The following is a 72,089-nucleotide window of genomic DNA, read 5'->3' as shown; positions in this document are numbered from 1 at the left end:
GAGTTACTTGAGGAGAGCCTAGCACCGGTGGACAATATTGATAAATACATTATTGGGGACTGGAACACAGACATGCTTCGTAAAGAAGCTCCTGTCTTCAAAAAGTTCAATATCAATACGGTCTCACTCAGCTCATCACCAAGCCAACTAGGGTTACAGATAATTCTCAAACCATCATAGATCTCATTGCAACCACAGACAAATCTAAAGTCACCTCGAGTGGGACTATCACATTATGTGGTCTAAGCGATCATGATATCATTTACTGCACCCGTAAAATACATAATTATGTCCAAAGCTGACGGCCACAAAACAGTCGAAGCTAGAAACCTCAAAACCTACTCTAGCGAAGCCATGGACCGGGGGTCAGCAACCCGTGGCTCTAGAGCCGCATGAGGCTCTTTAGCACCACCCTAGTGGCTCCCTGGAGCTTGGCTGGGCTTTAAAACCGTTTTCAACGCTACCCTAGACGAAATGGTACCTTTGCGCAGGGTCAGGGTTAAAGCCCGCTCACAGCCATGGTGGAATTCGGATATCTGCGAATCAATAAAACTCAGAAACCAAAAATACTCAGAGAAACGCAAATGTAATTACAAACTCAAAAAAGGCCCCAACAAACGCCTTGAAGCCAAACTCCAAATAGTCAGTTTAGAGGCCAATAAACTAAGAAATCGGACAACCTCCTTAATCCTTTCGGCCAAAAAAAAAAGACTTGGATGAGAACGTCGAGAAAAACATCCACAAACCACAGGACCCACTATTTAAAACCCAACTAGGCTGCGGCGCCAAACTCAAATCCTTAACCAGCAACATATCCATCCAAACTCCCATCACCCTCCTCACTGACAGTCTTGATGTAGCCAAAAATCTTAACATCTACTTCACCTCCATGGCCAAAAATTATATAATCTGATTGATAAACTATAAGCTATTGGTCTTGACACCACAGCAGTGAGATGGATGCACTCTTACTTGGTGGGGAGGGAACAGATGGTGGAAGTCAACGGAACCCTCCCCCCTTCCAGTAAACTGTGGAGTACCTCAATGTTGTATACTAGGACCACTGTTGTTCTTAATATACGTAAATGACATATCATCTGCTTGTGACTGCAATCTGTTTCTGTTCGCGGATGACTCGGCTCTCCTAGTCTCAGGCAAAGACATATTGCAGGTTGAAAAGGCCCTTAACTGTGAACTAAACATGATCTGCACCTGGCTCAATGACAACAGACTCTCAATTCACCTAGGTAAAACTGAATGTATCCTCTTCGGATATAGTCAGAAACTTAGCCAAGTTGAAAACTTCACAATTAAAGTAGGTGACACTGTTACCTGGGTTGCATCCTGGAGGCTAACCTATCCAGTGAAAAAAATGACTACCAAGGTAATCAATAAAGTCAACAAACAAATTTGTTTCTTGCAAAGGATTGCTCCGCTGATCGAAAGACACTAGGAGGTGCTCTTATTGGGCCCCTCATTGATTACGGAGTCCTTGTCTGGTATTGCGATGCCCCAGCTGCCTTAAAGTTAAAGCTCCCAGAACAAGCTAATTAGTGTCATGCTTGGTCTTCCTCCTCGGGCCCACCTTACCGATCAAGTAAGCGTGGGTTGGCTCAAAGTAGCTGACAGAGTACAGCATCTTGCAATGGGCCTGGTGTACAAGATCCACTACACCTCCAAGATACCCATGTACCTGAAAAACTACTTCTTAAAGGTCAAGGATGTTCACGATCACAACACCAGAGGCAGCTCCACTAATCATCATCAACGTAGATTTAACACTAAACAAGGCTCTAACTCGTTCTCCTGCTATACCATCAACATGTGGAACACCCTTCCACAAGCCTTAAAGGAGAGCAAATCCCAGGCCTCCTTCAAAATCGGTATGAAAAGTCACCTTCAGGCGTGACTTGTAAATAGACTAAGCCCCCATGCTCACCCCCACCCCTTTTCTTCTGCCTTTGTATTTGATGTTATGCCTTCTCTGATTTGAAATTGATATTATCCTAGATAAAGTACTATGTTCTATCCGTCTGTCTTTCAATGTTATATGAGATACTTAAAGTGTGGTTCCTGTGGAAATAAGCCTCAGCTTTCTAGGATCTCCTTTTAGTTGACCTTGTACCAGTGATTTGCACTGTCATGAAACTGTACGTTTTTCTATTGCAAACCTTTAATAAATTCTTCAATCAATCAATCAATCCTGCAGGCCACCATACACGGGCGAGAATGACATCAACATGATGTCATCAACATGTCAGAGATTCACAGGGAAACCACAACTTGTTTTCTTTTTCTTTTTTCCATGGGGGGGAAGAATAAATAATTGATTTTCCATTTATCAATCAAATCTATTGTGTATGAGTGGAGAGAAAATGTCCCACGACTTGTGTGCCACATACGTGTTGAGGGTCTCAGCTTCAGATGTAAGTGGGGCTTTCCAAGCAAAAGAAAGAAGAAAAAATCACACCCAATGTGAAGTGAGCGGTGGTCGTGCTTGCATAACGTCTTCAATTGGTAATGTAACAGGCTACACACACACACACATTGCTATGGCAAAACGCTGAGGAAAAAGACTAGGATATAGGTCTAGGATGTAATTGGTGATGTAATATGGCTACACAAACACACATATTGCTATGGCAAAACGCTGAGGAAAACACATTGCTATGGCAAAACGCTGAGGAAAAGTGGCCACAGACACACGCACAGACACACGCACAGCCACTCTATGGAGCGGTTTACCACCGCTCCAAAAAAAAAAGATCACTGTCAGTGGAGGAATAAGTACTCAAATTCCGGAATATCAAAATTTACTTCAGCCGGGTCACATAAAAACGTAATTTTAACATTTTCTATACACTTTTATGAAAAGAATCCTCCTCCAAATAGGGTATAATCACAATACCTGACAATATCACAACACCTGACAATTATGTTGTAGGAGGGGAAAACATCACGGCAGCTTTTAAGCACAGTAATTGAGTAAATGTACTTTGTTACATTTCCACCACTGAACACTTGTTTTTAGTCCACCTTGATCACGCTGTAGATGCTGGTGACAAACCAGAAGCAGGCGAAGAAGCCGACGGCGCCGGTGATCAGGAAGAAGTTGAGAGCCACGATGGCGGCGTAGCCAAAGTAGAGGATGGCGCTGGCCAGCCCTGCCAGCCGCAGCCTGCAGAAGAAGTAGACCACCATGTAGACCAGGAAGTAGACGGCCGAGAACCCGCTGGTCAGGAAGGAGCGCCACTGCCAGCGGTAGTCCTCGGCGCACAGGTGGTAGTAGCAGAGGATGATGGTGACCTGGGAGCAGGTGATGGCCAGGATGACGAAGGCCAGGAAGAGGAAGCCGAACATGTAGAACATCTGGTGGGACCAGAGCGAGTTGAGGATGAAGAAGAGCTGGATGAAGATGCAGGTGAAGGGCAGGAGGCCTCCGATCACGATGCCGGGCAGGGGCCTGGTGCACGGCGGCTGCCACGGGACCTGCCGGGGGATCAGGTTGGTCCGCACGGGGTGCTCGACGCGGGGCCTCCTCAGGCCCACGAAGGCCCCGAGGAAGGCGAGCGGCACCGAGACGCCGAGCCACAGGGCCAGGACGGCCACCAGGGTGCCGAAGGGCATGGCCGCCGAGGAGCCCTCGGCCCACAGGATCAGGTCCATCAGGAGGAAGTCGGCGAACACCAGCCCGGGGCAGAGGAGGGATGTCAGCAGGACGTTGGTCTTCCAACGTTCCCCTCCGAAGGATCTGTAGAGACGTGCCGCCACGTAGCCGGCCAGCGCCCCCAGCAGCACCCACAGCACCATGGCGCACGTCATCACGGCGCCGCGGTTGGCCGGCGACAGGAAGCCCAGGCAGGCGAAGACCAGCGTGGCGAAGGTCATGACGAAGATCTGCGCTCCCGAGCCCAGGAAGACCGACAGCAGCATGCGCCGCCGGGGGGAGCGGAACACGTCGCCGTGCACCAGCTTCCAGCCAGAGTGCTCCTGGAGGTCCTCCTCGGCGTCCGTCTGGTTGTTGTACCTGGCGATGTCTCGGTGCAGAGACCTGCGCACGGCCATGGCCACCATGCCGGACAGGAACAGCACAAAGGCCAGCGAGTTCACAATGCTGAACCAGTGGATGTTGTTCTTAGGGCCGGATTCTTCTAAGACGCAATCCCAGCGAGACGGCCAGCTGCTGCTCTTATCCTCCACAAAGCTAACGGAGTAGGTGTACGGGATCTTCACGTCTCCCGTGTGCTTGCCGCCGAGGGTCATGGGTCCTCCGGAGCAGTCCGGGGCATCCGGATTGTCATGTTTATAACTCTTGGGTTCCACCCTGGCGGTGACCAGCCGCGCCGGCGATCCTGGCCGGCCGCCCTCGACCCGGTGGTAGTGTATGGTGATGTCGACGTGGTTGAACATGTAAAAGGTGTTCGCGTCTCCAAAGTCGTAGTTACCTGGGCGGGCGCCTTTGGGTTGTCCCTCCTCCGTGAAGTAGACGCCAATAGGGAAGCCGGGGGTGCAGATCTTCTGTCCGTCGTCTCGCAGGTAGCACCAGGTCACGGGCATGTTGTCCACGATCCAGTGGTGATGGTAGTTGCGCAGGATGCCCGTCTTGAGGAAGTCCAGCAGAGCGGCGTCCGCGGCGTTGCCGCCACGGTAGGCCTTGGTGCACACCGGTTTGCACACCTCGTCCTTCAGGAACTCGAACCTGTACGGTGAAGGTTCGATTCTCTCCCCAAACAGCACCTGTCCGAGGTACTCCGGCGGCCTTTTCCGCGCCGTTTCCGAACAGAAATCAAACGCGCCATATTCGTATGGCAAGATGGACTCCGTCGAGTCCAGTCTGTTCACAAACAGGTCAATGGTCGACTGGCAGTGTGGGCCTTCTAGTTCGGGCACACAATAGTTGACAGGCGTCATACCAGGGAGATAGAAACCTGTAGTGCTGTTTAGTAGCTGTAAGGCTATGCATAGCGCAGTGAGAAAGACCGCACCTCGGCCGGACATTTTCCTCGCCGACAGATTAAATGGGCAGATGTTTCGTTATCCGTCTGCGATTAAACAGTAGGGATGCTGGAGTCAGGTCTAAATAGTCTTTATATGGCTGCCTGCATATAACAAACAGTATTCACTCACTGTGACATTCCTTTTAAGACCCGAATTAATCAACACCGCGATGTCACCATTACATCACAAAGGTTTCCATGTCACAACCAACTGACCTCCATTAAATGTCAGGTAAATCTTAAAGAATACAATAAGATGCAATTCTGGGAAATTGTAAGTGTGGTTTTCCGCGACGCAAGTCACAAGGAACCCGCTGGGAAATGAATGAATTCCGTCCTACAATTTATTATCATATTGCACCAGCAGAGCGTGCAAGTGATGCGATTGACAGGGTATGTATATCGGTGTCATTCTTTGTTTAAGCCCGTAGCCCAATCAGGGACCAGCATTTATTGCATCAGTCATATATCCTCTCCGTGTCGTTTGAGAATGAGTGGGGGAGGGTGGGTCCAATTCATTCTCTATGGAAGTCACATGGTTTCATGTCTCTTCCAAGCCTCTTGGTCAAGAGACAAGAAGATTCAAGCCAAGAGGCTTGGAAGAGACATAATGTGACTTCCATAGAGAATGAATTGGACGACACCCTCCTGCCATCATTCTCAAACGACACGGATACCATATATCACTCTTTAGTGTGAATGCGGCCTAACAACGGTTGCTAGGTTTTGCGTGTCACCACACCATATATGGTCATTATCAACAAATCATAGAGCGTGTCACAAATTGTGACGTGGCGGTGACGTTGCAGAATTTGGCTCTATATAAAGGCAGATCACAGCCACACATGTATCACTAATCGGTGTGTTTGTTGATCAGTGTGTCATCATTGTGCATTCATATGAACACATCAGTCAACATGTCCCAACTTGGAGACAATAGACCTTCATGCAGCGACCCAGGACATGATTCCAACTGTACAGCAGATGAACATGACACCATGGGTTCCACTGGAGACAGCAGCAAGAGGAGGATGAGAGTGGGGCTGAAGCGTGAGGCAGTGCAGAAGAAGAAGAAGAAGGAGGCGGCCATGACACTGAAAAAAACCAAGAAGAAGTCACGTGGTCGCGTGAAGATAGACATTGAATTCATTGGGAACGCGTTACAGCGGCGAAAAACCTTCTACAAGCGCAAGAACGGCGTGATAAACAAGGTCAAAGAGCTGGCCGCGCTGACAGGAGGCCAGGTTCTCCTGCTGGTGGCCAGTCGAACGGGACGCGTCTATGAGTTTGCCTCCGACAAGCTCCAGCCCATGTTCACCAGTGAGGTGGTCAAAGAATTGATTCAGTCGTGCCTCAACTCACCACTGGGCACCCGTCCACGAGATGATGGTGCACCCATGGATTTGAGCACCCGTCCACAATATGACGATGATGTTTCGCCCACGGATGTGAGCGCCTGTCCACAAGATGATGTCGCGACCACGGATGTGAGCGCCTGTCCACAAGATGATGTCGCGACCACGGATGTGAGCGCCTGTCCACAAGATGTCGCGACCACGGATGTGAGCACCTGTCCACGAGATGGCGATGATGTTTCGCCCACGGATGTGAGCGCCTGTCCACAAGATGATGTCGCGACCACGGATGTGTGCGCTGCTGCAGCTGCCTTCGAAGAGAAGATGGACCTCACCTTCCGAGCTTCTGAGTCGCAGGGCATGAGCAACACTAATGATGAATTGAAACCATCTTTGGACAACGTGGTCAGTCTACCAGGCACCACCACCAGCACCAGCAGCAGTGCTCAGTCCATGGCACCCACGACCTCCATGCAACATTCCCAGCCACCCGCACCCACACTTGCCCATGTGCCGGAGGAGGAGACTGCCGTCCAGCGCCGCCGCCGCCTGGGCAGGGAAAGCCAGCGGCGCTACCGCCAGAGACACACGGAGGAAGCCGCCGCCCGCGAGCGCCGCGTGCACAACGAGTGCCAGCGCCGCCGCCGCCAGGGTCTCTCGGAGGAAGCCGCCGCCCACCAGCGCCGCCTGAACACAGAGCAGCAGTGCCACCGCCGCCAGAGGCTCTCGAAGGAGGCCGCCGCCCGCGAGCTCCGCCTGAACAGAGAGCGGTACCAGCGCCGCCGCCAGGCTCTCGCGGAGGAAGCCGCCCGCCTGAACAGAGAGCAGCAGCAGCACATGAATGGCCATATATGGAGCGTGACATCAGGCGTGACTGACTGACTCACTCTCTGACATGAGGCGGAGTTTTTGATACTAACTTCTCCGTACGGTGACTTGAATGGGGATATTATAATTCTAATGAGAAGACAGAATGAATTTGCAAGTGTTACTTGTGTCATGGCAACCACACTTGAAAATTAATTCTGTCCTTGTCCCTATGATGCCCATATATGGAGATCCCTGATGTCATCAATATTAAGCCCATGTCTGGGAATGCCCATATATGGACATATATGTCAGCCTCATGATAATAACCAGTGCTGTTGCCGTGATGCAAGTCACACTTAATTCCATCCTTGTATGCCCATATATGGAGATGTTATGCCCATATATGGAGATCACAACCTCGTCCTTAGGTTGCTTCTTGCCCTTAGGACGTCTTACTAGTATTAGTCACACTTGCAAATTAATTCCATCCATGTCCCTTTTATGCCCATATATGGAGATTGTATGCCCATATATGGAGATCACAACTTCGTCCTCTTACTAGTATTAGTTGATAGGGTTATTAATATTGGATTATTATTAAAAAATCAAACCTCGGTTCGAAGTGAAGCGGTGAACTGTTATTCTATGAGTTCTAGAGTTATGAACTCTGTGATCTGTACATTCTTTATATTCTGAATGAATGAATGAATGAATGAATGAATGAATGAATGAATGAATGATTTTATCTGGAGGGCCGAATTGTCATGTGAAGCTTGACCAATCCTCAAAGTATCCATTCATCAGACCGGGAGGGACACTACACACATATTCTGGACGTACGGGACAGATAAAACCTATTCATTCTGGACTGAAATGACCATATATGGACATGAGGTGACAGACATTTTGTTTTTGAAAAAATCTGTTCATTCTGGACTGAAATGACCATATATGGGCGTGTGACACACCATGCCACTCATTGGAAGCGGCTTTCACCGCTTCAAAAATTATGATTAATAATAGAGTTATTCATAGGGTTAGCCCTATTTAGAGTTTTTTTTAAGCAAGTTGAATAATCTGCTAACATTTTGAATTAAACTAGATCCTCAAGTAGAATAAAGTATATTGTTTATTTTCAAACGTCCCTTTTCAATTAAAGTAAACCATATGGACACTGCATTGCAAAAAATAACGATGTGGTTGTCACTAGAATCCCAAGCGGTACACAGCTGGACTTGTCTCACAGCCCACCAGGCACTCTGTCAGGGACGGACTGGGACTAAAATTCAGCCCTGGCATCTTGGCCAGACCAGCCCCTACAACCAGCGCACGCGAAGATACTCTACCGGTATTAAGTGTTTAATACCACAACTTTTACAGACAACAAAGGATAACTACACAACTACACAATCCACAAATTGTATAAGTTAGCATACAGTTCTCACCACCAACAAGCGGAGTATGAACATTAGTGCCAAAATGTGTTCTTTTACACCAGCCCCCCCAGTCCCCTAGCCTACCAGCCCACCGGGCAAATGCCCTGTATGCCAGATGGCCAGCCCGCCCCTGCACTCTGTGCATCACTGGTTTCCTTCCAAATTGGCCTGAAAGAACAGCTGTCAGGAGACCAAAGGGAGGTACAGTAGGCCTACTGTAAATTCCCATGGAACGGAGGCGTCGTTCACTGCTGTTGTTTTTCTTTTCTCCTTTGTACATATCGTTGTTGTCGGGTGGAAACCTCATATCTCCAAGTTTCAAATGTGTACATTTATTTGCAAAGCAAAGCCCTGCTTCATCATACAAGGCCGTCGCACAAAAGTAGTGAAAACAGCAGATCTACAAGCACACAACGCCTCGCGGTGCGAGGCGTTGTGTGCTTGTAGATCGGCTGTTTTCACTAGTTTGAATAATTTTTAAAATGATAAATACAAAACAAACGAACGGTTTGGACATACACGGTTTCCACCCGACAACGACAATATAGTGGTTTGTATTTGTTGATGACATGTATTTTTGTGTACATTTTGCATGCTTTGTTGATGAATTGCATACATAGGACCACGATGGAAACAAGTCCCCAGGAAAACTATGGTTTAGTGATGAATCATCACTTTTCACAGTTTTGTGGGGTCCATTTTTAGCCCAAGGAATGTTTTTCGTGCAAAACAAATGCTTGTAATGGATTCAGAATAATTCTAAATTAAAGAAAGGAGATTTTTTGGGAGGGCTCTTTTTTTTCCTGTATGGTAAGTGAATGGACCCAAACTCGAACCCCCTGAATTTACCTTGACCCACAAAATATATAATTCACAACTTTTAATATGTTATTTGGATGACGCAAAGGATCATAAAAAAAAGTTATACTTAAAAGTATAAAGTCTTAATTTGTCATTCTAACCAGTAAGACTCCCTAATCGGGAGATAAGCGACCAACGGTCGCTTATCTCCACAAATAGGCCAAAAGTTTGTTTTACCAAATATCAAGACATACGGGCAGTTGACAGTTTGCCATGGTTACTCATTGAAGTTGAATCTCCATATATGGAGATAACCTACGCATCACACTAAGTCTGACCTCACCAGCCCATATTTGGGCATGAGCAACTTATGTCTCCATATATGGAGATATGATGACATCACACAGTCCTCAGCCGATGATGTGGTGTGATGTCATACAATACACAAACGAGCCCTACAGTATAAAGGGGCAATTCTTGCCAGGAAAGAAGCATTTCTTCGACTCAGACCTTATCGCCAGGGTTGGCTTATAGCAGCTGTCGGTAGGACCATATATGGATTCTGTTAGTGTGGATCTCCTAACAGAGCATCATCTGGGATACAATCCCTATTATGCCCATATATGGAGATCCCTAACAGAATCCCTTTCATGCCCATATATGGAGATCCCTAACAGAATCCCTTTTATGCCCATATATGGAGATCCCTAACAGCATCCCTTTTATGCCCATATATGGAGATCACTAACAGCTAATAGAATCCCTTTTATGCCCATATATGGAGATCCCTAACAGAATCCCTTTTATGCCCATATATGGAGATCCCTAACAGAATCCCTTTTATGCCCATATATGGAGATCCCTAACAGAATCCCTTTTATGCCCATATATGGAGATCCCTAACAGAATCCCTTTTATGCCCATATATGGACATCCCTAACAGAATCCCTTGTATGCCCATATATGGAGATCCCTAACAGAATCCCTTTTATGCCCATATATGGAGATCCCTAACAGAATCCCTTTTATGCCCATATATTATGGAGAAATCCCTGCTCTGAGTATCTGACATCAGTGTGATGTCACCTGTTTATGCCCATATATGGAGATCCCTGCTCTGCGTATCTGGTTGCTATGGTAAACAGTTGGTTGCTAGGGTAAACAGTTGGTTGCTAGGGTAAAACCATGGTTGCTAAGGTGGTTGCTAACGTACACTAACAGACCAGCAACAACAGACTGTTGCCACAGCAACGTACACAAAGGTTTGTGTACACATGTGGTGTGATGTCATACTGATGCGGAGATATGAGCAGGGCAAAGGTGTGACGTGTGACGTGTGACGTCTGACGGACGGACGGACGGCCGGTGGAGGTTTTCATAGTAAACTGCTCCCTGACGGTCGCAATAAAAAAGTTGTCTTATTTTTATGATGGAATTGCAGACGCTGTGGTGTCACACATCCAGGAGCCACCGTTGCGTGTTCTAAGGCTTCCTACAAACAGTAAAGTCATATATCCTCTCCGTGTCGTTTGAGAATGAGTGGGGGAGGGTGGGTCCAATTCATTCTCTATGGAAGTCACACGATTTCATGTCTCTTCCAAGCCTCTTGGTCAAGAGACAAGAAGATTCAAGCCAAGAGGCTTGGAAGAGACATGAAACCATGTGACTTCCATAGAGAACCCTCCTGCCCTCATTCTCAAACGACACAGAGACGATATATCACTCTTTAGTGTGAATGCGGCCTAACAACGGTTGCTAGGTTTTGCGTGTCACCACACCATATATGGTCATTATCAACAAATCATAGAACGTGTCACAAATTGTGACGTGGCGGTGACGTTGCAGAATTTGGCTCTATATAAAGGCAGATCACAGCCACACATGTATCACTAATCGGTGTGTTTGTTGATCAGTGTGTCATCATTGTGCATTCATATGAACACATCAGTCAACATGTCCCAACTTGGAGATAATAGACCTTCATGCAGCGACCCAGGACATGATTCCAACAGTACAGCAGATGAACATGACACCATGGGTTCCACTGGAGACAGCAGCAAGAGGAGGATGAGAGTGGGGCTGAAGCGTGAGGCAGGGCAGAAGAAGAAGAAGGAGGCGGCCATGACACTGAAAAAAACCAAGAAGAAGTCACGTGGTCGCGTGAAGATAGACATTGAATTCATTGGGAACGCGTTACAGTGGCGAAAAACCTTCTACAAGCGCAAGAACGGCGTGATAAACAAGGTCAAAGAGCTGGCCGCGCTGACAGGAGGCCAGGTTCTCCTGCTGGTGGCCAGTCGAACGGGACGCGTCTATGAGTTTGCCTCCGACAAGCTCCAGCCCATGTTCACCAGTGAGGTGGTCAAAGAATTGATGCAGTCGTGCCTCAACTCACCACTGGGCACCCATCCACGAGATGATGGTGCACCCATGGATTTGAGCACCCGTCCACAATATGACGATGATGTTTCGCCCACGGATGTGAGCGCCTGTCCACAAGATGATGTCGCGACCACGGATGTGAGCGCCTGTCCACAAGATGATGTCGCGACCACGGATGTGTGCGCCACTGCTGCCGCGGCCTTCGAAGAGAAGATGGACCTCACCTTCCGAGCTTCTGAGTCGCAGGGCATGAGCAACACTAATGATGAATTGAAACCATCTTTGGACAACGTGGTCAGTCTACCAGGCACCACAACCAGCACCAGCAGCAGTGCTTCTTCTTCTTCTTCTTCTCAGTCCATGGCACCCACGACCTCCATGCAACATTCCCAGCCCCCACACCCACACTCGCCCATGTGCCGGAGGAGGAGACTGCCGTCCAGCGCCGCCGCCGCCTGGGCAGGGAAAGCCAGCGGCGCTACCGCCAGAGACACACGGAGGAAGCCGCCGCCCACGAGCGCCGCGTGCACAACGAGTGCCAGCGCCGCCACCGCCAGGGTCTCTCGGAGGAAGCCGCCGCCCACCAGCGCCGCCTGAACACAGAGCAGCAGCGCCACCGCCGCCAGAGGCTCTCGAAGGAGGCCGCCGCCCGCGAGCTCCGCCTGAACAGAGAGCGGTACCAGCGCCGCCGCCAGGCTCTCGCGGAGGAAGCCGCCCGCCTGAACAGAGAGCAGCAGCAGCACATGAATGGCCATATATGGAGCGTGACATCAGGCGTGACTGACTGACTCACTCTCTGACATGAGGCGGAGTTTTTGATACTAACTTCTCCGTACGGTGACTTGAATGGGGATATTAATTCTAATGAGAAGACAGAATGAATTTGCAAGTGTTACTTGTCTCATGGCAACCACACTTGAAAATTAATTCTGTCCTTGTCCCTTTGATGCCCATATATGGAGATCCCTGATGTCATCAATATTAAGCTCATGTCTGGGAATGCCCATATATGGACATATATGTCAGCCTCATGATAATAACCAGTGCTGTTGCCGTGATGCAAGTCACACTTAATTCCATCCTTTTATGCCCATATATGGAGATGTTATGCCCATATATGGAGATCACAACCTCGTCCTTAGGTCGCTTCTATCACCCTTAGGACGTCTTACTAGTATTAGTCACACTTGCAAATTAATTCCATCCATGTCCCTTTTATGCCCATATATGGAGATCACAACCTCGTCCTCTTACTAGTATTAGTTGATAGGGTTATTAATATTGGATTATTATTAAAAAAATCAAACCTCGGTTCGAAGTGAAGCGGTGAACTGTTATTCTATGTGTTCTTGAGTTATGAACTCTGTGATCTGTACATTCTTTATATTCTGAATGAATGAATGAATGAATGAATGAATGATTTTATCTGGAGGGCCGAATTGTCATGTGAAGCTTGACCAATCCTCAAAGTATCCATTCATCAGACCGGGAGGGACACTACACACATATTCTGGACGTACGGGACAGATAAAACCTGTTCATTCTGAACTGAAATGGCCATATATGGACATGGGACACACATTTTGCTTTTTGAAAAAGCCTATTCATTCTGGACTGATATTCTGGACATACGGGACAGATAAGACCTGTTCATTCTGGACTGAAATGACCATATATGGACATGAGGTGACAGACATTTTGTTTTTGAAAAAACCTGTTCATTCTGGACTGAAATGACCATATATGGACATGAGGTGACAGACATTTTGTTTTTGAAAAAACCTGTTCATTCTGGACTGAAATGGCCATATATGGGCATGGGACACACCATGCCACTCATTGGAAGCGGCTTTCACCGCTTAAAAAATTATGATTAATAGAGTTATTCATAGGGTTAGCCCTATTTAGAGTTGTTTTAAGCAAGTTGAACAATCTGCTAACATTTTGAATTAAACTAGATCCTCAAGTAGAATAAAGTATATTGTTTATTTTCAAACGTCCCTTTTCAATTAAAGTAAACCATATGGACACTGCATTGCAAAAAATAACGATGTGGTTGTCACTAGAATCCCAAGCGGTACACAGCTGGACTTGTCTCACAGCCCACCAGGCACTCTGTCAGGGACGGACTGGGACTAAAATTCAGCCCTGGCATCTTGGCCAGACCAGCCCCTACAACCAGCGCGCGCGAAGATACTCTACCGGTATTAAGTGTTTAATACCACAACTTTTACAGACAACAAAGGATAACTACACAACTACACAATCCACACATTGTATAAGTTAGCATACAGTTCTCACCACCAACAAGCGGAGTATGAACATTAGTGCCAAAATGTGTTTTTTTACACCAGCCCCCCCAGCCCCCTAGCCTACCAGCCCACCGGGCAAATGCCCTGTATGCCAGATGGCCAGCCCGCCCCTGCACTCTGTGCATCACTGGTTTCTGTCAAAATTGGCCTGAAAGAACAGCTGTCAGGAGACCAAAGGGAGGTACAGTAGGCCTACTGTAAATCCCCATCGAACGGAGGCGTCGTTCACTGCTGTTGTTTTGCTTTTCTCCTTTGTACATATCGTTGTTGTCGGGTGGAAACCTCATATCTCCAAGTTTCAAATTTGTAAATGTATTTGCAAAGCAAAGCCCTGCTTCATCCTACACGGCCGTCGCACAAAAGTAGTGAAAACAGCAGATCTACAAGCACACAACGCCTCGCGGTGCGAGGCGTTGTGTGCTTGTAGATCGGCTGTTTTCACTAGTTTGAATAATTTTTAAAATGATAAATACAAAACAAACGAACGGTTTGGACATACACGGTTTCCACCCGACAACGACAATATAGTGGTTTGTATTTGTTGATGACATGTATTTTTGTGTACATTTTGCATGCTTTGTTGATGAATTGCATACATAGGACCACGATGGAAACAAGTCCCCAGGAAAACTATGGTTTTAGTGATGAATCATCACTTTTCACAGTTTTGTGGGGTCCATTTTTAGCCCAAGGAATGTTTTTCGTGCAAAACAAATGCTTGTAATGGATTCAGAATAATGAAAAATCCCTAGTTAGACCCCTCACATGCTACTTAAAGAAAGGAGATTCTTTTGGGAGGGGTCTTTTTTTGAGCGGTGGTCACACCGTCTCCATAGCGTGGCCGTGTGTGTATCCGTGTGTGTGTGTCTGTCTGTCTGTCTGTATGTAGCCTGTGGTGTATGTAGCCTGGCTGCTATACCTTTTCTGACCACACATGTTAAGGGAGGGGCGCTGTTGTTCAGGCCAGCTAGGCACACTCACACTCACATTCACACACACAAATACACACACACACGCACGCACGCACGCACACACACACACACACACACACACACACACGCAGCCTCCACCGCTCAGTTCACACAAGTGTGATTTTTATTTCCTGTATGGTAAGTGAATGGACCCAAACTCGAACCCCCTGAATTTACCTTGACCCACAAAATATATAATTCACAACTTTTAATATGTTATTTGGATGACCCAAAGGATCATAAAAAAAAAAAAAACTGAATGAGTACTATTGCAGTTTCTTTTTTGGTTGGGCCTTTTTTTGGCTTATAGTGTGGTACGATGCGTCCAAAAAACATCTTCCGTAGGATTTTTGTGCTAAAATTGATTTTTTTGCAGATCCTGGTTCTATAGAGTCCAAACTATGAGAAAATGATGGGTGCCAACTTTTCTGGACCCCCACCCCCTTTCTGGGGGTCATCTAGTTTGGGACCTCCCAGAACAGTACGCCAGCCAGTTAATGTCCAATTTTCTTAATATTAGGGTTGTTTTGTAGGTTTTAAAACATTCTGAGTTCATTTATTACACTTTTGAAGCAGCCAGAATAAGCGTTCTAACTTTTTGTTGGGGTCTTTCCTCACCTGGGACCCCCCAGACGGACCCCTGTGCCTATCTCAGTACTCGCTCTGCTCCTGCTCCAGAACAATGTCATATTAGATCATAATTGAAGCATAAAAGTTTTTTCTGAAAACAAAAATAAGTAGTAACAAATACCAGGGGTCTTCAACAGGGGGTTCGGGCCCCTGGGGGTCCTCAAAGTTACTACATAGTGTGATACAAAGTGTAGGCTACTTCTAAGGATTTCTTTGCTAAAATGTATTTTTTACTGCTTTGGCTTTTATAGGGACCAAACTTTCAGAAAATGATGGGTGTCAGATTTTCCTGACCCCTGACCCCTTTTAGGACCTCACAGAACAGTATGCCAGACAGTTATTGTCCAATTTTCATAATATTAGAGTTGTTTTGAAAATTTTAAAACAAGTTCATATATTGCACTTTTGAAGCAGCCAGAATAACCTTTCTGACTTTTGGTGGGGGTATTTCCTCACCTGGGACCCCCGTAATGACCCCTGTGTCAAATTAGATCATAATTGAAGCATAAAAGCTTTTGTACCTGTTGTAGCTAATACCAGGGATCTTCCAAAGGGGGTCCAGGACCCCCAGTTGTCCTCAGAGTTACTACAGGGTGCCAGCCAAATGGCTATTTCAGTGTTGGCCCTATTCTTGCAACCAGTTCTGCAATTTGCTATCTATTTTTGAATAATATTAGAAAACTGTTAGTTTTATGCATCCTGGGTTTATGTAGTGTACTTGATGGTTTATTAGTATTCTCAGTATTATTTACTAGTAAGATGCCTCAGGGCGCCAATTCTTTGCCTTCTGGCCAGTGATGACAAGTTACCCATATATGGAGACCCCTGGTACCCATATATGGAGATCCATGTACTGTATATGGAGATATGCTGTGAGAGCCCAAACATGCTTACTCAGTTAGTCGTTATGTGAAAGTCCTATGATGTCTATGACAACTGACATCATACCCTTGCATGCCCATACATGGAGATCGCTGTCTGTAGAATCAGCCACACAGATATGGGCTGTCTTGGCCATCTGTCTTGGCCATATATGGATTTTGTTAGTGTGGCCGATGTGCCTCCATATATGGGCATTCCCATATGAAGTCCTGTTAGATATGGGCTTAATATTGAAGACATCAAGGAACTCCATATATGGCCATAAAAGGGATTCTGTTGGTGTGCCATCACAGTGAAGCCAGAGTGTGATGTCAGAGCGGGAACGCAGAACAACACACACACACACACACACACACACACACACACACACACACACACACACACACACACACACACACACACACACACACACACACACACACACACACAGTCATCTTGTCATACATCTTGAATATATGACCTCAGCATCAAAGGCTGGATTGGTGTATGTCCCTGTGACAAACTATTATCATGTCCACTGTCCAGGGGTACTTGTACATCAAGCTGCCTCACTGAAACAGGACATAGACTCCTGCCCTATGAGCCTCAGGGCTGGGCAAGGCTTACTTATTTCCATCAACATTGGAGTCATTGGAGCACTTTGGTCCAACAACCCCGCATCTGTGATAATGCAGGGTAATGGGATGGGATTTCAGTCAAAGAACTTGGAGCTGCACTGCTACCACATATCCTCCATGCCAACTACGTCACAATGCAGTATAAATGATACCTGACAAATTGCCCTGAGCTTCCACCAATTGAAGAAAATGGATGGAATTCAGAGAGTGGTGGGTATTTTCCAGTCAGATGTCTTGGCTGACTGGGAGGTTGGGGTGACCAGATATTTGGCTGGCCCCCTGTAGTAACTCTGAGGACACCTCCCAGACCCCCTGTGGAAGACCCCTGGTATTAGCTACTCATCTTTGTTGTCAGAGCCCTGCTACAAAAGCTTTTATGCTTCAATTGTGATCTAATTTGACACTGTTCTGGAGCAGGAGCAGAGCAAGGACTGTAAGAGTAAGGAAAGACCCCCACCAGAAAGGTTATTCTGGCTGCTTCAAAAGTGCAATATATGAACTTAGAATGTTTTAAAACCTTCAAAACAGCACTAATATTATAAATTGGACATTAACTGGCTGGCATACTGTTCTGCAATGTCCTAAAATAGATGACCCCCCAGAAAAGGGGCAAGGGTCAGGAAAATCTGACACTCATAATTTTCTGACAATTTGGTCCCTATAAAAGCCCAGCTAAAGAAAATCCTTAGAAGTACACTATGTAGTAACTCTGAGGACCCCCTAGGGGTCCCGAAGCCCCTGTGGAAGACCCCTGGTATTTGCCTACTACTCATTTTTGTTTTTAGAGCCCAGCTACAAACATTTTTTTATTCAATTATGATCTAATATGATTTTTTTCTGGAGCAGGAGCAGAGCGATTACTGAGATAGGCACAGGGGTACGTCTGGGGGGTCCCAGGTGAGGAAGGACCCCAACCAAAAGTCAGAAAGATTATTCTGGCTGCTTCAAAAGTGTAATAAATGAACTCAGAATGTTTTAAAACCTACAAAACAATCCTAATATTAAGAAAATTGGACATTAACTGGCTGGCATACTGTTCTGGGAGGTCCCAAACTAGATGACCCCCAGAAAGGCGGCGGGGGTCCGGAAAAGTTGGCACCCATCATTTTCTCATAGTTTGGACTCTATAGAACCAGGATCTGCAAAAAAAACAATTTTAGCACAAAAATCCTACGGAAGTACACATCGTACCACACTATTAGATTGATTGGCCTAAATGTAATCCTGTGTAGAGATGGGATTTATGGTTCTTTGAAGTGAGCCGGATCTCTGAGATCCGTTCCTTTCAAAGAGCCGTTCAAAAGACTGTCTCATTTTAGTTACTGGATTTTTATTATGATTGCAAATCACTTCAACCCTAATGGGGCTTTTAAGCTGTGACATCATTTTGTAGGCAGAGGAGAATCTGCCCCCAGAGCATTTTCTGTCCCTCACTATTTCAAAAAACAACGACTAAAAAATAACGACTAAAGTATAATTCTAACACTTTCCTTTCAACAACAAAGAGAAGAAAATGTGTAAATAGTAAAAATAGTAAAAAGATTCACGGAAACTGGGGGCAGAAATTCTCCTCTGCCTACAAAATGATGTCATACTTAACAGCCCCATAGGCCCATACATTTTGACCCTAGCTCACAATGCGTCGCGCTGTGACGCATTGTGAGCTTGTAGATCTGCTATTTTCAAATGATTTTTCTACATTGTATTCATTGGAAAACGTTCTACTATTGGTACTTAAGTACATTTTGATACCATTACTTTTGTACCTTTATAGTCAAGTGCATTTTAATTCCGAACTTCTACTTGTGGCAGAGTTCTACATTGCAGCATTGATACCTTTACCCAAGTAAAGAATTTTAGTACTTTTTCCACCACATGTTCATTAGAAAAGAACGGCTCCCTCCTTATACTGCGAACCAGATCCCATCGTTCATTTCAAAGAGCCGTTCAAAAGACTTGATTTGTTCACGAACGTGCCATCTCTAATCCTGTGTGCTACTCTCCCTCTTCCACTCTGGGGAGAGCAACAGGCTGACCTCATGCTTCCTTCTTCTATGCATGAGGAGTCCAAGAACAAGTTATTCCAACCAGCTCCTTTCCCCTCCATCAGGCGTCCCGGCTTGCCAGGGGGAGGCAGTTTTTTTTTTTTTTTTACCCTAGGGCAGTGGTCCTCAACCTTTTCAGGCCGGGACCCCCAAAATAATCATATTTGAACCCGGGGACCCCCTGCCATGACGAGCCCTAAGAGTTGAGGAACTACATTTTGTATAACATGGTTCTATTGTGAAAATAGCAGATCTACATGCTCACAACGCCTCGCCTTGCGAGGCGTTGTGAGCATGTAGATCGGCTGTTTTCACAATTTCTGCCTCTGATATTTGACAATTTGGACAATGTTTAATTTGTCATTTTAGGGGTATTAAAAAAGTCCTTACATTGTCACTTTAGAAATGTGCAGACACCCTCTATACACTTGAACTCTATGTTGGTTTGTTTGGTGTTGAGCGAAAAAAAAAAAGTTAATCATCTGGGCACCCCCCCAAAATAATTTGGGGACCCCCCTGGGGGTCCCGACCCACAGGTTGAGAACCACTGCCCTAGGGGCAACCCCACCTACAGTAGGGTATGGGCCCTGATGATGTGGAGGAGAAAGAACACGCCCCCCAGCGCCACTTCTTTCTGACGAAGATGATGAGGAGAACCACATTTATCTGATGAAGACCTCAGCAGGTGTTGACATACCTTGTCTAGACTGGCAGCTGCCACCATGTAAAACCACCTCCTCCATTCCCACACAGCTGAGGCCGTGAAACACGTTGACATACTTCTTTTTAAACCACTTCTAAGCAGGGGCGTCAATTGGGTATGGCAGGGGTATGCAGCTGCCATACCCTGGGTCCAGGGGGGAGAATACAAGTTACTTTAAAATATAAATCCATGAATTCCTCATTGTCTATCTGTGCTGGTTATGTTGTTAAATTACTTTAAAATAACTACAAATGCAAAATTTAACAAGGTATTATAATTATATTCTCCACACTTTTATTCTCCCCATCTTGACAGAATAGTATATTCCCAGGTTCTGCAGTTCAGCTGCACAGGTGCAATTCATTATTGTTAATTGTGGCACGTTTACTATATTATGTCAAGTTTAGCTGCACTTGAACAACCGTTCCAGACTGCCATATCAGCCCAAGAAACCGTAGAAACCTGTGTAAAAAAACTGACAAAGGTATTTTTTTGTCTTTTTAGTCATTGTGAAAATAGCAGATCTACATGCTCACAACGCCTCGCAGCGCGAGGCGTTGTGAGCATGTAGATCTGCTATTTTCACAATAGAACCGTGCTATCCAAAATGTAATGCCTATTTTCCATGAGGACTCCCATCTTTGCCATACCCTAGCTTTTGCTGAACTGACGCCACTGCTTCTAAGCCCTCATATACTTCGTCGTGCGACGAAGAACACCGAGAGTACAAGCTAGGGCTTGTCCCCACCAAATATAGTGTGGTGGCTTAACCCTGGTTTTTGACATAATCTAAACAATGCGGATAAAAACGTCAAACTATTTTTTAGGCTTCTTTAGGACCTAACGATGGATTTTTAGCCTTGGGTACCAAACTTTAGTCCAAGACGCACCGTAGTACGCACGGGGAGACAGGCGCACAGACAAGTTAAAAGGGGTGTCCTTTGGAAGCCATTTCCTCTCTAAACAGTGCCCAGAAGCACATTTCAAAACAAGAGTCTTTCTTTTTTTGTGTCTATACAATCGATCATTCAACACATGTATTCGATTGGTACATATATATTTTAAATGGGCAGAATTACAATTAAAATACATGTTATGTTGACAGCCAGCCTATAATTCCACAACTATACCCTAACCCTAACCCTAACCCAAGATGCACTGCGCTTTCTCGCTCTCTCTCTCAGTCGTCTGCCTGTTTCAGATTATTTAAACTAATTAAAACATGTATTTTCGGGGAAAAACCTTTGTCTTGCAATGTAACTACTATACTTTTTTCTTCCCTTTTTATTAATATCACGTAGATGTGTTTCTTTTGGTACTTTAAATAGCAATAATGAGGCTATAAAACAATATTTTTTCCCCATTCATTTCCAATATAAAAACAATCTGCCCTGGTTTTTCTGTCCCACTGGGTTTAAACTAATTAAAACATGTATTTTCGGGGGGAAACCCCTGTTTTGCTATGTAACTATTGTACTTTTGTGTTCCCTTTTTATTAATATCACGTAGATGTGTTTCTTTTGGTACTTTAAATAGCAATAATGAGGCTATGAAAAATATAAGTAATTTTAACTTAACAAATCATCATGATACATTGACTTTGACTCAATACCAAACAATTCATATGATATATATGGTAAATGTTTGCATTTCTGCTTTGCTATATCACATTAAACACTAAAAGAGCTAGGCGTTTTTACTGATTTAGCTGAAATTCATGTAAAAAAAAAAAAAAAAAAACGACTTTATTTAATACTGGGCAATATTGCTAATGCTTATAGGAAAAAATGAAAATCAGACAATGTTTTTATGAACTTATTTTTTTTTCTTTTCAACATGCCCTGGATCCATAGACTGTTATCATTGTCATCTGTGAGAAATCATCAACTGATAAATAACATGTATACCGTCATAGCTATAAACACAAACACGAGACTCTGTATAAATCCATTTCACACATTTTATTTCATTAAAACAGAATATAATATATATTTCAATATCGATATAAAACTATATTGGTGAATATAAATAATGCATTCGGTTACAGCAGCTCTGATAAATACTATTTTTTTTAGCTTTGGTAACAACAGTGACACGTGGATGATGGTGACAATGTGCGTGTGCGCTGAGGTGTGTCTATGTGCGTGCGCACATGCATGGGTTACTGTATGTGGGTGGGTGTGTGCGTGTGTGTGTGTGTGCGCGGTTGACACGAATATCATGATATATATACTGTACCAAGGCAAAATCAGAGTGTGTGTATGTGTGCGTGTGTGTGTAGACCAGTGTTTCTCAACCTTTTTTCTGCATGGGCACACTTTTCATGTCCCAAGAATCCATGGGCACACCAACATAATACGGGGGTGTAAATATCGTCACTGTCGGGAAGAAACCTTGTATCTCCAAGTTTCAAATGTGTACATTTCTTCGCAAAGTAAAGCCCAGCTTCATCATACAAGGCTGTCGCACAACAATAGTGAAACAACCGATCTACAAGCACACAACGCCTCGCGGTGCGAGGCGTTGTCTGCTTGTAGATCGGCTGTTTTCACTAGTTTAAATCATTTTTAAAATGATAAATACAATACTGGCTTTCAAGCAGTTTCGAGGGGCACACTTGGCCCTTCTCAGGGGCACACCAAAGGTCCCCAGGCACAGTGGTTGAGAAACACTGCTCTAGTCAGTACTGGGTGCAGGTGGGTCAGTACTGGGCAGCCCAGGGCTGGGAGCTGAGGCTGCTACAGTGGTGAGAAGGAGGGCCCACCTGGGCCACACAGCAGTACCCCGCCTCTCCACCCACTGCAGGCATCACACTGGTCTGGAGCAGGGAGAGACACAAAGAGAATGGGACAATTAAAACTAGTAAGACGCCTCAGGGCAGTGATGTGGGCATCAGGGATGTGGACATCAGGGCAGTCGCGTCAGTTCAGAAAAAAGCTAAGGTATGGCAACATGACTGTTCCAGTCATGTTGCCGTACCTTAGCAACAGGCATGATACATTCATTTTAAGAAGTACATTTTCGTTTTTATCCCCGTTTCTACGGTTTCTTGAGCAGGATATGGCAGCCTGGAAGTGCAGCTAAACATGTTAGTAAACGTGCCACAATTAACAATAATGCATTGCTAATTGTGCAGCTGACCTGCGGAACCTGGGAATATACCATTTTGTCAAGATGGGGAGAATAAAAGTTGGGAGAATATAATTATAGTACCTTGTTAAAGTGTCCATTTTGTTAAATTTTGCATTTGTAGTTATTTTACTGTAATTTAACAACATAATAACCAGCACAGATAAACAAAGAGACATTCATGGATTTATATTTAAAAGTAACTGTTTATACAGCTGCATACCCCTGCCATACCCAATTGACGCCCCGGGCATAGAAGGGATTTGTTCCCCTGGCATCACAGGGATCTCCATATCTCCATATATGGGCATAGAAGGGATTTGTTCCCCCTGGCATCACAGGGATCTCTCTAACAGGGCATCGTTAATATTGATGACATCAGGGAACTCCATATATGGGCATAAAAGGGATTCTGTTAGTGCGACATCACAGTGAAGCCAGAGTGTGATGTCAGAGCGGCAAACCCATTCTGGTAGAGTCGTTCCCCATTACAGTGACATCAGAGCATGATGACATCATGATGACACATTTTTACGGTCAATGTGTACAAGTCTACACATCTACACGTCACGGACACGGACAAGCTGTGACATATCTTATGGTAAACTGCGACAAGCCCATATCTGGGAATACCCATACAGTGTATATGGACATATTGTGTCACTCTCATGATATCCTGTGAGGTTGTCGCGACGCGAGACAAACTTGCAAATTAATTATGTCCCTTTTATGCCCATATATGGAGATCCCTAGATGTCATCAATATTTAGCCCATATCTGGGAATGCCCATATTATGTCTCTGTTGTTTCAGTGTGAGGTGCTTCTCGCCCTTACAGGAGTAGTTCACCCCCAAAATGACTTTTTTTCTATTGATTACTCATGCCATGGAGACTTGAGTTCAATAATATTTTTGGGGGTTTTGTCGCATTCAACATTTTTATTACAATAAATTTGCCCCATTGACCCGAGTGCATTTGGGTCCTCATCCGGGGGTAAATTTACTATAATCTATTTTTTTTCTTAGGAATGTTACAAAAACCTAAAAATATTGAACTCAAGTCTCCATGGCATGAGTAATCAATAAAATCCTTTAAGGTGTCTTACTAGTATGCTTGTCCTGTAGATCGCCTATTTTCAAAGGATGTTTGCCTTTTTATTTTGGCTTTTGGATTTGTCACAGTACATTTAGACTTACGTACAATGTGTCCTCTGCATTTAACCATCCTAACTATTAGGAGCAGTGAATGCTATTAATACTGTGCCTTGGGAGCAGTTAGGGGTTATGGGTTGGGGGGAGCCATTCCCAGGTGGCCTCTATGCCCACTCAGCTACGCGTTGACACCATGCCCAAAATAGCGACGCCGAGGTTAAAGCGTCCCGGTATTTATCGACTGATTCTACTCGAGTAGCGGCAAAACAACAACAATCGCGTATTATATTACTCCAGACAGTGATGACACGATTAGGCTGTGAGATAATAGTATTGTGTTACGTGACGTAAGGGCTGATCAGTGATCACTAACCAGCGACAGTGTAAAAAATCACACCCGTGTGAACTGAGCGGTGGTTTATCCACCTCATAGATCATGTGTACCGATTTTTGTGACATTTGAAGAAAATATGTAGGAAAAGGAGCAAAAAGTGTGTTTTGGAGAAAAGTCAAGATGGCGGAAAATCTATCCTGGCGCAAATGGGCGTGGCCTATATGGGGAGATGCGTCTTGACCCAAGGAATCCAGGGAAAAAAGAATTTTAATTTTCCGATCTACGGTTCAAGAGTTACGGGGCAAAACGTAAAGTGGGCCGTTATAGCGCCACCATGAGGCCGAGTGATGTAATTATTTTTCGATTCATTCTTAAAATCATTATGAATCTCCTCTCCGAGGTTTGAAACTGTAGCTCCTATGGTTTACGAGAGAAAAATACTTGAAAGTGATTTCTTGCATTGTCCCATTATAAGTCAATGGGGACAATTAAGCGTCGTTTTTTGCCGATTACGTCGGCATGGTAAGGCGGATCAGAACGAAAGGTAATAGCACACCATTCCCGGCCGAGCCGCACATTTTGATGTATATATTGCGCGAGTGGCGTAAATGGTGCGGCACTAGTTACGCGCCGAAGTTTAGGCTACATACACGGACGGAGACAGGCCCACACACACGGCCACGTATAGGAGCGTTGTGACCACCGCTCAAAAAGAGTTGCCGGTCACAGACAGAGCCACTGGTGGAAACAGTATTCACTATTCACATTTGAAACTTTTTTCTAAAAGTATCAATACTGCAATGTAGAAATACTCTGTTACAAATAAAAGTCTGGGGGGGGGGAAAGTACAGAAGTATATTGGTATAAAAATGTACTTAAAGTACCAAAAGAAGAGTGTACTCATTGTGCAGAATGTACCATTTCAAGTTTTCAAATGTATACAAATCTTTTGAAAATAGCAGATCTGCAAGCTCACAATGCGTCGCATCGTGACGCATTGTGAGCTTGTAGGTCAGCTATTTCCAAATGGCAGAAATGCATATACCGTTGTTTCCCATTGAGATTGGCACATTTCACCCAGGTTTTTTCATCTCACTCACGTCACTTTGTCTGCTGACCTCACTCAGCCACGAAATAAACAGAAAAAAAACTAAAATGAAAATAAAACAATTCACAGGAGGCAAGCAGTGATCGCCCCATGATGTGAACTGCAATGTAGTTTCAAATGCACTACATTGAAGGCGCTTTTTGAGAGTGAAATAAGAAGACACGTGTGACATGTGTGATCTGGGCAGCTTGCCCCAGGAAATGTGCCAAGCTCAATAGCGAACAGCGGAAGGGCTGAAGTGGTTCATGTATGTTTGCTTTTGTGATAATAGTAAGTAACTAGTAACTAAGGTTTTCAAATAATTGCAGTGGAGTAAAACTGAAACTTGGAAATGCTCAAGTAAAACACAAACACCTCAAAACGTTACCCAAGTACAGTATTTGAGTAAATGTACTAAGTTACTTGGTCGGAGCCCCGAGCAGGGGCATCGCACCAAATGCTGGACCCTGGGTGCTTTAACTATTGACAAATAGCAGATCTACAAGCTCGCAGCGAGCTTGTAGATCTGCTATTTTTTTTTTATCTGGAAAATTTGTCTTTGAATATTATTATATAAGGTTTTTTGAAAAACCTATGTTTCTATGTCAGCGGTGCTTCAAACCTTTTCATGTCAAGGACCCCCAAAATGATACATATTTGGCCACGGACCCCCATCTCAAAATATTTCATTCCAGGGACCCCCCAGAAGCAAAATTGGAGTTGCAAATGTTCGCATTAAAAAAATACATATTCAAAGATTTTCACCCATTTTCACGACTTTTCAAAAATAGCAGATCCACAAGCTCGCAGCGCGGCACCGAGTGCCGCGCTGTGAGCTTGTGTATCTGCTATTTTTGAAAAGTTAAAGTATAAAATGATTAAAGGGATATTTCACTTTCAAAAAAACTTTTGGTAATTTTATTGTCTAATCAGGCTTTTATGAACACCCTGAACAGTTTTTAATTTTCTTCATTCAGTATTTAGATATTTGATGTAAATGTTATCAGGCCCTCCAGGCCAAGGGCCTCTACCCAGTACCCACACACACCCATTGTAACTTCAAACTTCATTTTAACCATGATAGATTCATTAAAAACACCCATTATTTTTTTCTGGTGACTCATACTACCCTCCTAATACGTGAGCAGGCCGTGTTTTTTTGATAACTTTTTTCATTGATTTTTAATAATAATTTTTTGTATTTCATTTTTTCCATTTTCCCAAATAATTATTCAAAATAAATGAAAAAAAAAAAAAGTTATTGAAAAAACACTGCCTGCTCACGTATTAGGGTGGTATCATGAGTCACAAGAAAAAAAATAATGGGTGTTTTTTTAATGAATCTATCATTGAAGTTACAATGGGTGTGTGTGGGGAGAAAAGCCCATAAGGTGTTTCCCTGTTGAAAGTGGAATATCCCTTTAAGGCCCCCTCCACCTTGGGCCCTAGTAACTCAGTCCCACTCCCCCCCATTGTGACGCCCCTGGCCCTGAGCTATGCCAGGCAGTCGGTCGGTGGGTCGGTCGGCCCGCGGGTGTCCAATAACAGCCGTGTCAGTCCGAGGTTGTTTACCGGACCTTTGAAGCGATTACGTGACAAGATGGCAGAGGATCAGCCAGCTCAGCGGCCTTGTGCAGGGGCGTCACAAGGGGGGGACTGAGTTACTAGGGCCCAAGGTGGAGAGGCCTGGACTTATTTTATACTTTAGCTATTGGAAAAACAGCAGATCTACAAGCTCGCAGCGCGGCACCGAGTGCCGCGCTGCGAGCTTGTAGATCTGCTGTTTTTGAAAAGGTCGTGAAAATGAGTGCAAATCTTTGAATAGATGTACTTTTTTAAGCGAACATTTGTAACTCGAATTTTGCTTCTGGGGGGGGGGGGGGGGTCCCTGGAACTAAATATTTTGAGATTTGGGTCCGTGTGGCCAAATACGTAACATTTTGGGGGTCCTTCACGTGAAAAGGTTTGAGCACCACAGACATAGAAAGATAGGTTTTTACCAAAAACCTTAGAAGGATTTGAAATGTTCAAAGACTTGCGCACATTTTCACGATTTTTCAAAAAAGAATTGCAGATCTACAAGCTTATATATATCTTCTGTTTTTCAATAGTTAGAGCACAAAATAACGCGTAATCACGGGTGGGTTCCCATGTCTAAATGGGTTAAACCCCCTCCTCCCCCTATGAAGAACATTCATGGGGGGGGCCCGCAGTGAATCCTCGTACCCACAGGGGCCCGGAATTTGGGGCGACACCCCTGGCCTTGTGTTTAAGAGTGAGCCGCCCCTGGGATGATCGGAAGGTCAAGGTTGAATCGCCCCCCCGGGTGAGTCATACCAAAGACTATATAAAAATGGTCACCCAAATACCAATTACCAAGGCCTCTGTCTCTCTATGCCTGGCACTCAGCGTCATCAAGGGTTGGATTTGTGGGGGAGGGGGGGCTAGTTGCTGACACGCTATGGCTTCATGTCCAGGAGGGTGTACTGTCTTGTACACCAGGGGTTTTCAAAGTGGGTGACGGGTGACCCTGGGGTGCCGTGACGGCAGTCCAGGGGTGCCGCGAGATAGTTTGATAATATTTGGAATTTATTTGGACACACAAAAAATATTTAGTATCATTTTAAACTTGAAGTACAAAGTTATTCAGTCAGTTCTAACCAAAACGGCTATTATCTCAACGTTTTCCTCGCAACATAAGCACGAAAATATCGTCACTGTCGGGCAGAAACCTTGTATCTCCAAGTTTCAAATGTGTACGTCTTTTGGTAAAGCAAAGCCCTGCTTCATCACACAAGAACAAGGCTGTCGCACAAAACTAGTGAAAACAGCCGATCTACAAGCACACAACGCCTCGCGATGCGAGGCATTTTATAGATAATACAAAATTAACTGTTTTGGACATACAAGGTTTCCACCCGACAATGACGATATGCTATAAATATAAGGTGCTGGGAGTGAAAATTATAATGTAGGGGTGTCTCGGATTAAAAAAATATTCATGGGGTGCCCTGAGACAAAAAAGTTTGGGAACCCCTGTTGTACACAGTGGTGGAAAGGATACTAACGACGTTTTCGGGCCAGGTAGGGCCTAATTAGCCTGGCGTTGCTCATACTAATTCCTCACTGCGTATGGGATATCAGTCTGGACTCGCGAGCAGAATTTTCATTTCCAAGGGGTGGGTTAAAAAAAAAGACTCTGGACACGATTGGTTAGACCAGACCAATGCTGGGCCCTGACTGGTCCCCCAGATCTTTGTGGAGAGGAAATGGATTCACAATTGAGCGGGGCCAGATCCATATTCGCCAAGGGCACGTTTTTTTTTTTTTTTGCCCAGGCGGATTGGTCTGGTTCCAGGCTAGGGCCTAATATGTATGAGAATTATTTGGGCCGGCCCGGTTATGGCCCAGTTAGGTCGGGCCTTCATTTTCAGGCCTGTTGAGAACTCTACAATTATTTGAAAACTTTAGTTATTATAGTATAGTTACTTTGTAGATTTTGATTATTATTACAAAACATTACATGAAGCACTTCAGCCCTATTATATCTCTGCTGTCGGGCCGAAACCTCCAAACTCCTAAATGTTCATTTTCGGGAAAATGAGCTCAAGTGGTGTTAGGAGGTTTTGTCCCAAGCACTTTTTACTACTTTCCATTGGTTCAATATTATTTTAACCAACACTCAGATGTAAAGGGTGTTCAATAGCCCTGATTTATGCCCAAAAATCTAAAACCTAAAAAATGGAGTTAAGAGGTTTTGGCCAGACAATGACGATATACAATTTCGTCCATTTGAGAATAGGTGAGCTACAAGCTCACAATGCGTCGCATCCTGACACATTGTGATCTTGCAGATCTGCTGTTTTCAAAAGATTCGTATACATTTTGAAAACTTGAAATGCAACATTCTGCACGAGTACTTTCTACTTTTGGTACAACGCCTCGCGATGAGCATGTAGTTCTGCTATTTTCACAATAGAACCATGTTATACCAAATGTAATGTAGCACAGTAATATTGGATCATTCCGTTCTTGACAATAAGCAATCCTACTGTTTGAATGCTGTACAGACGCACACTTGGAGCAAAAAATAATGATAGAAAAAAATACAAAGGATTTTTGTTTTTCAACTTCGACTTTCTCTGGTGGGAGTCGACTTGTGTAATGAAGTCGACTCAGTCGACTTGTCGACATTTTCGTTAATGCCCTACAACAGAGTATTTCTACATTGCAGTACTGATAGTTTTTCTTAAAGGGCCATTTCACCTCTGGGACAACGCGATCTTATTTTATTGTTGTTTGGGACAGGATCAACACAATCCTGAGTTATTCTTTGTGTTCAATCTGTGTTTTTAGATATTTTAGTATTTCAGCATGTACTAGTGATGTGTTTTGCATCATGCGTTTTGCATCACTAGTACATGCTGAAATACTACAATATCTCAAAACATAGATTGAACACAAAAAATAACTCAGGATTGTGTTGATCTTGTCCCAAACAACAATAAAATAAGATCGGGTTGTCCCAGAGGTGAAATGACCCTTTAAGTAAACGTATCACTGGTCGTGCGTCAAGCCGCCTCACGCAACAGAAACAGGAGACGGGGGCTGCTGACCTCGTGGCCGCGGGCAACATGGCTCCGCTGTTTCCCCAGGGCTATACCTACTCACTTACTCATTTATTTATGGCGGGAGGACTGGGTTGTAAACAGAAACGTTGTCAGGCATGGCAGCGCGCTGGCCCGGGGCCCGACGTTGACACGACGGGCCTCGAAAAATGCAGACGAGGCAGTTTGTAAATTCTGTCTCGTTGGGACGAGTGACCGCAGAAAGGTGGCAACAAGTCAAAAATGTACACAACACGAGCGCCCCCAGATCCCAGCATCCTGCCAGGGGCCGTTCATTAAACCAGGGGTTTTCAAAGTGGGTGACGGGGCACCCTGGGGTGCCGTGACAGCAGTCCAGGGGTGCCGCGAGATCATTTGATAATATTTGGAATTTATTTGGACACTTGAAAAAATATTTAGTATCATTTTAAACTTGAAGTACAAAGTTATTTTCAGTCAGTTCTAACCAAAACGGCTATTATCTCAACGTTTCCCTCGCAACATAATCACTCAAATATCGTCACTGTCGGGCAGAAACCTCGTATCTCCAAGTTTCAAATGTGTACGTCTTTTGGTAAAGCAAAGCCCTGCTTCATCATACAAGACTGTCGCACAAAACTAGTGAAAACAGACGATCTACACAACGCCTCTGCGTTGTGTGCTTGTAGATCTGCTGTTTTCACTAGTTTGGTACATTTTATAGATGAAAAATACAAAACAAACGGTTTTGTACATACAAGGTTTCCACCCGACAACGACAATATGCTATAAATATAATGTACTGGGAGTGAAAATCATAATGTAGGGGTGCCTCGGATTAAAAAAAATATTCATGGGGTGCCCTGAGACAAAACTGTTTGGGAACCCCTGCATTAAACAGACAGTGAGAATGTGCTATGGTGGCGCAGTGGTAAAGTTCCTGGCCACTACAGCGGAGGTTGTGGGTTCAAATCCAGCACGGCGCATCTGAACCTAATTCACCCATTAGAATGTCCTTTTCCATTTAAAATACACTTGTTTAGTTTATTTTTTATATGTTCTACTACTTTAATGGTCAAGTAAAAAAATGTCATGATGGTGACAGCAATAGTCTCACCTGTAAGGGAAAGTAAATTGTTTGTATGGACCAATTTTCATCCGTTTTTACGTTTTATTTTGTTACTTTATATTTTCAATTTCAGATGAATTTAAATTAGTTTTTAAAGCAGGTTTGCAATTTTAGTTTAGTTTTAGTTTTTATTTGTTTTACCTTTTTATTGTAACGACAAGAAGGTCGGAAATGTTTTGAATTTCTTTTACAAAGATTAAAACTGAGGACATTTCCTCTATGATTTGTAGTTTCGTAAACAGCACTTAGTATCTTTATCGTTAGTTACTAATGTTGCTTTGTAGTCTCGTTTTTATTCTCATTTCATTTAACAAAAAATGTTTGTTTGTTCTAATTCTATTTTGTTATTTTGTTAGTTTCAGTGAACTATGATAATAACCCTGGTAAGGACGTACCTGTACGGTGCCACACTGATGGGAGGCCATGGCTGGGTAGTTCTGGGACCCCTGGACCCCCAGGACACCGGGAGCATAACCTGACACACACACACACACACACACACACACACACACACACACACACACACACACACACACACACACACGCACACACACACATTTAGCCATGAATTGCGGACACAGTTCCATCTATATCCACCTTCGACCGCTTGTCCGGAGACGGGTCACATGGGCAACAATTCATTTCAGCAGATCCCGAGGCGTTCCCAGGCCAGCTTGGAGATATAAGTCTCCTCCTCCAAGTAGGACATGCAGCGAGGACCTCCCTGTAGGGAGACGCTCGGGAGGCATCCGTAGTAGATCTCTAAGGGATATGCCAGCCACTCATTTTGTCCGTGTGCATCCGCGACCTCAAGTTAAGTTGACGTAATAAGTCTATACATTTATTACACATCTGTTGTTGGTTTCTGTGACGAGCAGAAGCAGCAGGCAAAGAGACCGGTTCACTGTGAGACCCTCAGACTAACATCTCTGACAGTGTAACGGCCCCCCTCCCTACTGCCAGGAACACACACACACACACACACACACACAGACACACACACACACACGCGCGCGCATACTTTGAGAAATACACACACGGCTGTCACGATTATGACATTTTACATGACGATTAATTGTCACTCAAATAATTGCGATTAACGGTTTAATTGTGTTTTTGTCTTTGACAATTACATTTCTGTTGGGCTTGTAGGCTTTGAAGTTGCACATGGGAGATATGACACATAACCTAAATATACAAAGAAATTACTGACATATTAGACAACTTCATACTTAAAAAAGAACATTGATAGTGGAAATAGCCGATCTGCTATTTCCACTCTTTTCTTTTTTTTAATTTATGAACATTTTTCAAAATGGAAACGATAATGGCGATCATGAAAAAGAATCCCGATTACATCAAATATTTGCGATTAGACGATTATTATGTAATGATTGTGACTGCCCTAACAGCGGTAATACCAGCGGTTACCTGCAGGTGGCGCTCCCTGGCCGTGCACGTGCTGGTTGGGCGAGGCAGGCCTGCATGTCTGTGAGGCAGCAGGGTACTGGGTGGAGTAATAATACACAGGCATCTGGCAAGACAAGACAAAACAACACCACGTTGTTAAAGAGGTGGTGCCATAGTTTTGTACTTTTTCTGTTTTTCATGTGTCTAGGAGGTTGAAAGTACTTCATTAGACCCCCTGGTGTGTTTTTTTTTGAGAAATGATGTATTCTCTTAGTATTTGTTTGTTTTCTCTTGGAGGCTGCCACCTTGTGGTGAAAAGTGTCAGTTAAAAAACACAGATAGTAAGTATGTCACAGTATCAACTCCTCCCCAATTACCATTCACCCAACACTGTGGGGTGTGGCTATATCAGCTGGGTCACCACCCACGAAGGCATCCTTGCATACTTAATGAACTGGGGGTGTGGCCACATAAAAACCCAATTTTAACTCTTTCTGTATACTTTTTTTGGAAAAAATCTTCCTCCTAGTATAATCATAATACCTGATAATCATGTTTTAGAGGGGGGGGGGGGAATCATGGCACCACCTCTTTAACCATGTTCAACCTACCACCACCTGTTCTTGGACCGTGCATCTATCACCCCTTTTCCACTGACATGGCCCAACACCCCACCACACCACACCGCCCACTTGTGCCAGGCTTTCCACTACAAGGACCTGGGTAGAGTGGTGTGAAAGTGGTACTAAACGTGGTACTAAAAAGTATCCAATACAGAGTAGAGCATTAACGACTTGTGATTTTTGCAAGTCGACTCGACTCAGTAAAAAGTTGAGTTGAAGTCGACTTTATCGTTTGATGACGTCATCACATCACACACGACCCCCCCCAATTATTTTGGGGGGTGTCCAGATGATTAACTTAATGTGCAACATTGTTTTCTCACTCAACTGTAAACAAACCAACATAAAGTGTATAGAGGGTATCTGCACATTTCTAAAATGACAAATTAAACATTGTCCAAATTGTCAAATATATAGAGGCAGAAATTGTGAAAATAGCCGATCTACATGCTCACAACGCCATGTAGATCTGCTATTTTCACAATAGAACCATGTTACACCAAATGAACGGTAATGTAGCAGTGTAATATTGGATCATTCCGTCCTTGACAATAAGCAATCCTACTGTTTGAATGTTGTACAGACGCACACATGAAGCAAAAATAATGATAGAAAAGAAAATGCGAAGGATTTTTTTTTTTTCAACTTCGACTTTCGACTTTTTCTGGTGGGAGTCGACTTGTGTAAAGAGGTCGACTCAGTCGACTTGTCGACTTTTTCGTTAATGCCCTACTATGAAGCATTTGGGCTGAGGCTCGTTCTTGTAAAGGAGCGTTTGTTTTCGTTGGAGACGACGGAGGCGCACCGTCTCAAGCGGACTTGAGCCACCTGAGACACCACCGAGCGAGCTAAATCGAGCGGGTCGCAGTGTCGAGCGGTGCGAAGTCCGCTTGAGCCGACTCAGTGCCGCCCGAGTTACGTCATAGGCATACATGTATTTACTGTATTAATTAGCGGACGTAGCAGATCCACAATGTCAATACGTACACTTTATAATCCGCTGCAGACATTGATGTATTATAGTTATACAGTACACTCTAGCCTATATTCACAGTACATTCCAGACAGACTGTGGATAAATATATTTCTCGTGTGAGGCATTTATACAGTGAGCAATTAATCTGTATCTGTGCTGTGTGTGTGTGTGCGTCTGTCTGTGGCCCAGTTTGCTCACTCCAAGAAGTGCCACCCCGTGGCTGCATCTTGGAACTACACCGCATGACCTAAAAGTCTGAAGAGAGAACTTCAGACAGAACAAAGTGATGACGTGAGAGAAAAAGAAAAACGGTGTGAAATCCACGAGCAGGAGTGGCAACATAACTCTATTAAAGGTATATTCAGTGATTGTATTTCATTCAAATAAAAATATAATTGGTACATTTTCCATTCATTCTCCTCACTAGAATGTGTGCGAGCATGGCTAGATTCGGTTTTCAGAGGTGGCCAGCCAGTCCTCGACCAATGGCCGTAGTTATGTTACGATGTTTAGTTATGATGGTCAAAATAAAAGTTTTGAGAACAACAGTCGCTCTGAATTAAGAACGTCTGCTAAATGTCTAGATTGTAAACTACTGAACTCAAAATGCCACAGTCTCGTAGTAAATCAGTATCGTATATATCCTGAAGCTGGAGACGTAGGCCTACCGATATTCAGTGATTGGGTTTAATGATCAAAACGAGAACATTATAATGGTGTAAAAAATCTATAAAAAACAAAACATTTCCACGCTGTAAGGCCAGTAAGGGACAAGATGACCCCCGGCCACTTTCATTATCACTGAATACACCTTTAATTAATCAATAAGTTACACTTTATCACTGATAGAAAACATGTTCCAAGTCCCAAACAAGTCCTAACTTAAGCTTGTTGGACAGTATCAAGTGACTTGAAGTCTCAAGTTAAGAGAGGACTCAAGTCGAGTCAACTCTCGAGTCATTGGCATTGAAGCCCAAGTTGAGTATTGTTTTATTTTATTTGATCAAGTAAGTTTAAAGTTTAAATTTGTGACTGGAGTACAAGTTGTGTCTCTATCTAGTCCCTTAAGCGGCCTACAGACGGACGGCGGTCGACGCGGAAGTTCCCGCTCGGATCAGCGGGGATCGCGTCGCGGTCTCTCATGTGGAGACACAAACACAATGGCTCCGCGAGTAAACGCCTGGCGATATTATGCCTAGCAGCCATTGTTGTTGTCCTGCCTCTCATTGACAAAGAATCACTAGGACGCGGCAACCGCGGCCCGTCTGAAAGTCGCTTTACTTTGCTTTCAAAGTCAATTATAAACCCCTTTAAAGAGACACATGGGCCTGGGCTGCCAGCTTGGTGGTCCGGGCACCCTAGGCTGCCTAGACGGCGTGTCGTGGGTTCGAATCCCGATCCCGACGTTTGCTGCCTGTCACCCTTCATTTCCTGTCAGTCTACTGTCCTATCAATAAAGGCATAAAAGCCCAAAAATAAATCTTTAAAAAAAAAGAGACAAAAGAAGAGTCAGTGTCCGAATCAGTTACAGCTGCCACAATGAATAAGTGAGGGGCAGCAAACATGCTCTAGATCAGCCAAGAAGAAAGTGTGTGTGTGTGTGTGTGTGTGTGTGTGTGTGTGTGTGTGTGTGTGTGTGTGTGTGTGTGTGTGTGTGTGTGTGTGCGCGTGCGTGTGTGCGCGCGTACCTGAGGTGAGGGCTGGCAGTAGGCGGGGGGGTTGTGAGGGGGCGGGGCTGCATAGACGTAACCCTGAGCGGGGGGCGCGTAGAGGGGCGGAGCCTCCCCCGTTGATTGACAGCTCACCGCCACTGCGTGGGTGAACTGAGAGGAGAGCTCCTCCACCTGCTGGCCAGAGAGATTATAGCGTATTATTATTTTGTTTTCAACTATTGAAAATTGCAGATATACAAGCTCGCAGCGCGGCACCGAGTGCCGTGCTGCGAGCTTGTAGATCTGCTATTTTTGAAAAAGATTTGAATTTTGACCCGATTCTTTTTTCTTTTTTTTTTAACACGTTTCTACGGCAGTGGTTCTCAAACCTTTTCATGTGAAGGACCCCCTAGAATTATATGTATTTGGCCGTCGACTGAAAATAGCAGATCTACAAGCTCACAACGAGATCGTCTATTTTCAACGCGCAACACCTGAGAGCAACCAAACATAAAATGACTAGTGTCTTCTCCACTAGTCCCCCTCCATAACGTTTTAGTCTAGTTTTTATTTTGTTAACGAAATTGTCAATATATTTAGTCTTAGTTTTAGTCATCACAGCTACGTTTTTATTTAGTTTTCGTCAATGAAAAAAACGCAGTCGACATTTTTCATTTTTCGTCATAGTTTTAGTCGACGAAATCAACACTGGACCCATCTCAGGTGTGTTTTTGACAGCTACATACATACTGTACTGTACCTGCGTAGGAGGCATGTAGGCTGTAGGGGGCGCTGGCGCCACCGGCATCATCTGCGGAGCCGCATACGACACAGGCGAGTACTGCACCACCTGACACACACACACACACACACACACACACACACACACACACACACACACACACACACACACACACACACACACACACACACACACACAATGGGACAAAAAGAGAGACAGCTGTGACTGACATTCATGCTGTGTTCACCCCGGCAAACACAAAGATACAGGCTACCGTTCTTTGACCACCATCAGGGTCCTAACTCACTACTGCCGCGCAGGTCAGAGGACCGAATTACACAGAGCACTAGTCTCATTGGGTGTTATTCAACTCTGCGACGTTGGAAGGTAAATGCAGTCTTCAACCAGGAAGGTGTCTCCATCCGGTGGAATATTTTTCATTTTGGCCAAGAAATGTATTTTAACCGTGTGGCGGGGGGCTCAGACCGCGTCCACTAAGTAGAGTAAGCTTTCAACTGTTCACTGATACCTTTGGTTTGGTGAGGGGCGAAACAGTTTTTTGACGGGTCGACCAGACGACGGGTCTTTCCGGATTTGCCAAGGATTTGGGAGGTAGAGGAACATAGCGTTAGGGAGAACTCCACTAACGCTATGGACCAGGGCTACGTTGTCCCCAGCTTGTGACAGTGGTGTAAAGTAACTAAGTACTTTTACTTAAGTACTGTACTTAAGTACAGTTTTGAGGTATTTGTACTTTACTTGAATATTTCCAATTTACAATACTTTCACTTTTACTCCACTACATCTGCGATCCAGATATTGTACTTTTACTCCACTACCTTTATTTGAAAACTATAGTTACTTGTTACTTTGCTGATATAAATTATAATACGTTAAAACATACATAAACCACTTTAGCCCTATTTTATACCTTGGGCTATTTGAAAATAGCCGATCTACAAGCTCCCAACGCGTCGCATTGCGACGCGTTGTGAGCTTGTAGATCTGCTATTTTCAAACATTTTGTACTTTTACTTTCAGTGCATTTTGATGCCAATACCTTTGTACTTGTATTCAAGTACATTTTGAATTCTGGACTTCTACTTGTAACAGAGTACTTCTACAATGCAGTATTGATACTTTTACTTAAAGGGGGACTGTCACCTAAAGGGTTACTGTCACCTTAAGAAATCATTTTAAAAACAATTTAATATTTTTATGATGTCATTGTGGGAATGCGCAATTATAAGCCAATCAAATTAATTGACTGTAACTAGACTACTTACTGTACTGGTCAGCTGTTGTTGGGGGGCGAGGGGCAGATTACACTGTGACAGTTTCAAACTGTTTCAGGATGGACACATCGGGAGAGAGACCACTTGAACTGTATCATACTATTATAATTTCGGGGCTGACAGCGGCCCTTTAAGTAGAAAATGTGAGTACTTTTTCCACCACTGGCTTGTGATACAGTGTACAGGCCAATGTTGTTGGAGTATTCGTCACTGTACACATTGCCACATACGTGGAATGACCCCGTCCTGACTATTAGGAGCAGTGGGTGCTATTAATAGTACAGCAACACCCGTGGGGGGGCGGCCAGGGGGTCAAGTGTTGCGGCCGCGGGGACACTTCCACACATGACCCCGTGACCTTCTGGTTCCCCAGGTGGCCTCTCAGCTACTGCCGTCATTAACCCCTTAAACCCCATGTGTTGTTGAGCAGAGCCCCTCGGGGATCTATGCCAGCGGCCAGGGGCGTCAATTGGGTATGGCAGGGGTATGCAGCTGCCATACCCTGGGTCCAGGGGGGGGGGAAATAAAAGTGATAAATAAATATAAATCCATGAATGTCTCTTTGTCTATCTGTGCTGGTTATTATGTTGTTAAATTACAGTAAAATAACTACAAATGCAACATGTAACAAAATGGTCACTTTGACAAGGTATTATAATTATATTCTCCCCATCTTTGACAAAATGGTATATTCCCAGGTTCCGCAGGTCAGCTGCACAGGTGCAATGCATTATTGTTAATTGTGGCACGTTTACTAACATGCCAAGTTTAGCTGCACTTGAACAACCGTTCCAGGCTGCCATATCCAGCCCAAGAAACCATAAACCTGTGTGAAAAACTGTCAAAACTCTTTTTTTTTAGACTTTGTGAAAATAGCCGATCAGTTCACAACGACCATGTAGATCTGCTATTTTCACAATAGAACGGTGTTATACAAAATGTAATGCCTCTTTTCCATGAGGACTCCCATCTTTGCCATACCCTAGCTTTTACTGAACTGACGCTACTGCCAGCGGCTTTTCTGTTCTTCACTCTGCATTAAATATCTTCGCAGAAAATAGCAGATCGATCTGCTATTTTCTTGCCAAAGAGAGATGAAGCAGGGACCCCCACAACCTTAATGGATTCTATATATATATATATATATATATTATATATTCATTGCTTGACTTCACTCCAGAGGGCCACATTGCATATTGTTACTTCCTACTTTGTCATTCAAGTATCTCATACAAAAGAAGCAAAAATAGCAGATCTGCAAGCTCAATACACATTGCGCTGCGATGCCTTTTGAGCTTGTAGATCGGCTATTTTTGCTTCTTTTGAATTGGAATCCTGAATTATTTTTGCTATTTTTTAATTGGAATCCTGAAATGTAACATTTTGATTTAATTTCAAACGCATTTAGTTATATATTCATGTTGACTCTATGAACCTAAATACAAATACATACATTGGACATAAAAAAATACACTTTAATACTACTATAGTTATTAAGCTACTAATATAGACTGACGGAATTAAAGCAGGCCATGTTTGGAATTTTTAACAGCTCAATAATACAGTATATCAGTATTCCGATATTAACCAGCGGGCCGCATGTGGCCACCGGGCCGCCAGTTGCCCATGTATGGGTCCCGGACCCCCTGTTGAAGACCCTTGTCATAGAGAGTACGCAGAGGCCGACATCACCACAGCTGATGTCACGGACAGAACGGCCCATAAAAGGAGATAATTATTCACTTTGTGTTTTTTCTTGACCTCACCTGTTGCTGTGGCTGAGGGGGCGGGCCCTGTGGCTGGGCCTGGCTCCTGATTGGCTGCTGGCTGTCAGGAGGGTTGTAGACGATGGGGGTCCCGTCGGGGTGCAGGAAGGGCTGACCTGTGAGGGCAAAGGTCACGCTTTGGGTTAAGGACCGCGAAGCCAGGAAGGAGCTCTACCAGGAACTGTGCGTGCGTGCGTCTGTGCGTTCGCATGTGTGCAGTGTTGTGAAGCACTTAGAGAAGTAGTTCACCCACAAAATGGCTTTTTTTTCCTATTGATTACTCATGCCATGGAGACTTGAGTTCAATAATATTTTTTGGAGCGGTGAAAGCGCTCCCAATAGACAGGTATGTATGTGGCTGGCTGGCTGGCTGGCTGGCTGGCTGGGTATGTCTGTAGCCTGGCAATACCTTGAGTGGCCACACAAGTTAAAGGAGGGGCGCTGTTGTGCAGGCACAAACACACACGCACACACACACACACACACACACACACACACACACACAGATTCACCGCTCCACTTCGAACCGAGGTTTGATTTTTTAGTTTTAGTCGCATTCCTAAGACAATAATTTCATTATCTTCCCCCATTTATTCCTGATGGGGACCCAAATGCATTTGGGTCCCCATCCGGAATCAGTGGGGGTAAATTTACTATAATACATTTTTTGTCATAGGAATGTGAAAAATACAAACAGATATTATTGAACTCAAGTCTCCATGGCATGAGTAATCAATAGAAAACTTTGTTTAACTTTGTCTTTTGTAATTACCAATACTTTTACTTCTACTCCACTACATCACAGATCCAAAAATTGCACTTTTACTCCACTACAATTATTTGAAAACTTTAGTTACAAGTTGCTTTGAAGATATTTGAAAATAGCCGATCTACAAGCCGATCTGTGAGCTTGTAGATCTGCTATTTTCAAACATTTTTGTTTTGATACCAAGACTTTCATGCTTTTAGTGGAATACATTTTGAATTCCGGACTTTTACTTGTAACAGAGTACATTTCAGTATTGATAATTTTACTTACAGAGTACTTTTTCCACCACTGGTGTGTGTGTGTGTGTGTGTGTGTGTGTGTGTGTGTGTGTGTGTGTGTGTGTGTGTGTGTGTGTGTGTGTGTGTGTGTGTGTGTGCGTGTGTGCATGACGTACCAGTGTGTGGGTTGACCAGGATGCTCCCCGGTGGGATGCCGTTCTCCATGATGTAGGCGGAGTTAGAGGAGGTGGGGGCGGCGGCCTCCTCCGGGATGGGAGGAGAGGGGGGGCGAGCACAGGCGGGGGTAACTCTGTAGAGAGAGATAGAGCCTGAGAGAGAGAGAGAGAGAGAGAGAGAGAGAGAGAGAGAGAGAGAGAGAGAGAGAGAGAGAGAGAGAGTGTATCAAAACAGCATCCCGAGTCCAGCAGTGGAAGCTTGTGATTGGCTGAAGCGGAGGTAGGGAGCGCTCCGTTGTGTTCCCCTGGACCGCGCGGAGGTGTCGAAAGTCGGGGGGCTGAAGATTTACTATTCTGTCCATAACGGCACATAAGTCGGTAACGGCGCTGAGTCGGCTCACGCGACCGTCACAACGCTCGACACAATGGCGACTCGCTCGCTAACGCTCGCTCGCCGGTGTCTCACGTGCCTCCGTCATCTGCACCGAAAACAAGCGCTCCGCCCTTGGTCCATTGTTGGAACCGGGATGCAGTTTTTGATTCACGCACTAGTAACAGTGGACTCCAGATGTGTCATAGTGCCTTAGTAAATCCGTGTCATACATATTCTGAAGAAAACCTGGCTTTGGAGGCCGGACGCGACCGGACGCCGTGTGGTCGAAAAATTCCCACACGGACGCACGGACGGCACCGAACGGTGCACGGCCGTGTAAACGCGTGCATACCCCCCGCGAGAGCCGCGACAACCCCCCACCCCGCGAATCCGCGATAACTACAAGCAATACTTTAATCAGTGGCTACTACTTTGCATAACAGGTTTCTAGTGGTGAATGTGTGAGCGTCCTCAAGTCCCCTCTATTCATATGGATATATAGCCTACTTTAACACCTAGGTTTCCAGCTGTGACTGCATGTGCATGTGTCGATGTGTGTGTGTCCTCATACATGGCTCCATTACTGTGGTATTTTTTGAGATTCGTTCAAGGCAAACTTTGTTTCTCTAGCCTACTGCAGCGCTGTCTTTTCTAAATGAATTAAAAGAAAGTAGAACATAAAATCTTAAGTAACAATGCAAATGTAATTAAGACTAGAAAACTATTGTTTTCCCACCATTAGATCTGCTGACATCCTTTCTATCTAAATAGCCTCTAGAGGCGCGTGCACGCGCGTGCACGTGACGTCAATAAATGACCGTCCGCCCGGAAAATAAAATCCCAAAGCACCACTGATCACCAGGAATGCTGGTCCCTCATTGGCTGTTAATGATGACGTTGCCACAAATGCTGGTCCCTGATTGGGCTACGGGATTAAACAAAGGAATATGAATGACACCGACATACCTACATACCCAGCCAATTGCAGTATGTTCGTGTTCTGCTGGCACGAGTAGCTAGAAAAGTGTGCTCCTCGGAGCACAGGCCTCCACCAGGCCGGGTTTACGCCGTAGAACTACTTTACGGCCATTAGGAATGGGATAAAGTAACTCTCGATTCTAAAAGGGGTACCGAATCCAAAACCAAAAGATCAAACCTGTGGCCTGCGCGCCCCAGCTGTTGTGATTGGCCGCCTGGCGGGGTTTGGGGGCGGGGCTGGTCCACTGGTAGGAGGAGTCAGAGGAGTCGGTGCTGCTCCAGGGCCGGGGGTCGTTGCCGTGGCGACAGTCCGTCTCGGTGCTGCTCTGCCTGCTGCCGCTGCCCGTCCAGCTGGAGCCCGAGTTGTCACGACTCCCCCTGCAGGAGACATGAGGAACAACACTATTGCCTTGTTAAACGGTTAGCCTGCTAAAGACAGACTTTAGCATGATCTATCTGGTGGCACACACAGGTGGCTAAACCAACTGTCAATCACATGAATAAACACAAGAAGTATAATCGCTTTTTGCAATTTGAAATGTAGGCATTTAGCGGACGCTCTTATCATACATAGCCTACATTTAATGCAAAGAGAGAGTGCCTCAGTAAACTAGGATGACATGTAAACCAATAACCTAGCATTAGTCAACCAGTAAGGCTCCCTAAATCGGGAGTTAAGCAGCCGTCAGGTCGCATACACAAACTTTGGAAGGCAATGGTAGCCAATCAGGATCCATGTTGATGACATGACTGTAGAGATACTGTGTACCGCTTTGAGTGATTTTAGGGCAAAATCTGTAGGAGCAGTGTCCAAAAATGTGTCTTGCAAGAATCGGCCTCATGGTGGCGCTAGAAGAGGGTCATGTCATGTCAGAAATGTGGTTTGGCAGCCAAGGAGTGTGTGTGCAAAGTTTGGCATGGATCGGGGCAACAGTGGCGGAGATATGAGTAGGGGAAAATTGTGACGCGACGCGACGCGACGCGACGTGACGTGACGTGACGTGTGACAGACAGGCTGTGGAGGTTTTGATACTAGCGGTGCGAGGCTTTTTGTGCTTGTAGATCGGCTGTTTTCACTAGTTTAAATCATTTTTAAAATAATAGGTACAAAACAAACGGTTTTGGACATACAAGGTTTCCACCCGACAACGACAAAATATAACTCATGTAATTGGCCCACTGGCTTGTCACTTGTCAAGATCTGAAATGGCAAATCTTTGAGTAGCAGCAGCGCTACAGAGAGATATCTCTCTCTATAGCGCGCAATGAGGGCCTCTCCAACTCTTTTTCCCGGTCTGAATCAGGGGCCCAGCACGTCCCTGCGTGTGATCACTCAGTTCACCAAAATGTCAGTAACTTTTCGGTGCGGCAACGCTCCTCCACTGTGAACTATAAAATCGGGATGCCAACAACTCCCCTGCACTGACAAATTGGCTGCTAGTGGGCATGCTGACTAGCCTGGCCCCTTAAAACCCATTTAGGCCTAGAATTATTGAATGCTTTAACCAGTGAAAAATAGCAGATACACAAGCTCACAGTGAGCTTGTAGATCTGCTATTTTTGAAAAAGTCATAAAAATGTGTGCAAATCTTTGAATATATGTATTTTCAAAGCGAACGTTTGTATAACTCAAATTTTGCTTCTGGGTGGTGCCTGGAACGAAATATTTTGAGATGGGGGTCTGTGGCCAAATAAATATCATTTTGGGGGATCCTTCACATGAAAAGGTTTGAGCACCACTGACATAGCAGTCTCTCAAGAACAGACTAACTGAGCTCCAGTTAAGTGAAAAGGACATTTTCTTTGACGATGGCTGGCCAGATCGCTGACATAGAAACATAGGGTTTTTCAAAAAGTCTTAGAAGGATTCAAAAGACACTTATAGAATCGGGTCAAAATTCTAATTTTCACGATTTTTCAAAAATAGCAGATCTACAAGCTCGCAGCGCGGCACTCGGTGCCGCGCTGTGAGCTTGTATATCTGCTATTTTTCACTAGTTAAAGCATAAAATAATGATACGCAATAATGTGTACCCGTTCTGAATTGGTTAACAGGATTTATGGGCTTCAGTATCTGCTGGAACAGATGGGCTGCTGCTGCTGCTCCCACGTCTCCTCTGGGCCAAAAGGAAATGGCCGTCTTCATCCCATGTAGAACGGGTACACATCATTATTTTATGCTTTAACTATTGAAAAATAGCAGATATACAAGCTCACAGCGCGGCACCGAGTGCCGCGCTGCGAGCTTGTAGATCTGCTATTTTTGAAAAATCTTGAAAATTAAAATTTTGACCCGATTCTATAAGTGTCTTTTGAATCCTTCTAAGATTTTTTGAAAAACCCTATGTTTCTATGTCAGCAATCTGGCCAGCCGTCGTCAAAGAAAAGGTCCTTTTCACTTAACTGGAGCTCAGTTAGTCTGTTCTTGAGAGAGTACCGGTATGTTAGTGGTTCTCAAACCTTTTCATGTGAAGGACCCCCAAAATAATATGTACTTGGCCACGGACCCCCATCTCAAAATATTTAGTTCCAGGGACCACCCGGAAGCAAAATTTGAGTTACAAACGTTCGTTTTGAAAATACATATATTCAAAGATTTGCACACATTTTCATGACTTTAAAAAAAATAGCAGATCTACAAGCTTGCGGCGCGGTACTCGGTACCGCGCTGTGAGCTTGTAGATCTGCTATTTTTCACTGGTTAAAGCATTCAATAATTTTAGGCCTAAATGGGTTATAAATACCTCACACCTACAACACTGCTCCTTCTCCACGAGAAGCAATGATTATCAACTACAGCAGTGGTCTCTCTCAACCAAGGACCCCTTGGTTGAGAGAGAGATGAAGCAGGGACCCCCCACGACCTTTTCATAGATTCCATATACTGTAGTTTCATTGTTTGGCAGCACAATCATCATCATCAGTGTATTTTGGATTCATGTCAATTTGCGTTTTTCAGATCACCACTTGAACTGTCAATACTTAATAAACTTGACCTTTCACCCTGTACTTAGTCTGCTCTTTTTCCCCTCTACACCAAAACTCTTTGCCAAAAATAGCTGATCTACATGCTCACAACGCCTCGCAACGCGAGGCGTTGTGAGCATGTAGATATGCTATTTTCACAATAGAACCATGTTATACAAAATGTAATGCCTCAACTCTTGGTGCTCGTCAGGGTGTGGGTCCACAGTTAAAATATGATTATTTTGGGGGTCGCGGCCTAAAAAGGTTGAGAGCCACAGCTGTAAGGTAACAATGCAATTCACGGGTGCCGTGGATGAAAACGTTATTTACCAAGGGTAGAACCTGAGGTAAAAAAAAAAAAGAAAAAACGTTTGAGAACCTCTGCTCTCCAAAACGGGGTCCCCTTTTCTTCATTTGAGCCAGATCGCCTCAGAGAGAGTTTGGTGGGAGGTTGGTGGTGTGGTGTCACTGTTTTAGGATCTTATGCTCAGCTAGGCCCAGCTAATGCATTTTTTTTTCTTCGTCTGCAATCATCATTACTTAAAACGGGACAACACGTTCTTGAGGAGAAAAGAAAAAGAAAAGATGACTTTTCCCCGGCTCATCCCGGATAAAAATAACACGGCCCCAGACGTGCCCTCTTTCTGCTCTACACGCACTACGTTTCCCAGAGGGCCCTTGGGGGGAGCGTTCCTGAGAGACTCCCCCCCCTCCGCACCTCCACCTCACCACGACTATAAGATGATGAATGGGGGAGCAGCAGTGAGCAGACAGCTTACCTGAAGAGCTGCCTCCTCCGCTGGGTCTCTGAGCTGTGAGCGCTGTACTCCTCCACAGCCCTGCAGACGCACACGCACACGCACGCGCACGCACGCACGCACGCACGCACACACACACACACACACACACACACACACACACACACACAAGAGCACACACACACACACACACAAGCACACACATCAGAACTCTGTTCTAAGTGCATCGGTGTAAACTGTAAAGCACTAGTGTTTCTCAAACTTTTGCATTTCGTGGTTTCCCATTAACTCTGACAGTGTGCAAATGGAACCAAATGGACCCTTAACGGGTCCATTTGGTTCCATTTGTACACTGTCAGAGTTACAGACGTGTAAGGGTCAATTTAGACCCCCATTGAAGACCATAAAGTAACCCACAGGGTCCCTGGAATCCCAATTTGAGAACCACTGGTGTAAAGTAACTAAGTACATTCGCGATGCGACGCGTTGTTGCTTGTAGATCTGCTATTTTCAAAATATTTGTATCCATTTGAAAACGTGAAATGGGACATAATGAGTAGTTTTCTACTTTTGGTGCTTTAAGTACATTTTGATACCAAATAATAAACCTTTGTACTTTCACTCGAGTCAATTTTGAATTCCGGACTATTTACTTGTAACAGAGTATTTCTATACTGCAGTATCGATACTTTTACTAGTAGTACTAAGTTAGCCTGACTCTGCCAGATGGTGGCAGTAGTGCGTATACTGCATATACCGCACTACTTTTACCATCTGGAATAGCTCGGGCAGACCCGATGTAAGGGACGGGCCATTTTTTAAAATTATTTAGAAGGTGATTGGATGGGGCCGTCTGTCTATCACAGTCTGGGAGTGCCAACTCCAACCAACTCATATTGGCCTGTCTGCATGACGTTACACCCAGAATCCACCTCCCGGGTTTCCACGTGGTCTGCAGTCAGACTCTATTAGCTCAGAGCTGCTCAGAGCCCGCCCGTAGCTGCCGCTGATTCGTCCGGTCTGGGACTTTACGAGTGATATCAACTCTCCCCGAGCAGTCTCAGATGGTAAAGTAGGGCGGTACCATAGACATAGAAAGGTAGACGCCTCCTTCGGCTAGGGGGCGTATGCATTGAGCAACTAAGGGAATCTTCATCACTTCCGTGTTCATTGCTTCCGCGTGCGTCACACATACGGAAGTCGGTAAGCCAATCAGAGGCAGGTGGGGGCTGGTCTTTACGTACGCAGCCTGTAAGAACAGCTGAGCAGCGCAACATCGGAACTGGCTCTGTTGAATTGAATTGTGGTCCTTGGATAATTAAGTCCCGGAAAAGACACGCTGTGATTGGCCAGTAGTCACTTTGACTGACCAGCGTTCCCTTAGTTTTTACAGGAAGTCCGGACTAGAACTTTTGCACATCGCTCCAATTAACTGCAGAGGCGACCGAGGCATCGAGCTCTTTATACCTGTGGGCGGTACGCACTGCTGCCACCATCTGGCAGGAGTCAGGTTACTAGTAAGTACAACATCTGAGAGTACTTTTCCCACCACTGCTGTTCTAAATGAGATAATGAAATATATAGGCAGACAGAGAAGAGAGAGAGAGAGAGAGAGAGAGAGAGAGAGAGAGAGAGCACATTTACAAGACAAGGTTACCTGGATTCTCCGTGGGAGCTCTCCTGGGTACAGAGCGTCTGCAACGGAAGAGGACACAAATTAGTCTCCCTCTCAATCACCCTCCTCCCCCTCCCCCTCCCCTAACCCGCTTGGACCGCGAGGGGAGGGTCTAAATGGTATCATTACTTTTACCATCAATTTATGCTTTAACTGTTGAAAAATAGAAGATCTACAAGCTCACAGCGCGGCACCGAGTGCTGCGCTGCAAGCTTGTAGATCTGCTATTTTTGGTGTACACTGTACACATGAATGTTCACCATTCATGTCTTTGAATATTTTTATATTTTTTTGAACTGATTCTATAAGTGTCTTCTGAATCCTTCCAAGGTTTCTTTAAAAAAAATATATATATATATATATATATATATATATATATATACGTTTCTATGTCAGTGGTTCTCAAACTTTTTCATGTGAAGGACCCCCAAAATGACATGTATTTAGCCACGGACCCCCATCTCAAAATATCTAGTTCCGGGGACCCCCCAGAAGCAAAATTTGAGTTGCAAACATTCGCTTAAAAAAATACATATCGTCGTTGTCGGGTGGAAACCTTGTATCTCCAAGTTTCAAATTTGTACGTTCTTTCGCAAAGTAAAGCCCTGCTTCATCAAACAAGGTCGTCTCACAAAAGTAGTGAAAACAGCAGAGGCGGTGCGAGGCGTCGGTTTTCACCCGACAACGACGATATATTCAAAGATTTGCACACATGTTCGAGACTTTTTTTTAAAAATAGCAGATCTACAATCTGCTATTTTTCAATAGCTAAAGCAATAAATAATTCCAGGTCCTGATGAGCTAATTCTTTATCGCTGGCTCTCTCTCTCTCTCTCTCTCTCCTGCTCACCTCCTGGTTGAAGATCCTGTTGCGTGCTTTCTGGTACTCCTCCTCCCGCTCCTCCATGGACCTGCTCGACCGGACCTCCGACAGAGACGGGTGGTGTCTCGACGGCTAAGAGGGAACATAAAAAAAACACAGGACGCGATCAGTGTCCGCAGGGACGAGCAGAGAACGTTAGATCAGGGGTTCCCAAACTTTTTGGTCTCAAGGGCACCCCATGAATATTTTTTTTTTAATCCGAGGCACCCCTTACAATTATAATTTTCACTCACAGCACCTTGTATTTATAGCATATCGTCGTTGCCGGGTGGAAACCTTGTATGTCCAAAACCGTTCGTTTTGTATTTATCATCTATAAAATGTACTAAACTAGTGAAAACAGCACACAACTCGCGAGTTTCAAATGTGTACATCATACAAGGCTGTCGCACGAAAGTAGTGAAAACAGCAGATCTACAAGCTTGTAGATCCGGCTGTTTTCACTAGTTTAAATCATTTTTAAAATGGTTTTGGACATACAAGGTTTCCACCCGAAAATGACAAAATATAACTCATGTAATTGGCCCACAATTGGCTTGTCACTTGTCATGATCTGAAATGGCAAATCTTTGAGTAGCAGCAGCAGCGCTATAGAGAGAGATCTCTCTCTATAGCGCGCAATGAGGGCCTCTCCAATTCTTTTTCCCGGGCTGAATCAGGGGCCCAGCACGTCCCTGCTCATTTCCACTACAAGAACTAAGTGAACCATGGCATGACACGAAACGCATTTCACAGGTTCTGGGTTTTTATGTTTCCATTACGCTATGGGCTGGGTTTCAGATTAGGTTCTCAGAACCTAATTTGGGCCCTACTCAGGAGGAGGTGGTAATAATAATAACTCTCTTTCAGGTTCTTCCAAACTTCAAACTTTCCAAAAGTTCAGTCTGATTGATTGTTTCTTTTAGTTTCATGTAGGGATGGGACGATATGAAAATTTCATTTCACGATTGTTGTGACAAAAGAAATCGCGATTTACGATATTATCACGATAGTCAAAATCCATTATTTGGTATTTGATAGAAAGTGGAAAAAAGACTGTATCAAGTGTGTATATTATAAGTACCTTTTACCAATTATAGAGGGTTTAAGTCAGGGGTGCCCACACTTTTTTTTTACGTGAGATCTACTTTTAAAATGACTAGCTCAACATGATCTACCCATCCAAAATGTTTTAGCTGAGGGCCTGAGGGGGGCTTTGGAACAGCAGCACTGGCGTTACATTTCAGACAAACACACTTACTGTAAGGCCGGCTTTACACTGCAGTCAAATCCAGCCCAAATCCGATTTGGTTCTCAAATCTGATCTTTTGGCCCGACTTTTCACACTGCATTTGCAAGTGACACAGATCTGATCTGTGCGTTCTGACTGATTTTAACAGCGTCAGCCCAAAGCTGCCCTGCGTCTACATATCTGCTTTGGTTACCGTGGTAATGACGTCGGCGCCATGACGTCACGTCACAACTTTGATGCTAGTTGATCACGTGTTCAGGAAATGCGACATAACAGACAAGCGACAACAACAAAAACTTTTTCTCTCCTTTTCTTCACTCTTGTGTTTCGCTCTTCTCTCTGGTTGTATCTATTTAGCTCACGTGTTTTCTCTCTCCTCTCTTGTTTTTCTCATGCGCTGTAATCAAATAGTAAATACTCGCGCTCTGTAATGACGTCAGATGTCCTCAGATCCGATATGGATCGGATTTGAAACCACCTCTGGATGTGGTTTTTCAAAATCGGATTTCATGTGACCTGCATGTGACATGTTTGGATTTAGACTATTTAAAAAAAATCGGATTCCACTTTTGAAGTGACTCAGATCTGATTCAGATCTAGATTTCAGTGGCAGTGTAAACTGTAAAGCCGGCCTTAAGGGGGAAATGAATGGGAAATACTGGGGGAAATGTCTTCATCCCATTCTGTATGGAAGTGGTAGGTTTTGGGGTTCTTTGTAATTATAAATGCTACTGACTCTTGAACAAAGCATTGCATTGGAGGTTTGCCTACTTTAGAAGCCATGAAGGGAGCTGACAGGCCCTTCTTGATGTCATATTGACATATTCTTTTTATATTTTAATTATATATATATATATTAGAGGCTTGTCATGTGGTCTCACACCCTTGGTGATCTACTGGTAGATCACAATCTACCTTTTGGGTACCCCTGGTTTAAGTGGTACCGGATACGCAGCTCGGCAGATAAAAGGTGAATTGATCCCAGTGCATGACGGAGGACGATATCACGCTAAATGAAATCTCCACAATGCGATTATCATGAGTGTTTTTTATCGTGATAAACGATAATATCACTTATCGTTCCATCTCTATCGCTTGTTGTTTTTATCGCTCTGACCTTTGGACACTGCACTATTAGGTTGTGCTAGTCGTTTTTTTTTTAGTATGTCTGCTTGTGTTTGACATGATGTAGAGATAATTGTTGCACTAACTAGCATTGACTGTTATAGTCACTTTGATTTGGGCACTGTATTATATTGATAGGCGTGCTTTAAGACACTTTATGTATATATATTATTCGTTCCCTTTCCTGTTGTACCTTGCTCTTACTGTACTTACTGTACTCTGTTAGTACTCTGTTCTTGTTTTTTCTTTTTATCTTTTTCATACTTCTCTGTAACTTTGTAAATAACCTTATACTGCTGTGCTGCCTCTGGGCAACTAAGGCCATGGCTACACGGAGCTGGATATTTCTGAAGCTGGATATTTTTTAAACCGGATAAATAAGTGAAGACATTGCAAAATATCCGATTCACTGGATCCGTGTAGACAGGGAACCCGGATATCTCTGAAGACTTTACTGTGTGTGTGCTTGTTAGACCTAGATATCTTTGTCGTGCAGGACCTAGATATTTTTCTATGTGGATATCTGAAAAACCGGGATATATGAAATATCCAGCTCCGTGTGGACCTAGATATTTTTCTATGTGGATATCTGAAAAACCGGGATATATGAAATAGCCAGCTCTGTGTAGCCATGGCCTAATTTCCCCCCTTGGGATAATAAAGGTATCTGAGTCATTCCACGAAACCGGTACGATTTGAGGTCCCTCTAATCCTTTTAGCTGTATTTTATCTATTTGGTCACCAAAATTGATTTTTAAAAGCTTTTATCATTAATTGAAATGTTCCCTTTAATATTGTGTAAAACTTACATACATTTGATCTTAATTCCAGAAATTATCTTCAATTCTTTTAGTAGACACCACCTATTTTGTCCATTTTCTCATGTCCCCGATGGCTGCTAAGGAAAGTGGACATGAGATATAACTACTAAAAATGTAAAATAATGCATAAATTATGCTATTCACATAAAACCAGCAATGTACTCTATTGCTGGTCATGTTTAGTATTTTAATAGATAGATGATTTATCATTAAAATCACATAATATAGCTCCGTCCCCCAATCGCACTCAACCCCGTTACAAAGTCATTCTCCTCTCTGTAAAAAGTATGAACTGCTCCTTTAGTGACATCAACAACATGCAATGGCATTCTACAAGTCTTCTGAGCAGGATGCTGCAGAAAGAGGATATTTCCCAACTTTTTACACCTATTTATAGTCATTTAAACTTTCATAGTGTGGTCGTAAAGCTTAACAACTCAACCCCGTTACATGAAATAAAGATAGAAAACAATCATTTGTGAAAAATATCTTTGTTATTTCAACAATGTATCTGATTTCCTAATGTCATGCATGCCATGTGGTCTCTTCTTAATCACCACAGGTAGAGTAATTGCCATCTTGAGTAAAAAATCTCAACCCCGTTACACTCAACCCCGTTATCAATGTCAACCCTGTTAAATGGATTATTCCATATAAAAATATTAATTTAATGCCTGAGATGGGAAAATATGTTTTTCTGCATGTTAAATATGTCCTTAATGGTGTGGGCTATTCAGAAAAGTAATTCATTTCGATCAAATTTTCCCGAAAAAAATGTCCAAATCGTACCGGTTTCGTGGAATGACTCATCTATCTATCTATCTATCTATCCCTAGTTCTGGGAGGAGGAGGACAGACCTGGTCGTCAGAGCTGTTGTTCCTCTTCAGGATGGCTTTCCACTGCTGGATGTCCTCGGTCTTCTGCTCGTGGACCTCATCCAGGAAGCGCTTCTCTGGTCTGAAACACAGCAGAGGACACATTAACACATGGTATTATTATCCCATTTAGGCCTGGGATTATTGAATGCTTTAACTGTTGAAAAATAGCAGATATACAAGCTCACAGCGCGGCACCGAGTGCCGCGCTGCGAGCTTGTAGATCTGCTATTTTTGAAAAAGTCGTGAAAATGTGTGCAAATCTTTGAATGTATGTATTTTTTTTGTAACTCAAATTTTGCTTCTAAATTTTGCTAAAAACACCCATTTTATTTTTTCTGGTGACTCATACTAACCTCCTAATACGTGAGCAGTGTGTTTTTGATGAATCTATCATGGTTAAAATAGAGTTTGAAGTTACAATGGGTGTGTATGGGGAGAGGCCCTGGGCCTGGAGGGCCAGTTAACATTTACATCAAATATCGAAATATTGAATCAAGCAAATTAAAAACTTTGCGAAAGAACGTACACATTTGAAACTTGGAGATACGAGATTTCCACCCGACAACGGCGATATACACATAGACCGAACTTTTATTTAAAATTTTATTTAAGCACTAGAAGCCGGATTCCAAAGTTTTCTCCTATAATGACATGATGACCAAAAATAGGTTCACGAATGATTTCAATATCAGCCAGGCTCCAATTCTTAGCCCTATGCCAAACATAGTGCATTAGGTGCACGCGTCATCACATCACACACGACCCACCCAATTATTTTGGGGGGTCCCCAGATGATTAACTTAATGTGCAACATTGTTTTCTCACTCAACTGTAAACAAACCAACATAAAGTTTAAGTATATAGAGGGTATCTGCACATTTCTAAAGTGCCAATTTAAGGACTTTTTAATACCTCTAAAATGGCAAATTAAACATTGGCCAAATTGTCAAATATATAGAGGCAGAAATTTGCGAGGCGTTGTGAGCATGTAGATCGGCTATTTTCACAATAGAACTTTTTTTTTTTTTTTTACTTTCTCTGGTGGGAGTCGACTTGTGTAATGAAGTCGACTGAGTCGACTTGTCGACTTTTTCGTTAATGCCCTGACGCACGCGCACACACACACACACACGCACACACACACACACACACACACACACACACACACACACACACACACACACACACACACACACACACGCACACACGCACACACAGGGGAGACGATCTTACATGCGCGTGCCGGCGGTCCTGTTGATGATGACAGCCTTGCCCGTCTGGTCCACGTTGTGCTCCATGCCGAAGTAGGCCGCCACTCTGTGGACCAGCATTCGGTGGTACGAAGACATGTGGGGGAACTTTTTAAAGGGACTGGGAGGGGGGGAGGGGGGGAGGGGGAGAGGAGGGAGAGAGACAGAGGTGGGGGGGAGGGGGGGGGGGGGGTGAGAGAGAGCAGGGACGTGCAGAGAATGTTAATAAAGCCCCTTTTCCACAGGCCCAACGCCACTCCACACCACACCACACCGCACCGCCCACTTGTGCCAGGGTTTTCCACTACAAGGACCTGGGTAGAGTGGTGTGAAAGTGGTACTAAACGTGGTACTTAAAAAGTGTACAATCTAGAGTAGGTCTGAGCTAGGCCAAACAGGGCCAAACACTTCATAATGACTGATCACTCGCTGACTTTTCATTTAGAACACCAGGATATAGTTGTAATACATGATAATAGATTCTATTGTATTATAATCACAGTTATAATCCATTATAGTGTATTATAATTTAGGATAGTTGTAATACACATTTATATTGTATTATAATCACAGTTAAAAGGGTCAATTTGTTTCTTACCGAGGGGGTACTTTTTTGTAATGGAAAATGTCGATATTTTTATGTGGTGTGGTGTGGTGTGGTGTGGTGTGGTGTGGTGCAGTGTGGTGTGGTGTGGTGCTAAAGCTGCACTCGAAAAGGGGCTTTAGAGAGGCAGGGGCTGACATTTCTAAAAAGGGCCTTTCGGTGGAAATATCGAAAATAGCCGACCTCCAAGCTCGGAGCTTGGAGGTCGGCTATTTTCGGGGATTGATACCACACAAAAGCAGTGTTGTTTTTGACAGCAAAATTTTGATTTAGTTTTAGTCATAGTCTTTTGAATAAAATGTCATTTCGTTTTAGTCATAATTTAGTCACCTGAAAGGTTTTAGTCGAGTTTTAGTCGACTAAATATCATAAGACTTTAGGCGACTAAATCTACAGTTGATTTAGTCAACTAACATGTATTTTGGCAGGCCTTGATGGCATCGTAATTACACTTGGTTGCGTGCAGAAAATAGACGATCTACAAGCTCACAACGCGTCGCAGCGCGACGCGTTGTGAGCTTGTAGATGTGCTATTTTCAGCATGCAACACCTGAGAGCAACCGAACATAAAACGACTCTCTTCTCCACTAGTCCCTCCCTAATGTTTTAGTCTAGTTTTTATTTTGTTGACGGAATTGTCAATATATTTAGTCTTAGTTTTAGTCATCACAGCTTAGTTTTTATTTCGTTTTTATTTAGTTTTCGTCAGTGAAACAAACGCAGTCGACAAACATTTTTCGTCATAGTTTTAGTCGACGAAATCAACACTGCACAAAAGGAAGCATTAAAAAAGGCAATATTGGAGATGTGGTGTACAGCTTGGATTTCTACACAGAAAGGGCAATTCTTTCAACATGAGACGCTGCATTCAAGTTCAGGAGAGTTTGGACAAGGCAGTTCTCTTGTACGCTGCCTTCAGGTATGGCATGGAAAGAGGGGCATTTGCATTTCTTTCACCATAGTAAAAACGGTCCCATCCTCTTTTACAGTACACTTTAAGACATAATAAGACAGAATAAAGCCATAATAAGAAATAATGTGTTGGTAATTAGAGCTAATATATTTTATTAGACAGAAACAAAGACAGAATAGTAGAAAGAGCGAATACATTCTCTGGCACCGTCACCTGCCGCGGAACTGCAGCGGCAGACACTGCCGCACGACCGCTAGTTCGACCAGCAGTCGCACTGCATCGCCGGCGATAGGACCAGCAGTCCCGCCAGTAGGACCGGCGGCCGCCGCACGGACCGGCAGGTCCCGTAGCGGTAAACTGCCCGTCCGTGCGGTGGTGGCTGAGACAGAATAGCAGAAAGCGAATACATTATCTGGCACCGGCATCGCTGGTAACTGCCGCGGCAGCCACCACCAGTTCCGCGGCAGGTGACGGTGCCAGAGAATGTATTCGCTCTTTCTACTATTCTGTCTTTGTTTCTGTCTAATAAAATATATTAGCTCTAATTACCAACACATTATTTCTTATTATGGCTTTATTCTGTCTTATTATGTCTTAAAGTGTACTGTAAAAGAGGATGGGACCGTAAAAACTGCATTCATGGTCTGGAGAGCACACTTTTTACAGACAGTTAAAAGGGCAGGGGCTCAAGCCCCCTTTTGATGTCTATGTGTGCACGTGCCTGAGAGAGAGAGAGAGGAAAAGTGGGCCAGAGTGGGAAAAGGCTGGGAGTGTGGGAGACATAGATTGATGGTACTTTTTTTTTTTTTTTTACTCCAAGTGCAACTTTTGCACCCGGTAACACGCACGTACGCTCACACACACACACACACACACACTCACACACACACACACACACACACACACACACACACACATGCAAATCTTTGAACATGTGTATTTTCTAAGCAAACGTTTGTAACTCAAATTCTGCTTCTGGGGGGGGGGGGGGGGGGGGGTCCCTGGAACTAAATATTTTGAGATGGGGGTCCGTGGGCCAAATACATTTTGGGGTCCTTGACGTGAAAAAGTTCGAGCACCACTGACATAGAAACATAGGTTATTTCAAAAAACCTTAGAAGGATTTGAAATATTCAAAGACTTGCACACGTTTTCACGATTTTTCAAAAACAGCAGATCTACAAGCTCGCAGCGCGGCACTCGGTGCCGCGCTGTGAGCTTGTATATCTGCTATTTTTCAATAGTTAAAGCACAAAATGTGAATCCTTGTACCCAGGGCCCGGAATTTAGTGCGACACCCCTGCACACGCACGCACAAACACGCCGCGCGGACACACACAAACAAAGCTGGCCTAGTTTGTGGAGCTACCTCTCACAAAGTTAAGTATGGAAGGGACAGTGATGATGCATACAGTCTGGGAAATGTTCCACATGCAAATTAGACCACATTTAGCTTTTTTTCTTTTTTTTATAACAGTTGGTTATATATGTATGTATGTAAGCGTGCCAGTTCCATCTGGAGCATTAACGTCGACACTCGACAGCATAGCATGCTATATATACACGCACTGCATAGGAGTGATTTTCAAACTTGTTATTCTCAAGGACCCTCACTTTCCTATATGCATTAGGCTACACAGACCCTTACGGGTCCGTTTGGTTCCATTTGTAATGCACACTGCAGTGTACAGTGCATTCAGGTGGAAAAAGGTAAGCCATTTATCATGAGAGGGAGTGGGTTGTTGGCTGATTTACCACTGTTTCAGGGTTCAAACCCTCGAATGGTAAATTGCTTTTCTATCACTTCTACCATATAAATGAAAGAAAACACAGTTGTAACTTGCAAGGTTACTTAGTTACAATCATTAATTGTTCTGCAACACAACAGTGGGCGGGGTCCATGAGCCAACTCAAGGTTGTTGACTGATTTACCACTGTTTTAAGCCAATCAGAATCCAGTATCTGAACATGTGACCACAAAAAGTGGTAGAAAGGGTGAATTTGTTTTGTTAACAGCACAGTTGAGTGGCTTACATTTGGATAGCACACTGCCATTCATATTGCACAGTAAAAAAAAAGGGGGTGGCAGTGGCTCAGGGGTAGAGAAACCGTCATTAGAACATGAAGGGTTCCTGAAGGGTTCCCAGTTCGATCCCGGGCTCCCCCAGAGTTCCTGTCGAAGAGTCCTTGAGCAAGACTCTGAACCCCTAGTTGCTCCCGGTGAGCAGTTTGTTGCCTTGCATGGTTTCCTCTGCCATCGGTGTATGAATGTGAATGTAATGCACAATCTCTGTAAAGCGCCTTCGATAAAGGCGAATTATAAATGCACCATTTACCATTTACTGTAGTTAAATAAAAAGATTTGATAATGTGAAATGCATTTTATTATGGTTCAAATATACCGTATGACAGGAGATACTGTATGGCTTAATCCTAACCACAACCTTAATCCTAACTATAACCTAATCTAAAATACTTATAATAATACATATAATATAGCCCCTGGCACGGGAGGGCGGGCAGTACTTGCGACGTAATAAAAATGCTCCCGATTCGTTCACCGCTCATAGATTTTTAGTATTCGAATTATTCGACCTCAAAGTATTCGAATAGTCGAATATTCGACAGGACTGGCCAAACTGTCAAGTCAGCAAGAGGCGAACATTGTGAAAATAGCCGAGGCGTTGTGAGCATGTAGATCGGCTATTTTCACAATATTTATCTGCGGAACTGAGTCACATTAAATGTAATACCTACACTTCCAAGTGCTTTGTCAGGGTGGGGGTCCCCAGTTCAAATATGTTTATTTGGGGTTTGAGAACCCCTGGTATAGAGCATTAACAAATTCATCCACCAGGGGCATTGACAACTCATTCTTATGACTTCCTATCTAGCCAAGCTTTATAAACTATATATTTTTAAAGAGAAAACTATAAAAAAAATTAAAAAAATGAATATTCGACTTCGGTGAACAACGTCGAATAGTGACTTTGATATTCGAATATTCGAGTATTCGAATATTTGGTGAATGCCCTAACACACACACACACACACACACACACACACACACACACACACACACACACACACACACACACACACACACACACACACTCACCTGTTGCTGTTGATGTAGTCGACCATGTTGTGCTCCAGGTTGAGCAGCATCATGCGGTCTCGGGGGTTGCTGTTGAGCGTGTCCACTATGAACTGGTGTAGGTCGATGCCTGTGGAGTCTGTGTACTCCACACTGGGCTCTGCAATGCATGGTGGGAAAACCATCATGACACACGTCAATATGCCAGCGAGTGTGAGGGTACAGTCATACTGTATAACAGGGGTTCCCACATTTTTGGCTCAGGGCACCCCTATACAGGGGCGTCAATTGGGTATGGCAGGGGTATGCAGCTGCCATACCCTGGGTCCAGGGGGGGAAATAAAAGTTACCTTTAAATATAAATCCATGAATGTCTCTTTGTCTATCTGCGCTGGTTATTATGTTGTTAAATTACAGTAAAATAACTACAAATGCAAAATTTTACATAATGGTCACTTTAACAAAGTATTATATTATATTCTCCACACCTTTTTTTTAGACATTGTGAAAATAGCAGATCTACATGCTCACAACGCCTCGCAGCGCGAGGCGTTGTGAGCATGTAGATCTGCTATTTTTACAATAGAGCCGTGTTTTCCAAAATGTAATGCCTCTTTTCCATGAGGACTCCCATCTTTGCCATACCCTAGCTTTTGCTGAACTGACGCCACTGCCCCTATACATTTTTTTTTTCACCCGAGGCACCCCTACATTATAATTTTCACTCCCAGCACCTTATATTTATAGCATATCGTCGTTGTCGGGTGGAAACCTTGTATGTCCAAAACCGTTTGTTTTGTATTTATCATCTATAAAATCTACTAAACTAGTGAAAACAGCAGATCTACAAGCACACAACGCCTCGCATCGCGAAAAGACGTACCGGTACACAAAAGACGTACACATTTGAAACTTGGAGATACGAAGTTTCGGCCCGACGGTGGCGATATTTTAGTGATTATGTTGCGAGGAAAACGTTGAGATAATAGCCATGTTGGTTAGAACTGACTGAAGCTAACGTTGTACTTTTTTAAATGTTTAAAATGATACTAAATATGTTTCAAGTAAATTCCAAATATTATCAAATGATCTCGCGGCATCCCTGGAATGCCGTCGTGGCACCCCAGGGTGCCCCGTCACCCACTTTGAAAACCCCTGCTGTATACCCCAGAGAGTGTCCCAACCATTGGGTTCACTTTCAGAGTTACAAATGGATTTGGGAGTTTAATCAATCAATCAATCAATCAATCAATCAATCAATCAATCAATCAATCAATCAACCTAAGCATCCATCCATCCATCCATCCATCCATCCATCCATCCATCCATCCATCCATCCATCCAACCATTCATCCATCCATCCATCCATCCATCCATTCATTCATTCATTCATTCATCCATCCATCCATCCATCCATCCATCCATCCATCCATCCATCCATCCATTCATTCATTCATTCATTCATTCATCCATCCATCCATCCATCCATCCATCCATCCATTCATTCATTCATTCATCCATCCATCCATCCATCCATCCATCCATCCATCCATCCATCCATCCATCCATTCATTCATTCATTCATCCATCCATCCATCCCAGGGGTGTCAATTGGGTATGGCAGGGGTATGCAGCTGCCATACCCTGGGTCCAGGGGGGGAAATAAAAGTTACTTTTAAATATAAATCCATGAATGTCTCTTTGTCTATCTGCGCTAGTTATTATGTTGTTAAATTACAGTAAAATTACTACAAATGCAAAATTTTACAAAATGGTCACTTCAACAAGGTATTATAATTATATTCTCCACATTTTTATTCATCTTGACAAGATGGTATATTTCCAGGTTCCGCAGGTCAGCTGCATTATTGTTAATCGTGGCACGTTTACTAACATGCCAAGTTTAGCTGCATTTGAACAACTGTTCCAAGCTGCCATATCCAGCCCAAGAAACCGTAGAAACAGAAAAAAAAAGAAAAAAAGAAAATGTATTTCTCAAAATAAATGAATCATGCCTGTTGATAAAATATGGCAACATGACTGGTGTCTTGAACACTCGCGTTCAAGACACCAGTCATGTTGCCATACCTTAGCTTTTTCTGAACTGACGCCACTGGATTTGGGAGTTTAATCAATCCATCCATCTATCCATCCATCCATCTATCGATTGATCGTAAGATTCTGTATACACTTATTATCGTTCTCAGAGAGTGCAAATGGAACCTAACCATTGGGTTACAATTAATCAGTCAATCAATCTATTGTATGATTGTGTATATGGTACGCTACATTTATTATTATCGTTCTCTCTTGAAAGAGAGGGACAGCTCAGTTTGCCGTATTTTCCAGGGTGTAGTTGTCAGGATTTACAATGAAACAAACACGGAACTGAAAGTTCCTATGATTGGCCGCTAGTTGCGCTGTTCTGGTACCAGAAGCAACATTTAGGATTCCATTAATTTCCCCATTCTATTTGATTTTCCTACCTTAATAAACATTGTAATAAATACTTTATAGTGACTGTCGCTAGTTTAAAGCCTTGTTTCAATCACCATGATATGCGTTTTGTGAAAACATGCTCCAATTTATGTTATATTTGATGTTAGAGCAGGGTATGCTGCTTGTGATCATAAGGTTGTGATGATTCTTCTTTGTGTGCTTTATTTTTGGCAAGCTCAACACCACACTCTCCCAAGTACCCCTGCGGTTGCATGTGACCGTTGGCAGCCAATAGCATTCGAGATGGTACCTTATTCTACCAATGAATGTTGATTTCAAGGGACAAAAAAAGCGTAATTTTCGCAGCATAGAAACCAATGGCTTAACACGGTCCATATTTTTGAGCGGTGGTCACACCGTCTCCATAGCGTGGCCGTGTGTGTAGGTATGTTTGTATGTGGGTGGGTGGGTCTGTATGTAGCCTGAAGCCTGTGGTGTAGTACCTTTTATGACCACACATGTTACAGTTTTTTTCAATTGCTAAAACACGTTTTTCAAAACTGTATGTTTTTTTTCAAAACTGCACACGCAAAACTCCAAACATTACACACAAATTGCTAAACCCTGGCATCCCTTTGCAAAACAACTCTTTGCCATCAAATCTCTTAACATGTTCACAAAATGGAACTCGTGTTTTCATTTGGTAAACACAGCCATATTTTCACATGACACACACATACCATTCATTGAATAAGCACAACTAAGCTTTTGGCTGAACACTACCAAGCATGTACAGAACACTGAAGAGCAAAATTGAAAACACAATTGTCAAAATGGAACACACCATAAGAATGACCATGGCTCTGGAGAATAAGATATTTCTCCTTTTGTAAAATGACTCAGTATAGGCCTACCTTTTTCATAGTCAAACATAAAACAGCACACAAATATGCATCCAAAACAAGTTTTGATTTACAGTAGATTTAGGCATCAGATTTAGGTCAGTCAGAGATGCATGGGCACAAAAACCAAATATATATATATATATATATATATATATATTGAAAGAAATTGGTCAGTACTTGGTCTAATACTGACCAGGATACTGTCACCAAGATACTACCCTGGTGACAGTATCCTGGTATTTGTACCTTTGTATTTCAAATATCTTTTTGTATTTTGTGCCCATCTCTGCCTCCGGTTCCTGTCTCAATGTTCAGTTGTGCAACAACTGAACATTGTGTGTGGTTTTTGACAACAAGGTGATGTGAAATTGACATCAGAGTGTAAAGAAGGAAAGTCAGAGTCTAATATGATAAGGTAATCTAAAGTAGTAACAAATTGAGTCAAGCGATTGGGGACAGAAGTAAAGGTTGTGAAAATTTGGCCTAATTTTTGCTTTATGTGTTTTAGCAATCGAAAAAAACTGTAAGGGAGGGGCGCTGTTTTCAGGCCAGGCCAGGCCAGGCACACACACACACGCACACGCACACACACACACACACAGGGGGGAAGGGGGAGGGGTTGGTGGGTAAACCACCGCTCAGTTCACACAGGTGTGATTTTTTTTACAGTCTATGGTATTTTCCACTGCATATTGTACTCTTATATACTGCAGGTACATTATACTACATTTACACACACACAAGCACTCGCACACATGTGCACGTGCACGCACGCACGCACACACACGAGCACGTGCAGACACACACACACACACACACACACACACACACACACACACACACACACACACACACACACACACACACACACACACACACACACACACACACACACACACACACACGCACACACACACCTTTGGATAGCTGTTTCTTTGGCTCTTTGCTCCTCTCCTCATCCTTACAGGAGGGCCCGTCCTCCTCGTCGTCACGGCAACCCAACATAACATGCTCTTCTACAGAGGCCTGGTGGGGGAGAGGAGAGGGTAATGATGATGATGGTGCTGTGTGTGTGTGTGTGTGTGTGTGTGCGTGTGCGTGTGCGTGTGTGTGTGTGTGTGTGTGCGTGCGTGCGTGCGTGCGCGTGCGTGCGTGGGTGGGTGTGTGTGTGTGTGTGTGTGTGTCTGTGTGTGTGTGTGTGTCTGTGTGTGTGTGTGCGCGTGTGTGAGAGAGAGGAGAGAGAGAGAGAGAGAGAGAGAGAGAGAGAGAGACCTGGAGTGTTACCTGGCTGTCTTGCATGTCCTCGCATATGGCTTTACTCCGTACCAACTTCCCTTTGGGCTGAAAAGAGAAACACACACACACGCACACACACGCACACACACACACACACACACACACACACACACACACACACACACACACACACACACACACACACACACACACAGAAATGCAGTGTCATCTCAAAGCCGGTGTAACAATAAGCACACATAATGTGAGATTCATGGTGTATTTTAGCTCTGGTCCATAGCGTTAATGGAGTTCTCTCTAAGGCTATGTTCCTCTACCTCCCAAATCCTTGGCAAATCCGGAAAGACCCGTCGTCTGGTCCGAAAATAACAAAAAACTGTTTCGCCCCTCACCAAACCAAAGGTATCAGTGGACAGTTGAAAGCTTACTCTACTTAGTGGACGCGGTCTGAGCCCCCCACCACACGATTAAAATACATTTCTAGGGTGAAATGAAAAATATTCCACCGGATGGAGACACTCTTCCTGGTGTGGAAGCGCTGTTTCGTAAAAACAGTCTTCAGACTGTTTTTACAAAACCGCGCTTCCAACGTCGCAGAGTTGAATAACACCTAATGCTCGTTAATGCGGTGCATTTCGGTCCTCTGACCTGCGCGGCAGTAGTGAGTTGGCACCTTGATGGCGACGACAAATAGTAAAAAACAAGAAGAAATGGAGTCTCCATCCGGTAGAATATTTTTCATTTCGCCCTAGAAATGTATTTCAAGCGTGTGGTGGGGGGCTCAGACAGACCGTGTCCACTAGTAAGCTTTCAACTGTCCACTGATACCTTTGGTTTGGATGAGGGGCGTAACAGTTTTTGTTATTTTGGGACCAGACGACGAGTCTTTCCGGATTTGCCAAGGATTTGGGAGGTAGAGGAACATAGCGTTAGGGAGAACTCCACTAACGCTATATGGACCAGAGCTAGGTGTTTTTAAGCATACCTTCATTTTCCTCTTTGGTTGAACCGGGTTGCAGTGCTTCTGTGCAATAAAGAGGAAACATTTATTAGATTTGCATTTATAGTTACGTTTTAGGGGTTAGCGTTAGAATTGTGCAGTATATTCTGAGTTGAGGCATTACATTTGGTATAACACGGTTCTATTGTGAAAATAGCAGATCTACATGCTCACAACGCCTCGTGTTGTGCCTCTAATATTTGACAATTTGGCCAATGTTTAATTTGTCATTTTAGTCCTTACATTTTCACTTTAGAAATGTGAAGATACCCTCAATACACTTAAACGTTATGTTGGTTTGTTTACTGTTGGGCGAGAAAACAATGATGCACATTAAGCTATTCATCTGGGGACCCCCCAGGGGGTCCCGACCCACAGGCTGAGAACCAATGCCCTAAGGTGCCAAAAGGGTCCTAGTGCATCAGTCCAAACATTCATTGTGTGTGTGTGTGTGTGTGTGTGTGTGTGTGTGTGTGTGTGTGTGTGTGTGTGTGTGTGTGTGTGCGTGCGTATGTTTGCATGCATCACAGTGTAATGATTTACACTAGCAGCTTGAGTGCAGCCCAGCGCTTTGCGGACCAAAGTGTGGCTCTCACCTGCTCCTCCGCTTTCCTGTTGTCATGGTGACCCTCCTCCCCCTCCCCCTCCACCAGCTCCTCCTTATGGGTGGAGGTGGGAGGCGAGCATGGCGTCGGGGGGGTGGGGGGCTTCGGGAGGGCGTCCATGCTTCCTACGATCACGTCAGTCATACTCCTACGGAGAAGAAAAACACCGAACAAAAAAGCACACGCTGTATAAGACAAGGCGAGTTTAACACACGGGTGACTAACCGGTCATTTAGGCCGATTTTGAGATCGCAAAGTGCAATGACTCTCCCCGTGAAGGTCTCCGAAATTTCCCCTTCCATGACTTTTCCTAAATACTCAAGACATATGTTCTCGTTTTTTTTTTTCCCCCCCTTCTGAAACGTTTCCTAGAAACGATTATTGTGACAAAAGAAATCGTGATTTACGATATTATCGCGATAATCAAAGTCCATTATCCTGGGGCCGAACATTTGCCAAAAAATAGCAGATCTACAAGCTCACACTGCATTGCGGTGAGCATGTAGAACGACTATTTTATGGCAAAGACATTTGATAGAGAGTGAAAAAAAGACTGTATCAAGTACGTATATTATAAGTACGTTTTACCAATTACAGAGGGTTTAAGTGGTACCGGATATGCAACTCGGCAAATAAAAGGTGAATTGATCCCAGTGCATGACGGAGGACGATATCACGATAAATTAAATCTCCACGATGCGATTATCGTGAGTGTTTTTTATCACGATAAACGATAATATCGCGTATCGTCCCATCCCTAGTGTGTGTGTGTGTGTGTGTGTGTGTGTGTGTGTGTGTGTGTGTGTGCGTGTGTGTGTGTCGTACCTAGGTATCTCAAAGTCGTTTACTGTCGGAGAGCGTCACAGGTGAGCGATGAGGTCATATATCCCATGTTCCCCCTGGGCAGCTCGAAAGGCAATTATCCTCTCCTCCAGTCCAACTGGTGCTCTCTCTCTCTCTCTCTCTCTCTCTCTCTCTCTCTCTCTCTCTCTCTCTCTCTCTCTCTCTCTCTCTCTCTCTCTGCAGCCCTGGAGCAGTTCAATGGAAGCAGAAAGAAGTGGCACGGTGAACAGGGCAGTCACAATTATTACATAACTAGAAATTCGCGGCCGCTGCGCGGCCGCTCCATTCCTAGGACTTCGCGCCCTCCGGGCGCTCAGGCAGGACTGCTCTATATTTGATCAACATAAGGGTTTAGGTTTTAAGTCAGATTAAAATGTTTTCAAAAATCCATTTTTAGATTAACACACACAAACAATTACAGCATGTGGATGGCGGCCATTTTGGCAGGCATCTTGAAGAAGGTGTGCAGAAAGCTGATTACATGAATTAATTTTTTATAATTTTTTATCAGCATCACAGGCTGCCCAGAGAGCAGTGAACACATTGCTGTCTCATATATTAGTGAACAGTGCCCCCCAGTGGCGACAGGGGGTGAATCAGGCTTCAACCATGTCCGTTTTGTGGAGGCTTCATGTCCGTTTTGTGGAGGCTTCATGTCCGTTGTGTGGAGTGTGGGCGTGGCTCTTAAAGGAATGTATATATAAGATAATCATCTAATCGCAATTATTTGACATAATCGCAATTATTTCTTGATAGTCGTCATAATCGTTTACGTGTTGAAAAATGTTTATATATGTCCAAACATTTAAAAAATAGTGGAAATAGCGACGCGTTGTGAGCTTGTAGATCAGCTATTTCCACTATCGATGTTCTATTTAAAGCGTAAAGTTGTCAAATATGTCCTTCATTGCTTCGTATATTTAGGTTATGTGTCATATCTACCATGTGCAACTTCAAAGCCTACAAGCCAAACAAGAAATGGAATTGTCAACTACAAAAACACAATTAAATCGTTAATCGCAATTATTTGAGAGACAATTAGTCGTCATAGTGGGAGATCCATGGGAGAGACCCCCCAAAAGATCTTCTTTAAGTAGCATGTGAGGGGTCTATCTAGGGTTTTTTTCATGATTCTGAATCCATTGCAAGCATTTGTTTTGCACGAAAAACCTTGGGCTAAAAATGGACCCTACAAAACTGTGAAAAGTGATGACTCATCACTAAACCATACTAAACCATAGTTTTGTGGGATCCATTTCTAGCCCAAGGAATGTTTTGTGTGCAAAACAAATGCGTGCAATGGATTCAGAATCGTGAAAAACCCCTAGTTAGACCCCTCACATGCTACTTAAAGAAGATTTTTTGGGGGGGACTTTTTTCCCTGTATAGTAAGTGAATTAGAGCCACCAGATCCCATGGGAAAAGTGCTTGGATCCGTAAATTTTTGAATTCAGCGCACAAAAATACCCCTAGGTGCACATTTTCACGCTTTCTGCCGGAAGTGAACACCTTTTTCACATATTTCTCCCACTATCATGTAAAATGTCATAATCGTGACAGCTAGGGTTGGGTATCGTCTGCGATACTTTTAATGGTATCGATTCACTGACGTCGATACTATCGAGTATCGGTCCACGTAAAAACGAACGATACCTTGTTTCGATACTTTTGAATACACCCCTTGCCGGTCGCATCTGTTTAATGACTGCTTTAGTAGGCTACACTCGTTACTGTGAAAATAGCCGAGAATAGCCTATAATGTTTATTATTATGATAATGATCCAACGTTTATAAAATAGCCCATAGAAAAAGGCAAATATTAATTATAATAATAATAATAAATAAAAAGTATCGAAAATGGAATCGAAAAAGGTATCGTATCGATTAAAAGGTGAACGATACCCATCCCTAGTGACAGCCCTACCGTGAACAGAGAAAACCAAACACAGGAAACGTAACTAACGCAGAGCTCTCGAGTGCCGTCGCCCAACACAAGCCACAGATGGAAAGCATGATGCGCACGTCACTCACACACACACACGCACGCACACACACACACGCACGCACACACACAGTCACATGTAGCTAGTCATCAAAAACCCGTAGCTGCCGCAGGTGCCAGTAGACAGTTTGTTTCCCATACCTTTCAGATCACGACCCAAAAGAGATGTTACCCTGGCCTAAATAGTACTTCCGGGGCCAGCGGGCCATTTATAATGCCTATCCCTGCAGTGACATAAAGACAAGCCAGGCCAGTGTGTGCGTGTCTTCATTCATCTGCATTAAGCAGACTGCTGTCTGGGCATGTCTCCCCCCCTTGTCACCCCTTGTGTCCCCTGTCTCCCCTGTCCCCTAGCATGGCTGCTATTTACAGCTTAGACAGACGATGTAACTCGCAGTAATTGTGCCGGTGCATATTGCATGGCCTGTCTGGAACATACATTACATAGGCGGTATAGCTGTACATATATAAATACAGTGTGCCTGTCTGTGCTTAGATGTGGTGTTGGTGCAGGCCCGTGCACACATAGACATCAAAGGGGGCTTGAGCCCCTGCCCTTTTATCCTCCCGTAAAAAGTGCCCTCTCCAGACCATGAATGCACAGTTTCTACCACTTTTTGTGGTCACGTGTTCAGATACTGGATTCTGATTGGCTTAAAACTGTGGTAAATCAGTCAACAACCTTGAGTTGGCTCATGGACCCCGCCCACTGAAACAATTAATGTTTGTAACTAAATAACCTGGCAAGTTGCAACTGTGTTTTCTTTCAATTATGTAGTAGAAGTGGTAGAAAAGCAATTTACCATTCGAGGGTTGTGGGTTGTTGGCTGATTTACCACTGTTTCAGGGTTGTTTGACCCTGAAACAGTGGTAAATCAGCCAACAACCCACTCCCTCTCATGGTAAATGGCTTACATTCACTGCAAATGCCCTCTTTTCATGCCATACCTGCTGAAGGCAGCATTCAAGAGAATTGCCTTGTCTAAACTCTCCTGAACTTGAATGCAGCGTCTTATGTTGAAAGAAATGCCCTCTCTTTGTAGAAATAAGTGTACTGTACGCCACATCTCCAGTATTGCCTTTTTTTATCCTTAGATCATTGTGGTATCGAGTACCGAAAATAGCCAACCTCCAAGACCAAGTAACAGGCAGTATAGAAGACAATGACTTGTTCAGAGTTATGTATTTAGCCTAAAAAACCTATCCTAAAAGACGAAGACTAAAAGTCTAAGACAAATCCAAAAGACTAGGACTAAGACTAAAATGTTCTGATATTTTGTGGACTAATGCCTCATTCACACTGCAGATATATAGTTGAACGTTTTGCTTGCTTGGTCAATGTTATCTCAATGGAAACCAGCTTTAAAGATACAGGACACACACCAAACGAAGCTTTGGAAGCTTTAAAGCTGGTTTCCATTGAGATAACATTGACCAAGCAAGCTAAACGTTCAACTATATATCTGTAGTGTGAATGCAGCATAAGACAGGACTAAGACTAAATGATATGTGTTATTCAAAAGACTAAATCGAAATTTGTTGAGAAAATTATCACTGGTTGTGAGCTTGGAGGAGGTCTGCTATTTTCAACAATTTCAACCAAAAAGGGCCCTTTTGGAAATGTCAGCCCCTGCCCCCTCTAACATTCTCTGCGCGTCCCTGTTTTGGTGAGCGTGTGCGCGCGCGCACGTGCGTGTGTGTGGTGGGTACAGAGCTTCATAGTCTCCAGTAGCTTTTCTTAGAAACAACAGCTGTGGCGTTGGGCTGGCTGGGCTGGCTGGGCTGGTTGGGAGGTGGCAGGGGGGGAGGAGGGGTCGCTATCATCCGATCCACCCCACAGCCCAACACTGATATTCCCAGAATGCCGTGCTATAGTGCTGAGACCCCCTGATCCCCCGTGTGGTGGGAAACATGGGAGCACATCAAAAAACCCTCAAACACACGCAGACACCCACACACCCACACCCACACCCACACCCACACAGTGGCGTCAGTTCAGGAAAAGCTAGGGTATGGCAAAGACTGGAGTCCTCATGGATAAGAGGCATTACATTTTGTATAACACGGTTATATTGTGAAAATAGCCGATCTACATGCTCACAACGCCTCGCTGCGCGAGGCGTTGTGAGCATGTAGATCGTCTATTTTCACAATGTCTGGAAAAAACAAATTTTGGCCATTTTTTAAACAGGTTTCTACGGTTTCGCTTGGGCTGGATATGGCAGCCTGGAACGGTTGTTCAAGTGCAGCTAAACTTGGCATGTTAGTAAACGTGCCACAATTGACAATAATGCATCAGTGCAGCTGACCTGCGGAACCTGGGAATATACCATTCTGTCGAGATGGGGAGAATACAAGTGTGGAGGATATAATTATAATACCTTGTCCTTGTTAAAGTGACCATTTTGTTACATTTTGCATTTGTAGTTATTTTACTGTAATTTAACAACATAATAACCAGCGCAGATAAGACAAAGAGACATTCATGGATTTATATTTAAAAGTAACTTTTATTTCCCCCCCTGGACCCAGGGTATGGCAGCTGCATACCCCTGCCATACCCAATTGACGCCCCTGCACACACACACACACACACACACACACACACACACACACACACACACACACACACACACACACACACACACACTAGCGCACCTACTTATGAAGAGGAAATGGCATTCCGACCTTCCTCCCCCGCTTAGGGAGCGGGGAACAACTGCTTCTCCCGGCGAGGACACATTCTACCGGTGGTGGTAAAAGTACTGTATCCAAAATACCCAGCTCAGTGGCCTTGTGGTTACAGCGTCCGTCCCTGAGACTGCAGGGAGGTCGGGGTTCGAACCCCGGTCGGGTCATACCAAGGGTAGGTTGTCCCTTTGCAGGGGCGTCACAAGGAGGTGGGGGTGGGGGGAAGAGGGACTGAGTTACTAGGGCCCAAGGGGCCTTGATTGTTTTATACTTTAGCTATTGAAAAATAGCAGATATACAAGCTCAAAGCGCGGTTTTGAAAAGTCGTGGAAATGTGTGCAAGTCTTTGAATATATGGATTTTTTTAAGCGAACATTTGCAACTCAAATTTTGCTTCTGGGGGATCCCTGGAACTAAATATTTTGAGATGGGGGTCCGTGGCTAAATACATGTAATTTTGGGGGTCCTTCACATGAAAAGGTTTGAGCACCACTGACATAGAAGCATAGGTTTTTCAAAAGACCTTAGAAGGATTTGAAATATTCAAGGACTTGCACACATTTTTCAAGATTTTTCCAAAAATAGCAGATCTACAAGCTTGCAGCGTGGCACTCGGTGAAGTGAACTTACTGAAAATTGGAAATACTCCAGTAAAGTTTAAAAAATATATATATAATCAAAAACTGTATTTAACCCACTTACTGCCAGGGGCCACAAGGTGCCGCTAGAGAGCCAGACATTTCTGCATAGGCCTTCGCTCTAACTTCCGTCTACACAGGCAGAAGTGGCATGGGCTTTCACTGCAAACACTGTTATGGACGAAGATCGGAGGAAGTGAGCTAACAGTTAGCTATTGGCTTCTTTATTTTTTAGAAGCCCGATCTGAAGCTATTTAGCCGCAAAAAAACGTTGTCGCTGCCCTGGGAACACAGTTCAGAGAAAAAGGTCTCTAAAGATGTGAGTTTGTATTGGAGTCGGCGGCGCGGTGGCGTTACCCGATTACGGGCCGATGTAAACAGAATCGCGGCCCGGGGCATGGATGGAAAATTAGACCGGGGCTTTGTTGAGGCCTCCAATTAATTCATTCATTTTATTAAATATCCCGGACTAGATTGGGATAGGCACCCCGGAATACGTCGCCCCGCCGACAGTATAGATTGAGTTTTTTTTGGCGGGCTCTAAACTTTATTCTAAACCATTTTCAATGGAATAAATCGTCGGACCATCTAGAATCACTCGTTGGAAAGCGTAGGACGAGCCAGGACCACCCACATCTCTACAAGCAGCTCAGGGTAAGTAAAATAGCAAAAAAAAACATTGTATTGGATTGAAAAAATCCCGAACTTGTCCGGGATAGGCACAAGAAGGGTTAATAAGTACAGTACTTGAGTAAAGGTCAGTATAGTGGAAAAAGTACTGAGATGTTCTACCTAAGTAAAAGTATCAATACTGCAATATAGAAATATTCCGTTACAAGTACAAGTCTGTATTTCAAAATGTACTTGAGTAAAAGTCAAGTGATTGGGATCAAAATATACTTAAAGTACCAAAAGTAAAAGTACAAAATGTTTGAAAATAGCAGATCTAATAGGGTGTGCCAAATGTAGTTCTAAGAGCGGCCATTTCTTGGGTAAACACAGCCTTACACAGGTGTTCTGATTAGACTATAGCATTAGTTCTATGAAACACCTGTGTTTTGACCCAAGAAATGGCCGCTAAGGACTAGAATGACGTAGCTGCTGGCACACACTATAAGCTCACAACGCGTCACATTGTAGATCGGCAATTTTCAAATAGCCTATAGGTATAAAA

General features: G+C 44.0%; 2 protein-coding genes across 2 annotated transcripts; both read right to left on the bottom strand.

The window, feature by feature from the left end:
- Nucleotides 1-3,027: 3,027 nt before the first annotated feature.
- Nucleotides 3,028-4,911, bottom strand: LOC308292366 (transmembrane 9 superfamily member 2-like; the record flags this gene model as incomplete). Its single annotated transcript, XM_080734679.1, has 1 exon — nucleotides 3,028-4,911. The coding sequence occupies one exon, from the start codon at nucleotides 4,909-4,911 to the stop codon at nucleotides 3,028-3,030; it is 1,884 nt and encodes a 627-aa protein (XP_080590805.1).
- Nucleotides 4,912-22,642: 17,731 nt separating this feature from the next.
- arpp21 (cAMP-regulated phosphoprotein, 21) lies at nucleotides 22,643-65,633 on the bottom strand (the record flags this gene model as incomplete). The annotated part of the gene is made up of 18 exons (XM_080734678.1): nucleotides 22,643-22,759; nucleotides 31,753-31,832; nucleotides 32,789-32,891; nucleotides 36,055-36,210; nucleotides 36,779-36,868; nucleotides 39,822-39,937; nucleotides 40,985-41,118; nucleotides 42,489-42,713; nucleotides 46,082-46,141; nucleotides 47,718-47,755; nucleotides 48,586-48,687; nucleotides 52,654-52,753; nucleotides 53,908-54,045; nucleotides 58,560-58,698; nucleotides 62,800-62,908; nucleotides 63,167-63,223; nucleotides 64,733-64,889; nucleotides 65,590-65,633. The coding sequence occupies 18 exons, from the start codon at nucleotides 65,631-65,633 to the stop codon at nucleotides 22,643-22,645; spliced, it is 1,965 nt and encodes a 654-aa protein (XP_080590804.1).
- Between the last annotated feature and the right edge of the window lie 6,456 nt (nucleotides 65,634-72,089).

This window comes from Nannobrachium achirus (genome assembly GCF_963921795.1).
Source record: "Nannobrachium achirus genome assembly, chromosome: 10".
NCBI classification, from domain to species: Eukaryota; Metazoa; Chordata; class Actinopteri; order Myctophiformes; family Myctophidae; genus Nannobrachium; species Nannobrachium achirus.
The sequence above is the reverse complement of the archived record's forward strand: the minus strand, read 5'-3'. Positions and strand labels throughout refer to the sequence as shown.